At 31.3% G+C, this 72,089-nt stretch overlaps 3 protein-coding genes and 1 long non-coding RNA gene across 5 annotated transcripts; 2 read left to right on the top strand and 2 right to left on the bottom strand.

Moving 5' to 3' along the window:
• Positions 1-38,057: 38,057 nt before the first annotated feature.
• On the bottom strand, positions 38,058-39,428 carry LOC112277601 (xyloglucan endotransglucosylase protein 6). Its single transcript, XM_024510138.3, has one exon. It carries the CDS (start codon positions 39,190-39,192, stop codon positions 38,326-38,328), a length of 867 nt encoding a protein of 288 aa, XP_024365906.1. The 5' UTR covers positions 39,193-39,428; the 3' UTR covers positions 38,058-38,325.
• Positions 39,429-44,619: 5,191 nt separating this feature from the next.
• LOC112277589 (xyloglucan endotransglucosylase protein 6) lies at positions 44,620-46,028 on the top strand. The gene has a single exon (XM_024510112.3). It carries the CDS (start codon positions 44,875-44,877, stop codon positions 45,739-45,741), a length of 867 nt encoding a protein of 288 aa, XP_024365880.1. The 5' UTR covers positions 44,620-44,874; the 3' UTR covers positions 45,742-46,028.
• Positions 46,029-48,715: 2,687 nt separating this feature from the next.
• On the top strand, positions 48,716-50,124 carry LOC149986290 (uncharacterized). Of its 2 annotated transcripts, XR_016500934.1 has the most exons (3): positions 48,716-49,127; positions 49,470-49,570; positions 49,840-50,124. It is a non-coding gene; the product is annotated as an uncharacterized LOC149986290 (long non-coding RNA). The 2 variants fall into 2 exon arrangements; XR_016500935.1 differs by lacking the exon at positions 49,840-50,124 and having other exon boundaries at positions 49,422-49,586.
• A 97-nt stretch (positions 50,125-50,221) lies between these two features.
• LOC112277184 (uncharacterized) lies at positions 50,222-53,983 on the bottom strand. The gene is made up of 11 exons (XM_073531443.2): positions 53,946-53,983; positions 53,691-53,744; positions 52,977-53,175; positions 52,384-52,506; positions 52,002-52,100; positions 51,648-51,767; positions 51,438-51,507; positions 51,154-51,253; positions 50,893-50,945; positions 50,671-50,712; positions 50,222-50,533 (listed from the first exon to the last, which is right to left on the bottom strand). The coding sequence occupies exons 1-11, from the start codon at positions 53,981-53,983 to the stop codon at positions 50,403-50,405; spliced, it is 1,029 nt and encodes a 342-aa protein (XP_073387544.2). The 3' UTR covers positions 50,222-50,402.
• Between the last annotated feature and the right edge of the window lie 18,106 nt (positions 53,984-72,089).

Here is a 72,089-nt window from a genome sequence, read left to right as displayed (position 1 = left end):
TTTCAACATGTACAGAATTTAGTTAAAGTTGACTACATCTTATAATCTTGAAGCCAATAGAAAGAGTGAGAAGGATCATTTTCCAATCATTTATGTATTGATTAAGGCATGCAAGGATAAGTCAATTCAATGGCCTAAATTGCTTTTATTTGCTTTATGAATTGATAGAACTACTCACAATATTATCACTAATTATATATCCATGGAGTTAATATTAAGACAAAAACTTATGAAGCTAGCTAAAGAAACCTATCCTCCATGGATGTTTCTATCTTGAAAAGATGACATTAATAGAAAAAGGTTATTGAAGCTTCATATCTAATAGTTGAAAAGATTACTTGAAGATCTACAAATTGCAATTGAGAGGTTAAAGGAAGCAAGATTAAAAAATAAAGAAAGGTTTGACAAGACTTATAGGTTAAGGCCTAAATTTATAGAGATTGGAGATTGGGTTCTAATTTATGATAGTAGCCTTGAACATCAGCATAGTATTATAAAGAAGTTTGTAAAAAAATAGTTTGGACTATATATGGTGGTTACAGTTTATGATAATGCTACATATACCTTATGTGAGTTAGATGGAACTATCATTAAAATTCTAGTAGCAAAGAAGAAAGTGAAGGCTATTAAAAAAAAAAAATGGGCGATTTCAAATATACAACTTTGAAGAATTCTTACTTCAATATTTGGATCAAGAACATGAAGAAGAAAAACCTATGATTAATTTAAAGAAATTCTAAGAAAATGACGAGAAGTAACATTTGACACATACTGAAGGATCTTAGAAACCTTCATTGATCTTTAAAACCCTATTTTTAAGATCTAAATCCACTTGAACTTAAATAATCTTTAATCTAACCATTTGATTACACTCAAATTTATAACATATAATAAAAATAATTTTATCAAAATTCCACAAATTTTTATTGTTAGATCTATTATCAAATTCATTAAATTATTCCAAATATAAATCTTTTTTTATTTTATAAAATTAAATTTATTGAAATAATCCTAACTTTGTTAAGTTCTTATAAAGTCATTACAAACTCAAATTTCTTAAAATCCATGCTCAAAAAAATCTTATTTAGTCTTTTTTTAAATTCCATTCTCTAAAAAGAACCCCAAAGTTATTGTAGATACATGGTTTTGTGCCTTAAGGTCTGATTTCAACCTTAGTTTGTTACCAGTTCTTTTTCGATATCAATTCTTATTTTCTTGAGATAATTTTTGCTAAAATCAACTTCTAACTCTCTTGTATATATTTATATATCATTTTTTTATAATCTATCTTATTTTATCTTATTTATGGTCCTATAAAAGAAATAAAAGCCTACTTTATTAAAAAGTAATATTTATACTTTTAATTTTATTCCCTTTTGACTATTATCTATATTTTTAAGTTAATTTGCTATAATATTTTAAAATATGATCTTCAATAATATAATATTTTTTTCATTCTTTCACCTATTAGCCATGATACATCACGACAATGTGTATAGCATTATCATATAACATGTATTGAACACAATATGATACCTTTAGATATATTGTCTTTTCACCATTTTATATTTTTTATGCTATACATATCATATAATATTTATATTTTATATATATTATTTAGATTTATATATATATTATTTAAATTTTTATATATATTATTTAAATTTATATATATAATATTATTTAAATTTATATATATATTATTTAAATTTATATATATAATATTTAATTAATATTTTGATTATATTTTATCTATATCATTAAAAAAATACAACAAGTAAGGTATAAGTAAGTAGAAATCAAAATTGTTATATACAAAACAAATATAAAATGAGATGCCTCTCTCTTTCAACATTCTTTATTTATAGGAAGAATTTACATCAATTATAGTTTAAATTTATCTATAATCATCTTCATCCATTAAACTTAATTCTTGATTCTTCTTAATCAAACCCTAGTTGTCACATTGATAAGTCACTTTCATTTTTTTATTATCTTTTGACTATTAGCAACTTTCCTAAGATAATTATATTTTATTTTTTATTTTAATACTCCTACTTTTCTATTGATCAAAGCCTTTTAAATCTAATACCTTTTTTAATTTTTTATGCCTATTTTTTATTAATATTTTTATTAACAAATCCACAAGTATGTCTTTCATTGCACAATACTTCATATTAATCATTCTCATTTCAATCTTCTTTTTTATAAAGTAATGTTGAATATAAATATACTTATTTTTTGAGTGATGCTTTGCATTCTTTATAAAAATAAGATATCTTTAGTTACCATATTTTATTGGATTTGCTTCTAATTATATAAGTTCAATGACTTCTAAAATTTGTCTTAGTTAAATTGCCTCCATTGCACCTTGACTTGCTGCCATGTATTTTGCCTCCATTGTGGACCTTGAAATTGTTGGTTGTTTCTTGTAATTCCATGAGATTGCTCTCACTCCAACAAAAAATATGTATCATATTATTGATCTTCTATTATTTGTATTTTCAGCCTAATCCGCATTATAATAATCATGCAATATAATATTATCTCTTGTAAGACACAATTTGAAATTTAAAGTGTCTTTCAAATATCTCATAAATCTCTTGATAGTTGTTCAATAGATTGGTCTAGTCTTTAATATGTATTAACTCATAATACTCATTGCATATGCAAGATCTATCTTTGTATCAACCATTGTATATATAAGTGAGCATATTGGTGCTTTGTATAGAACATCTTTTATTTCATCTTCAACTTTACAAAATTCCTCATTTGTGAGCTTGATCAATTTTAAATTGGCTTCCAAAGGTGTTCTAATGGGATTCCATTCTTTTATATTGAATTGTTTCAACATCCCTTCAATATAATTGCTTTGGCTCATTGTAATAGTCTTACTATCCTAATTTCTTATAAATTCTATTCTTAAATAATAGTGGAGTTCTTCCTAATCACTCATCTCATACTCTTTTTTTAATTTTACTTTCAACCAATTTATCTTCTTCATGGAATTATTCAATATGATTAAATCATCAACATAAAAAATGACAATCAATATGAACTCATTTGATTATATCATATACAAGGAATGATCAATTTCACTCCTTACAAATTCTTCATTTACAAAAAATGTGTCAATACATTGGTGCTATATACTTGGTGATTGTTTTAATCTATATAAGGATTTTTTTTAATATACAAACAAGGTATTGTTTGCCCTCTTCAATAAATCCTTAAAATTAATTCATATATATATCTTCTTTAAAATTTTCATTATAAAAAAACTGTCTTTACATCCATTTAATGCATCTCAAAGTCTTTTGCTGTCCAAATTACCACAATAGTTCTAATGATAGTAAATTTGGCCATAAAAGCATATATTTCATTCAAATCAATATTAGTAATTTGTAAGTAGCCTTTGGCAATTAATCTTGCTTTATATCTCACAATATTGCCTATTACATCTTTTCTTTTCTTTTTTAAACATCTACTTACAATCAATTAAAGATTGATTAGATAGAACTTGAATCAATTTCCATATTCCAATATTTATGAGTGATTTCTATTCTTCTTCTATGGCCTTTTCACACTTCATAGCACCTATAGATTTTATTGTATCATACAAATTCAATAGATCAATAAGAAGTACAATATTGACATGTTCTTCACTTATTTAAGGAAAAATATGGTTCTTCCACCATTCACCATGTAGTCTTCTTTCTCTCAAAAGATATATTCTTTTATTCAAAGAAGATTCATCTTCTTACACTCCATGATTTTTTCTAAGCTTCTTCTACTTTAAATCTTATTTTTTTTCATTCAAAAATTGGTATTCTTCATCATCATTATCATTATAATTTTCATCATCTTTATTGCTAGTCCTAGGAATTATAGACACCATCTTCTTCATAATTTTTGATTCTTCACCTTCATTTATATCTCCACTATCTTCATTGTCATCACCATCTTATTCTTCTTTCTTTGTTTAATATGAAGATGTGTCTACAAACATATCATTACTTCTACTTGGACATATTTTTAAGTATTCACAAGTATTTTTATGCTCCAAAAATTCTATATCACGACTTTTGATGTTCTTCTTGGTATCCAAATACATTGGCCTATATGCCTTAATATCTTTATAATATTTAACAAATACAGATTTTATATTTTTTGTATAAAGTTTAGATCTCATGTAGTCTGATACCTTTGCATAAGCAATGCATTCAAAAGTCTTTATATATAAAACATAAGGTTTCTTCCTATTCCATGCTTCTTCTAGAGTCATTGATGTGAGTGTACTTATAGGGCATCTATTCTTTATATATATTGTATTTACTACAAATTTTGCCTAAAATTCATGCCTAAGGTATTAAACATGTAGCATACTTCTTGTCATCTCTACAATCATTAAATTTACTCTTTCAGCAACTCCATTTTGTTGGAGAGTGTAAAGAGTAGAAGTTTGTCTTATAATACCTTAAATCTTGAAAAAAATCATTAAAATGCTTTGATTAGTGGTTACTTCTATTGTTTGTACATAATATCTTGATTTTGCTTTCACATTACTTTTTTACAAGTGCCTTAAATTCCTTAAATCTTAAGAAGAATTCATTCTTAGATTTGAAAATTAAAATCCAAATCTTCTTTGAAAAATCATCAATGAATGTAATAATGTATTTTTCTCTTTTAATTGATTGTATCTTCATTGATCTAAAAACATCCAAATATACAATCTCTAATAACTTGCACATATTACAACTCCACTTAAAAATGAGGCCCTTTGTTATTTGCCTTGGATACAACCTTCACAAATAAGTATTATAGCATTGTAGCTAATTTGACCAAAGATCAAAGCTACTTATCATAGATTGAAGTTACTTCATGTTCTTAGCATTCATATGACTAAGGTGTTGATATAAAATACCAAATTTGTCTTAATTATGTAAAAATTAAATAAATATAACCTTTTCAATTCCATTCACTTTCTTATACTTAATGAAGTATGGATAGCTATCTCTAAAGCCCTTGATAACATCATTATTATCCAATGTCTTTACAAAGTATTTATTCTTATCAAATTATATCTTATTATTATGTGAAACTAATTTACTATAATAGATATATGCATGTAAGCCAGTAATTATATGTATAAATAAATAGAAGTAAGTAAAAGTAGATAAAAGTAAGTTAATTCTATAATATTTGCTATGAAAGCTTCTTAGAAGCTTAATAGATGCTACTTTGACTTTATAGGTATCTTTAATTGATTTTTTGGATTAAAAACATGGTCAATAAGTTGACCATGTGCCACACATGTTGTTAGCTTGAAGACCAAGCTAACTATGTAGCCCACACATAGAAAAACTTGCCTTATAAGTCAAGGCATGTGTCCTACAAAGTCAACATATATTAGAGGTCCTATAGAACATTGCCATATAGTCCCTAGTTTGACAAGAGTATATATTACAATATCAAAACTTTTTCTAATTATAAGCATATTAGAAGTTATGGATTACCCTCTTTTAAACTGATATTGTCCTTAGTATTTTCTTTGTTCTCAAGTCCTCTCTTCTATTTGTCTTGAGCGATATTAGACATCTTCTTTTTTAAGTGTTATCATGGCAGAACTTGTTGAAATGCAATGGCACAAATGCAAGAGCAATTGAGAGAGTTAATGCTTGCAATCCATCAATTCAATTTACTATTACAAAGAGCAACAAGATTAACAAGAAGTGAAGATATAGAAATGATTGGACTTGCTTCAATATTTGCACCAAATCATGTCACTTCTATTATGGTGAAATATCCTTTCAGTGTTAGAAAACCTAGAATTGTCTTACCCGAGAAGTTTAATGGTACTAGATCAAAGTTTGGAAGATTTATCAATCAAGTATAACTTGTGATTGAACTTCAATCCCAAAGCTATCCAACTCCAAGATCGCAAGTTAGATTCATTGATATACTTCTTTTAGATTCAATATTATCATGATTTTTATCTTTTCTTGAATAAAAAGAACCAATATTAGATAATCTGGAGGCTTTTTTGGTAGAATTTTGATCCATATATAGAGAACATAATACAATTCGTGTTGCAACCAAAAAGATCCATATTTTACAATAAAGCAATCGATTAGTAATATTGTACGCTTCATAGTTTCAACAACTTACAACTGATATCAAGTGGAATGATACTATACTTGTTAGTCAATTTCTCTACGGATTACAATATGAGGTAAAAAATTTAATGCTCAATTTACTTGATCCTCAAACATTGAGTCAAGCAATTGACTTTGCTGTAAAGTACAACAATTATCTTTTTGAATTTTGATTTGAGAATTGTAAAAGTAGACCTCAACGTTACTATAATTCAATGGCATCACCAACATCTCTTCAACACGTACATTCAGAAGTAGAGGATATGCAAATTGATGCAGTACATTTCAAACCTCTTACTGAGCAAGAAAAGATTCATCGTCGTCAGGAAGGATTGTGCATATATTATGGAGAACCTAAACACACTGCTGAACATTACTCAAAGAAGTGACGCAACCATAAAATAAAGAGTATGGCGATCAAAGAAGATAGCATGTTGAAAAATAAATTTGCTCAGCTACAATAGGGACTGTACAGCTGAAACCTTGTACAACACCTAATGAAGGTCATATTCTCTCCTCAGAACCCTCTTCATGTTTTACGATAAATATTATTCTAGGACCTAAATATCACAAAGCCTCTGCCTTGCTAGATTCAAGAACCTCAGCATGTTTCTTAGATGAAAAAATTACTAAAAGACATTGCATAATTTTAGTGAAGAAAATAAACTTATTCATGTAGAAGTCATAGATAGTCGTCTGTTGTCTTCAAGAGATGTTACTGATAAAACCCTTCCTATAGAAGTAGCAACTAATGATTATAGTAGTTTTGTAATATTTAATATCATTTGATCTTCCTCTAATCCAATCAATTTAGGTTTATCATAACTAAAAAAAATATAATCCTAAAATAAATTGGACTTCTCGTAGTCTTGGCTTTTTTGAAAGTATAACTAAGAGCATAGTTAATCAAGTAGAAAGTCATAACTCTAGTATAATTAAATCTGTATTTGTAGGTGTAAGAGCTTTCTTGTGTACTGTGAAAAAAAGATCATCTTGTGTCATTTATGCCACACTTGTTTCTACTAGGGAAAAGACTTCAAGTGGCATTCCAAGCCAATATCAAGATTTTTAAGATGTATTTGAGAAGAAAAATGTGCATACTCTTTTGAAACATCATTTCTATGGCTACATAATTGACCTTCAAGAAAGACCACAACTGCCATTTGGACCAATCTACAATTTATCACAAAATGAATTAGCTAAACTCAAGGAGTACATTGAAGAGAATCTAGTCAAGAACTTCATACATTGTCGCATAGCGTGATTTGCTGTCTAGAAATATTTTAGGTATCTAGTTGTAGAAGGTGTAGCTTAGACCTTTATATAAATCTTGTCTTAGCTTCTACAACTCCTTTGTTTTGTATAAAACTCAAAATATAACAAAATCCCTTCAAAACATATTTTTCTAGCACATGGGTTTCTTTTTCTAAACTTTAGAAATTCATAACGCTTGATCTAATAGTTCAGTTTATTTCAAATTCATAGGATACGTAGAATTTATCCTAAAATTTTATCACAAAAAAAAACTAATGGAAAATTCACTCCTGATCTTTTGGTATCTAAGAAATCCTAGTAGACGGTTTAAACCCTAATTTACAAGCACCCAAGCACTATTTTCTTAATATCTCAAGAATCCAATACTCAAATATCATAAAACTTATGTACAAAGTTTACTTACATGAAATTAAACATTTCCTGAAATTTTGAGCCAAAACCTTGTCAAATTGCTCAAGATATAGCTCAAGACACAACCACTAATAAATCGGATCACTTACTACCCTTAGATTGCATACACTGACTTCAAAATCTAATAACTCCTTCATTCCAACTTGGAATCCAGCAAGCAATATGCAAAAAGTGTAGCCGCAAAAGTGTTCTTTCTAGTCGCGATCACCGATCCTCAATTGCTACTTGTACGCGTGCGTTATGACAAAAAGAGTGATAGTAGCTCCCAAATCAACACCTTAACTTTGAGCACTTGTATCTCCTTCAAATAAACTTCAAACTATACAAAATTTGCACCAAAACCATAGCCAAAAACCTAAACTTGTTGACCTTAGCCTTCAAAACTCGAATGGCTCCAAGAATCAAATCCTAATCCCTAATATGGTCTTGGGCAACCTCCTCAAAGCCCATTGGTCATGATTTTTGACCAATGGGAATGGAGATTTTCATCATCCATCTCCATTCATCTATATTGGTGCCCTAATTATTCCCTTTGCTACTAAAACCCTTCTTCAATCCTTTTTCTTATAAGATTTATATAATTTATGCTCTAAACACCAAATAAGAGAATCAAAATAAGTTTTCAAATGTCACCAATGTCTAATAGAGGTGACTCTAAATATTTAGAAGTTACTATCAACCAAAACCAATCTCAAAAGCCACTATCAAAAGGAAATTAAAGTTATACAAATTCTATAGTAATCTTTTTAAACAACCTCTTAACAAAGTAATAATCAAATTATATTCTATAACCAACTAAAATCTATTAACATGGTTCTTATCATGTTACTTAATAAATTATATATTAAGTACATAATTACATTATTTTCATATAGTAGCCGAATCACAATACAACAATGCCATTCCAAATCTCCAACAAGAGCTCTAATTTTATTTGTGAAGAAAAAAGATGGATCATTGCGGATGTGTGTCGATTATCAAAGACTCAACAAAATCACCATGAAGAATAAGTACCTACTACCTTTGATATTTGGACTCTTTGATCAATTAAATCAAGCTAAGATCTATACAAAAATAAATCTATGAGGAGCATATATTTTTTGGTATGCATCAAAGAAGGAGATGAATGGAAGATTGTATTTTGAACAAGGTATGGACATTTCGAATACAACGTCATGCCTTTTGGACTTATAAATGCACTAGCAGTATTCCAACATCTAATGAATGATGTCTTTTAGGAGTTTTTAGATGATTTTGTTGTATGTTACTTGGACAATATTTTTATCTATTCTAAGAATATAAAAGAACATGAACTTTATGTTCGTTGTGTGTTACAAAAACTAAGACATGGAGGTTTCTATGCCAAGATAAAAAAAAAAGTGTGTATTTCACACTATTTAAGTCGATTTCTTAGGATACATTATTTCAAATGATGGACTCATGATGGATCCTAAGAAAATTCAAACTATTATGGATTAGAAGATCCCAAAAACGATAAGTGATGTCCAATGCTTTTTAGGATTTGCCAACTACTATCGGATCTTCATCAAAGACTTCTCTCCAATTGTAGCTCCACTTATACGTTTGACTTGTAAAGACAAACTTCAATGAAATCAAGAAGTAGAAATAGCATTTGAAGCTTTGAAGACAACCTTTGTTTTTGCACCAATCTTATATCACATCGATTTTTCTAGGCCATTTTTTTATAGAAACAGACACATCAGACTTTGCTTTGAATGTCATATTGTCACAAATGGGAACAGATGATAAACTTCATTCAATAGCTTTTAATTCCAAAAAATTTTCAGCAGTTGAGGTTAACTATGAGATCCATAATAAAGAACTTCTTGCAATCGTGGATTCATTTCAAGAATGGTGCCATTGTCTAGAAGATGCTTCTAGCCATATCATCCTGTATATGGATCACAAGAACCTTGAATATTTTATGTCAACACATGTTTTGAATTGTCGCTAAGCCCATTGGAATATCTTTTTGTTAAGATTTAAATTTAAGATCACTTATTGACGAGGAAAATAATAAGGTTTGTCAAATGTACTCTCTAGACGATCTTACCTTGCACCAAAAGAAGGAGATGTTATTTTTTTATCAACAACGGATAATTTTCTTGAAGCTAGAGCATCTTCATCTTCGAGCAATGAAATCAACACTAACTGTTGATACAACTTTCATTAAACAAGTTCAGTCAAGTATATTCTTTGATCCTCTTATTTGATATTAAGGGAAATCCTTCAAAATCTCATGATACTTCCAAGTTTGAATTCAAGAACAATCTACTATATTTTTAGGGACGCCTATATATTCCAGAAGGTGAAGCTCGATTATATGTTTTTCAAGCTCATCATGACTTTCCAGCAACAAGACATTTTGGATACAATAAAACTTTGAAACTACTATCCATGGACTTTTGGTGGTCCCAAATATGGAAAGCAATCAAAGATTTTGTACAAACTTGTGATGTTTGCTCAAGATCAAAACCTCCTCATCATCGACGTTACAAACTTGTTCAGCCATTATTCATTCCAGAATAATCATGGTCTTCTGTTTCTATGGATTTCATTACAAATCTTTCAATCTCAGGTTCTTATGACTCTATATTTATGATAGCAGATCATTTTACCAAGATGGCACATTTTGTACCATATACAAAATCCATCACAGATGAAGAAACAACTAAGCTCTTTTTTGACAATATCTATCACTATCATGGATTACTTAAGGATATTATATCAGATAGGAGAGCTCAATTTATATCAAGATTTTGGCAGACTCTTTTCAAGATTCTAAAACTAGATATTAAATTATCTTCAACATTCCATCCTCAAATTGATAGACAAATAGAGCATGTTAATCAAGTTTTGGAGTAGTATTTAAGATGTACTATCAACTACCAAAAAGATGATTAGACAACTCTTTTGCCATTGGTAGAGTTTGCTTATAATAACAAAGTACATTCTTCTATAAAATAAATACCTTTATTTGCTAATTATGATTATCATCCAAGACTTGATACTTTTGACTTTTCAAAAGTTGATAATCGTGTGACAAAAGATTTGACTATTCATTTGTCAGAGCTACATGCAACGATAAAGGCATAGTTAAAAGAAGCTCAAGAACAACAAAAGGTCAATGCCGATGTCTATCGAAAAGAACAACCACCATTCCACATGGGTGACAAGGTATGGTTACTTCATTGCAATATTAAGACCACTCATCCTTATGACAAGTTGGACTATCGAAGGCTTGGACTATTTTCTATTTTTACACAAATCAATCCAATTGCATATCGTTTACATCTACCAGAGTCAATGAAAATCCATCTAGTATTCCACATGTCTCTTCTTGAATCATACAAGACAGTGGACATACTAAGAAGAAGACAAATTCTACCTCCTCTTATAGAAGTGGACAATAATAAAGAGTTCGAAGTGGAAGAAGTCTTAGATTTAAGGCGATGCCGAAATAAATTAAAATATCTTATCCATTGGTGCAGATATGATATTAGTGAATGCACATGAGAGCCATTAAAGAATATTTCAAATGTAACAAAGGCGGTGGAGGCTTTTCATCAACAATATCCATCAAAATCAAGATGAAAATCTTCCTTATAAAAGAAATAAGATCTAGACAAGATAACATTCTACTTTTAATCCTTGTTTGTAGCTTCTTTGTAGTTGTGATGTTGAAGAGATGGAGAACCAATAACCTATAGATTCAACTTAAGAGCCTTCGTTTGTTGACATGCCGGATGAGATATTATGATTTTCACAATCTTTAAGACAATGCAATCAAAATAAAGATCTTCAAGAACGACATATTTTTCTTCAAATAGATGATAAGATACAATGTTGTCGTGTTGTCGTTCAGCTACTATATGAAAATAATGTAATTATGTACTTAATATATAATTTATTAAGTAACATCGTAAGAACCATGTTAGTACATTTTAGTTGATTGTAGAATATAATTTGATTATTACTTTGTTAAGAGGTTGTTTAAAAAGATTACTATAGAATTTGTATAACTTTAATTTCCTTTTGATAGTGGCTTTTGAGATTGGTTTTGGTTGATAGTAACTTCTAAATATTTAGAATCACCTCTGTTAGACATTGGTGACATTTGAAAACTTATTTTGATTCTCTTATTTGGTGTTTAGAGCATAAATTATATAAATCTTATAAGAAAAAGGATTGAAGAAGGGTTTTAGTAGCAAAGGAAATAATTAGGACACCAATATAGATGAATGGAGATGGATGATGAAAATCTCCATTCCTATTGGTCAAAAATCATGACCAATGGGCTTTGAGGAGGCTGCCCGAGACCATATTAGGAATTAGGGTTAGATTCTCGGAGCCATTCGAGTTTTGAAGACTAAGGTCAACAAGTTTAGGTTTTTGGCTATGGTTTTGGTGCAAGTTTTGTATAGTTTGGAGTTTATTTGAAGGAGATACAAGTGCTCAAAGTTAAGGTGTTGATTTGGGAGCTACTATCACTCTTTTTGTCATAACGCACGTATACGAATGGCATTCGAGGATCGGCGACTATGATTGGAGAGAGCACTTTTGCGGCTACACTTTTTTTATATTGTTTTTTGGATTCCAAGTTGGAATGAAGGAGGTATTGGATTTTGAAGTCAGCGTTTGCAATCTAAGTGTAGTAAGTGATCAAATTTACTAGTGGTTGTGTCTTGAACTAAATGTTGAGCAATTTGACAATTTTTGGCTCAAAATTTTAGAGAATGTATAATTTCATGTTAATAAACTTTTTACATAAGTTTAATGACATTTGAGTATTGGATTCTTGAGATATGAAGAAAATAGTGCTTAGGTGCTTGTAAATTAGGGTTTAAAGTATCTACTAGGATTTCTTAGATGCCAGAAGATTGAGAGTGAATTTGTTGTTGGTTTTTTTTGTGATAAAATTTTAAGATAAATTCTACTTATCTTATAAATTTGAAATAAATTGAATGGTTAGATCAAGAGTTATGAAATTCTAAAGTTCAAGAAAAGAAACCCCTATGTTGAAAAAATATGTTTTGAAGGGATTTTGTTATATTTTGAGTTTTATGCAAAATAAAGGAATTTTGGAAGGTAAGACAAGATTCATATAAATATTTAAGCTAAATTCTCTATAGCTAGATACCAAGTGTATTTCTAGATAGCAAATTATGCCATACGATAACATGTTTGGTATCACGACCTTAGAAGGGACTCCTGATGTTTGGTGATTTTACTAATGGTAGGAACAATTCTTGACAGTGTTCCAAATATTTTATTTGAAGGAAGTTATGAAGGCTTCAACAACGATCAAATATCTGGGTGGTCTTTTTGTCCTAGTATAGGATATTATTGATGGTTGAGAGGCCCTATCAATCATCTTCGAAGAGAATAAAGATCAGAGTATGTGTTGAATAGAATTCGTCACATCATTGATTTCCTCAACATATGATGACCGCTCCTTGTAGAACTCGTCCCTAGAAGGGGGGATAATGTCATAGACATATGCATGTAAGCTAGTAATTATATATATAAATAAATAGAAGTAAGTAAAAGTAGATAAAAGTAAGTTAATTCTATAATATTTGCTATGTAGCTTCTTAGAAGCTTTATAGATGCTACTTTGACTTTATAGGTATCTTTAATTGACTTTTTGGATTAGAAATATAGTCAAGAAGTTGGCCATGTGCCACACATGTTGTTAGCTTGAAGACTAAGCTAATTATGTGGTCCACATATAGAAAAACTTACCTTATAAGTCAAGGCATGTGTCCTACAAAGTCAACACATATTAGAGGTCCTATAGAACATTGCCATGTAGTCCCTAATTTGATAGTATATATAGAGATAAGAGTGAAGCCCTCTTCACTCTTGTCAACTTTTTTCTTCCTTCTAGTGTAGTTTCAAGGGTCTCTAGTTTTCTTGTTTTTTGGCAATAGCCATTCCATTTTCTTTCTTAATATACATATTTATTTATTTCTATTTTTTCATCTTTCTTTAAAAAAAAGTGTCACTTCTTTATTTATTTTTATCAAGTTCTTGTCCCTCACATTTATTCACTAAAAGGAGATTTTTCTTGAACTTAGATACATGCAAGATGTCCTTCAATCTGATCTTCTTGATTTGTCTTCTTTCAACAATCTTTACTATAATATAGTCTATTCCAATAGCTTCTATTATGCCATTGTCTCCCATAAAAATATTTGTTGCTAAAATTTCTTCATAAGTATCAAATGATCACTTGTATAGAATCATGTATTTGATAGTATACAAATTAATAATCGATTTAGATATAATAGCCATAGAAGTATCTTTACTTCCCATGAATGCAAAATCATTTCCTTCAAATTATTCATGTACATTATTAGAACTTTTTTTATCTCTTTTTTTTTCTTTTTTTTGTCTTGTAGAAATTTTATATAAAGTGACCTATTTTCCAAAAATGAAGTAAGTTTTTATATTTCCATATTTATCAAAATAAATTTTTTTACCTTCTTTTGAAAAAATAGCCAAAACTTTATTTTGAGGCTCTTTTTCTTTTTTGTTAGTTATTTCATAGATAAATTTTATTACCATATAGTCTATTATAAGTTTATTTAACTTGATAGATTTTAATGCCATTATAAAGTAGTTATAGGACTTAAGAAAATTCATTAGCAAGGTCATGACAATATCACTCTCTTCTAAAGACTTATCAATAATTGTTAATTGATTTGCAAGAGCCTTTATATTATTGACATAAGCCATGAGGTCTTCACCTTCTTATATCTTATAATTATAGAATTTTCTTCTTACAAAGATGATGTTGGATAAGTTCTTACTCTCATATATGTTGTAAAGAGTCTTCTATGCTTCTATTGATTTTTTACAAGAAATAATGTGAAAAAAGTCGGGTTCATCTAAATTGGTGGCAATTATACCAAAAGCCTTCTTTTCACGTCTTTTAAAGTCCTTATCCTTAGCATGTATGCTTTGAGGCTTTTCACTTTCATCTATAATGTTTTGAAAGTCCAAAGATACTAATAAAAGCTCTATTTTGACCTTCCAATAATAAAAATTATTCTTTCTAAACTTTTCAATCACTTTCAAACCTTCATCATCATTAGAAGCCATATCTAAGAAGAGCTCTATCAAAAAATATCAAAAAAAAAAAGTCTCTATGTGCTCAAAATTATCAAATCAATTTGACATTAGCTAAATCTCAAAATGCCTTATTGTGAATAATGGAGTATTTTTCCACTTAGAATACTTTCAAATCAAGCTTGTCAGCAAACTCAACCTATTTTAATTGTATTTGCTAGTCTAATAGAGTAATTTTATTTATATAAGATTAGATGTCTTTTCTTTCTTAAGTATTATTCACTTATAATTTTATTTTAATAAATATTTATTTATTTATTTATTCATTTATTTATATAAATTTTTAATTTATAATTATAATCATAATTTTTTTAATTTTATTTAATTAATTAATTATATTTTATATTAGTGATTTAATTATTTATTTTATATATATTATTTTAAATAATTAATTGTTTATTTTAATTGTCTAACAATCAACTTGTAAAAGTTTTTATATACATCACATTCATTAGTAAAAAAAAACCATATTAAAATATTAATCACAATATTACAATTGCTTATTATCATACCAAAAAATATACACAAGAATTGTTTCAAACTTGTTGTCTAACAACCACTAAAAATCAACTACTATCTCAAAATAATATAGTAAATCATGGCAAATCTATCAATCTTGTCAACTTTTAAGCCAAGTCCTGCCTTTGTTGCTATCAAATTGTCTCTATATACCCACAACATCCTTGCTCTAATTTCTTTTAGTAGGAATATCTTTACTTTGCCGCCTCTTCTAAAAAAACCATTTAGCTTAGATCCGTAAATATTAGTCCAATGTAGTACTGCTATTGTATTATAATTATTTATGGTATATAAAAATTAACTAAAATATATAATATATTCATAAGTTTTTATGAATACTAGAGTAATTAATATGTTAATTTAAAGAGAGTTGATACAAGAAAATTTATTTTAGGATTTACCTATGTTGATTTTAATATTTAAATTATATAAGATTTAGATATTTAGTATAAAATTTAAAGAAAAGATTGGGATTCAAAGCTAAAGATTCAAACCTCTAAAAAACTTATTTGTAAGGATGAAAGCAAGGTATGGATGGATGAAGGCTAAACAAAAAGCTCTTCATTCTTATTATTTGAAGGCCATGCCCAATAGGCATTTAGAAAGCTATTCGTGACTATAACAAGGATTTTGGCAACTTTAGAAGGGACATTTAAGAATCAAAAGCAAGGATTTTAAGTTTTAGAATTGGAATTATAATTTGTATACAAATTTTAGAGGATTTAGAGTAAAGGTGATGAAGTTATAGCCATTTGAAGTTAAGATGTCTTTTTAAGACATATTATTGTTCTTTTAAGAATATAAGGAGTTATGATAGATTTTGGAGATTAAGAGATATTACTACAAGGATGATTTTAAAATCTACATATTTTGTAAAAGAATTTTTGTATATTAGAGTTTATATGAAGAAGTTATACAGCATTGAAGACAACACATGTAATTTGAAGTCATTTTATTGATAGTAATGGTTGAAGCCATATCTTAACTTTTTGAATAAATCTTTGGCTCAAAATTTCCAAAAATATGTATTATTAGGTTAAAAAGTTATATTCTAAAATTTTATAATATTTGAATATATAGTTTCTAATATATGAAGAAAATTACACATGGGTGTATGTAAGCAAGGGTTTGAAGCTACTATTTGGATTTTTGTGATATCTCAAGATCCATAATGAACTTTTAGTTGAAATTTGTTGTAATAGTTTTTAAAAACATATCAATAATTCATGTAAAATTTTGATTTTTTTGGATAGTCTGATCATGAGATATGAGCTATTGAAGTTCAAGAAAAATTTACCTTAAGGATATATAAGGTTTTATAATATTTTTATTACATTTTTGGTCATCTTTGCTACTTAGGACTTATATATTGATGGAATTTCTTCTATAAGGATAGTTTTATATATAAACTTAGAATTTTTTCTTTAATCTTAAAGCTTTATTGAATAATTAGTGATACCTAGAAACTTAGCACTTTCTTAAGGCAAATTCTTTCTACCTCGACATTATTGTAGCCTCTCATTCAGTCAGCTCAAGCTCCTCAAAAAATTGCACCCCCTTCTTTTCTTAATCAGCAATATTTTCTACTGATTTGGATCTACTTCTATACCTCACAACCAAAAACCTTTTCATGATGCAACCTTTGCCTGCTCTTTCTTTGAGTCACCCATTCACTATACAAAACTAAATCACAATCTAATGTTTTACACAATCCTAGTCCAAATTATTAACTAATCCAATAATTCCAACTTTCTAGTGAGTATAAACTCTACCTCAAGCAATACACATGTCTCAGACAAGATCACTTCAATTAACTCAAACTTATATTCAACTTTTCCATCTACTACATACTACCTCCTCTATTGCCTTGTCTTGATGCCCTCACTAATTCTATTGTGTTCAAATTTTGATGCTTCAAACCTTGTCCTTCTAATACTATTGATATTACCTGTTTAGTTTAGAATTATCCAAAGTAGAACCTGCACAGTCCAGATTGATTCTACTTTAGACAAAATACATCATCGATCTATATTTTTTTATTTTTTATTTATTTTTTATTTTTTAAGTTCTCAATATATCTTTATGAGAGATTATTAGGAATCCTTTTAGAAGTCTATCTTACTCTATTCTTGCTTAGAAATAATATGTTAAATTTTTTATTATTTTTAGTATATTTTTTTAGTTCTAAAGATCTAAATAATATATTTTCTATCATTTACTCTTTTCTTCATAACTTTATCAAAATGACACCATTATCTCTACTTAATCTAATTTTAAACAATGATTATTTCATCCACCATTATAATTTTACTTGACTCTTAACAACTAAATGGGCCTTTTTTTTGATAATTTATTCTACTTAATTACATCCAAATTTTTTTCTTTTTAACTCCATGGATTTATTCTAATATTTTTTCTAAATTTATTGTAGGTCAAAAAATACTAGCTCACAAAGTTTTTAAGAAGTATATACATTCTAAAGAACCTTACTATCAAGATCTTCTATTCTTTCAAACCAACTATTTTATAATACATATAAGATAAGTAAAATTACTTCAACAATATAAAAAAGATACTATCAAGGTCTTTCTATAAGGTCTTAAATTCACAATCCTATGAGTTAAGAATCCATCAAATAATGTTAAAAATCTATAAGGTCAAAATTAATACTTCTTCATGGTAAAATATAAGTTTAGACCTTGAAAATTCTAACATCAACAAACACCATAAGTTCTATTCCACACAAGTACAACCACTAGAAAATGACATCAACTTATTTGAATGGTACAAAAAAATTTAATCTATTGAAGAAATACAATAATCAAGATACAAGTAAGTAGAAATCAAAATTGTTATATAGAAGAGAAGTATGGAATGAGATGTCTCTCTCTTCCAACACTCTTTACTTTGAGGAGGAGTTTATATCTATTGTAATTAAACTTCATGTATAATCATTTTCATCAATCCAACTTAATCCTAAATTCTTCTTAACATAGTTGCGACATCAAATCCTAATTGCCACATTAATAAGTTATCTTCATTCTTTTATCATCTTTTGACTATTAGCAACTTATTTAAGGTAATTTTATCTTATTTTCATTTGAACACATATTTCTACTATCTTTATATTTTTTAGTATCTTATATTAAAAAGATCTTGTATTATATATAATATCTATATGGTATCTATTACATATTAATTTATTGTCGTATTACATGAAGTCTTACTTTAAAATACATTGGACACTTAGCTATAGAAGGTAAAAAAAAATTGTAATAAAAAATCTTAATGACTCTAATAGAATCATATATAAATTATAATTAAAGCTTAATAAACATAATCAAACATTGATGAAGCGTAATTAAATTTTTAAATAAATTATAAAAAAAAATACAAAGAAATATTTTAAAACTTTTAAAGAAAATATAAAGAAATAATAAAAAAATAAAAAATCCTAAAGAAACCTAAAAAAATCTAAAAGAAATAAAAAACAACCTTTAAAGAATTTCAAAAGAAATCCTTAAAAAATCTTTAAAAAATCCATAAGAATATTTTTAAAATCTTTAAGAAATTCTAAAGAAAATCAAAAAAATGCTAGAGAAATCCACAAGAATCTTAAAGAAATCCTTAAAAAATTCTAAATCTTATACCAAGCCTAATTAGATCCTAAATCCTAAATCAACCTTAATCAAATCTTAAATCTTATATCAAATTTTAATCAAATTTTAAGCTTTAAATCAAATTTTAATTAATTCTTAAATAAATCCTAATTAAAATTTAATCAATTTAAATCTATCCTAATCAAAATTTAATCAATTCAAACTAATCTTAAGGTATTTTAGACCCTCAATATCTATTGATTAAATTTTTGATCTTGCTTAAAATTTTATAAATTTCTTAATCTCTTAATTAATAATAAGCATAATAAATTTGAAGAGAATTGAACTTACAAAATAGAAGAAAAATGTCATAATCTACTCAAGTGTTGGTTGGCTTCCATCTTTGATCTTCATGTTGATCTTCTAGTAGTGATAACTCCTAATTGAAGAATTAACTTACTTTAAAATTTAACAAAATTTTTGGAAGTTAAGTCAACTATTATCTCCAATAAAAATCTTCTATATCCAATTAGTAATTTTTGCAAATCTTAGATAACCTTATTAGACCTAAAACTCTAATTTTTAAGATCCTAATTTACTTGAACTTTAATAACCTCTAATTCACATATTTAATTAAGCTCAAATTCATAAAGTATATTTAATATAGTCATAATTTGGTAAAAATATAAAAAAGTTTTAGATAGTAAAAGAGTTTCTATAGCCTATAAGGTAACTTTCATAAGTAGCTCTTATTCACTAGCTATTGAGATAAGTAAATAATCTAAAAGACTTCTATAAAGCCTTTTTTAATTTTCTTGAGTTTATATTGAATCAAGATAATTGAATGTTAATCAAAAATTATTTTTTATTTAAATTTTATCATATATTTGAATCACAATATGATATTATATATCATATATTATATAATAATTAGACCTAAATTATATCATAATTTTGACTATTTTAGATTTTTTTTAGATACTTCTAAGATACTAAAAATATAAAAATTAGATATCTTCTAAAATTCCTTCTAAAATTTAGAAGTTCTACTAGTATTCCTATATATAATTGGAATTAAGCTACTAACTCTATTTTTCTTTTGTTTGATAATTTTTCTACTTTTCTATAACTAACAATTCAAAATTGACACTTTTAGAGCTTTCTTTTGTTCTAAAAGAATGTTAAAATAAAAGTAGAATAAGTTACCTTATAGAGGATATTAACTTAGGTAAGTTACTAGTGGTCAAAGGTTTTAGTCTTGGTATATGTTAAGGGCATCCAATGGATATAGGACGAAGTCATGGACCAAGAGTCAAAGTCAAAAGACTAAAGAATCAATAAGGAAATATCCAAAGACTAGGTATGAGTCATTAGTGTGTGTCATAGGATATCCTCCAGCTTCGTGAGATGCCAAAAGGATCCTAGGACCACATGTGTAAAAGTCAAAGAGTAGAAGTTGTCTTTTAGGATAGCAACCACTACCTATAAGTAATGGGTATTGGAAGTGAGAGATATCTTATTCCATACTTTCTTTGTGTGCAACCTTGCTGATGCTAAGTGTTGTGTCTTCAAAGTGCTTGTTCTTCAATAGGTTATGGACCTATTCACCTTTACTTGTGAGTTTTGAAGTACTTTGAAGTCTTTCTTGTTGTGAGGAATAGATCTTATGGTTGTTACTGAAGTTTGAATTTGCTCTATTCTAATCCTTCTTATGCATCTTGTTGTTGATGTAGTTTTTGCTTTTACTTGTTGTTAAGTGCATTGATAGCCTTGGTTGTTGTTAGACTCTCTATAATAATATTTTAGAACTTTAGTATTGTATTTCTTTACTGAGTTTCATCATTGGTGCTCTAACTTTATACTTTCATATACTTAACTTCATAAGAGATTCTCCTATTTGTTATAAGAAGTGTTTTATGTGGTTAGAAGTATTTTATGAAAGAGAGGTGATTGAAGAGTGGTAAAGCTTATACAAGAGGTTTAGATAGAGTATAAGACTTGTAAGAAGTCTTATATATGAAGTTGAGAATGATAGAAGAGTGAAATCACTTGTATAATTACAAAGATGGCATTTTGGGTTTCTAAGGCAACAACACCTTCTTGTTGATTTTGAAAGTTCTATCTTTTCTTTTCTTGATTTTCTTTCATACATCTCTTCCTTAGACATGGCTTCAAGTGAAGGTGAGAGCTTGAGAGTGATTGAAAATTTTTGAGGTGACAACTTTTACTATTGGAAGAAAAAAATAGAGCTTTTATTAGCTTCATTGGACCTTTGGGACATTGTTGATGAAAGTGAAGACCCTCCACGTGACAATGCTGATATCAAGGTAAAGAAGGAGTACAAATGTCTTGAAAGGAAGGCTTTTGGGATGATTGCAACAAACCTTGATGATGCCAACTTTTCACATATTATAGCTTGCTATGGACTAGCAGAAGCATGGAAGATTCTTTGCAATGTCTATGAGAGTAGAAACATTGCCAACATCCTTTGGACAAGGAAGAAGTTCTTGACAGTAAAGATGGAAGAAGGAGATGACCTCATAGCTCATATTAACAAGGTAAAAGTACTTGCTAACCAATTAGCAATTGTTGACAAACTAGTTGATGATAAGGACATTGTATTGACATTGCTCATGAACCTTCCCGAATCCTACAACTATCTTATTGTGGCATTGGAGTCCATCAACATAAAAGAGCTTACCATGAACTATGTCATGTCAAGACTTGCCCATGAAGTAACCACGAGGAAAGAAAAAGAGCTTACAAGCGATGATTCGACTCTATTTTTAAGACAAGGCAAAGGTAGCTATTCTCACTAACATGATAATTCAAAAAATAATATGAAGAATTGCTATATTTATAGAAAACTAGGTCATTTTACTAGAAATTACTACAAGGCCAAAAAAGGAGATAGAGAGAATGCAAACAATGCTAGTGATAGTTTTGGTGGAGATGAATATGCTTTTATGGCAAGAGAAGGAACCTCTATGGCTGCTATTTTGAGGTGGATTACAGATTCAAGTGCTACTAAGTACATGATACCATACAAGTATTCATTTGATACTTATGAAGAAATTCCAACAACAAAAGTGTAGTTGGGAGACAATGGCATGGTGCAAGCCATTGGAATTGGCTCCATTATAGTAGAGATTATTGTGAAGGACCAAATCAAGAAGATCACATTGAAGGAAGTCCTACATGTGCCAAAAATAAAGAAGAACCTCCTTTCGATGAGCAAACTTGTATCACAAGGTTGTAAGGTTCAATTTGATATGAATGGATGTTTTGTCAAGACATTGGATGGCCAACATGTTTCCAAAGGTGTTAGAGATAGAAATCTCTACTTCATCAATTGCAAAAAGATGAATGGAGTTGAAGTGGTGGCATTTGTTAATTTTCCACAAGATCAAGACAAGTTTGGAATTTGGCATCAATGACTTGGTCATTTGAATACCAAATGCATGAAGGAGCTCCAATCTATGGTAAGTGGCTTGGATCTTAGTCAATTCAGCCACAATGCCATGACACTTGCTTGTGAAGAATGTATACAAGGCAAACAACAAAGGGCTTCATTTCCAAGTGGAGTTACAACACGTGCAACTAAATTATTGGAAATTATGCACTCTGATGTTTGTCGACCAATGAAGATACCATCAATTGGAGGAGCAAGGTACTTTGCCACATTCATAGATGATTTTTTAAGAAAGGTGTGGATTTACATCATTAAAGCTAAAAGTGAATGTTTTTCAAGATTTAAAGAGTTTAAGGCTCTTGTAGAGAAACAATGTGAATACTAGATCAAAGTATTGAGAACGAAAAATGGAGGTGAATACATTTCAAAGCATTTTGATGAATTCATAAAGATTCAAGGTATTTCAAGACAAACCTCTACTCCTTATACTCTACAACTAAATAGAGTTGCTGAAAGAGCAAATCAGACCATTGTGGAGATGGCAAGGAGTATATTTCATACAGAAAACCTTGGGCATGAATATTGGATGAAAGCTATGGTAAATGCGGTGTATACAAGGAATAGGTGCCCTACAAGTGCACTTACATCAATGATTCTACAAGAAGCTTGGAGTGGGAAGAAACCTTGTATTTCACACATGAGGATTTTTGAATGCATTGCTTAGGCAAAGGTACCAGATTGTATGAGGTCCAAACTTAATGCAAAAGGTACAAAATGTATATTTGTTGGATATTCTGAAGGTACCAAAGCATATAGATTGATGTGTTTAAAAACCAAGAAGATCATCAAAAGTCGTGATGTAGAGTTTTTGGAGCATAAGAGTGTTTTTGAGCACTTGAAAGAGTGTCCAAGTGGAAGTAAAGGTGTATTTGTGGACACATCTTGAAGTTCAACAAAGAAAGAAAAAGAAGAAGAAGATGATGATGACAATGAAAATGGAGGAAATAGAAGTCAAGATCAAGTACCAAAGAAGGTAAATTATAGTGTGCCTTCAATTGCTAGAACTAACAATGAAGACAATGAAGATATTGAAGGTGATGATGATAATGAAGAATATTAACCTTCGAGTGAAAAAAGACAAGCATTGAGGAAGAAAAAAGTTGGAAGAGAAGATGGAATGCAAGAAGAAGGGTCTTCTTCAAATAAAAGGAGATATCCTTTGAGAGAAATAAAATCATGTGGTGAATGGTGGAAGGACCACATCTTTCCTCAAGTAAGTGAAGAATATGCCATTGTTGCACTTCTTGCTGATCCATTGAGTTTATATAATGCAATGAAGTCCATGAATGTATTGAAGTGGGAGAATACTATGGAAGAAGAGTACAAATCACTCATAGACAATGGAACATGGGAATTGACTCAACTTCTACCAAATCGATCTTTAATTGGTTATAAGTGGGTTTTTTAAACCAAAAGGGATGCAATCGGTAATATTATGAGATACAAGTCTAGATTGGTTGCTAAAGGCTACTCATAAGTTGTTGGTGTGGATTTCAATGAGACATTTGCTCCCGCGGCCAAATTCACCACCATTAGAATCATTGTGGCAATTGGAGCAACAATGGACTTGGAGATGCACCAAATGGATGTAAAGACAGCTTTCTTGAATGGAAAATTGAAAGAAGACATCTATATGGAGCAACCTCAAGGATTTGTTGAAAAAGACAAACAACACCTTGTTTGTAAGTTGAAGAAATCCTTGTATGGGCTAAAGTAATCACCAAGGGCATGGTACCAACGCATTGATACATTCTTTGTCAGTGAAGGATTTATAAAGAGAGAGGCTGATCATTCATTATATGTGATGCAATCAAATAGGTTCATATTGATTGTCATCCTCTATATTGATGATTTGATTATCTTAACCAATATATTGAAGATGATGGATTGGTTGAAGGCAAAGTTAAAAAAAGAGTATGAAATGAGTGATTTGGAAGAGCTCCACTATTGCTTAGGAGTGGACTTTGTGAGAGATCGAGCTAAGAAGATTATTACATTGAGCCAAAAGAAGTACATTGAAGAAGTATTGAAACAGTTCAACATGGAGGAGTGTGAGCCTATTGGAACACCATTGGAGGCAAACTTGAAGTTGACGAAGCTCACGGATGAAGAGTCTGCTAAAGTTGAAGGTGAAATACAAGGTGTTCTATATAAGGCAGCAATGGACTCACTTATGTATGCAATGGTTGGCACAAGGGTGGATCTTACATATGTGGTGAGTGTTGTGAGTCAACACATATCAAAGGCTGGACCAATCCATTGGACAACCATCAAAAAGATCATGAGGTACTTAAAAGGTACTTTGAACTTCAAATTATACGTTGAAGGTGATAACATTAGTTTACATGGTTATTGTGATGCGGATTGGGCTGGAGATACAAATGATAGAAGGTCAACAATGGGGTATGTATTCTTTATTGGAGTGGGAGAAATTTCATGGAATTGTAAGAGACAACCAACAATTGCAAGGTCAACAATGGAGGTAGAGTACATGGCAGCAAGCTATGGTGCAATGGAGGCAATATGGTTGAGATAACTTTTGGAGGACATTGGAGATGTGCAAATGGAAGTAACTCTAGTGGAGTGTGACAATCAAGGATGTCTTGCATTTGTAAAGAATCCAAAGCATCATTCAAGGACCAAGCACATTGACATTCAATATCACTTTATAAGAGAGAAGATTGAAATGGGAGTGATTGATATGAAGTATTGTGCAATGGAGGAAATGCTTGCTGATTTGTTGACAAAGACATTAGTAAAAGATAGACACCACATGTTGATAAAGGTATTAGGATTAAAATCCATTTGACCAATAGCAAAGTGGGAGTGTTAAAATAAAAGTAGAATAAGTTACCTTATAGATGATATTAACTTAAGTAAGTTGCTAGTGGTCGAAGGTTTGATTCTTGGTATATGTTAAGGGCATCCAATAGATATAGGATGAAGTCATGGACCAAGAGTCAAAGTCAAAAGGCTAAAGAATTAACAAGGGAATATCCAAAGACTACGTATGAGTCATTAGTGTGTGTCATAGGATACCCTCAAGCCTCGTGAGATGCCAAAAAGATCTTAGGACCACGTTTGTAAAAGTCAAAGAGTGGAAGTTGTCTTTTAGGGCAGCAACCACTACTTATAAGTAATAGATATTGGAAGTGAGAGATATCTTATTCCATACTTTCTTTATGTGCAACCTTGCTAATGTTAAGTGTTGTGTCTTCAAAGTGCTTGTTCTTCAATAAATAATGCATGAGCTGATTTAATGACTCATATTTTCTAATACTAATTTTTTCTTAAAAAAAGCAAATCATCCTTCTTTGTAAAAAAATCATTTGATATTAGAGGTTTTCAATTATTCTACTGTACTTTTGTAGATTTACTAAGTTGTTTGAAATAAAAAAAAAAAAATAAAAAAAATAAAAAAAAAAAATCATAAATGCTATACTTAATAGAAATAAAAATAGATTTTTAGCTATTATAAATCTTTACGAGTTTGTAAATACTCTTAGGATAGAAATTTCATGCATCACTAATATCAATTAGAGAAGCTTTATTCCTACACTTATGAAAGAAGTCCAAAATTTATGCGAAGAAGTTGTATAGTTGAGAGAAGCAAGTAGATTATCTTTATAACTAAACTCAAAAAATCTAATTTTTATAAGCATAAGAGAGGCCAAGATTAATATGCCTAAGAATTTTGATGGAATAAGATCAAAAATTTCAAGATTTTTGCAATAAATTAATTTCTATTTAAGATTACATCTTTTCCAATATTATAATGGATTTATTCAAGTTGAATTCATGAGCACATTTCTTTCTAAAAGAACTATCTTTTGATTTGCATCATTGATAAAAAATGATTCATAATTCTTTTATAATTTGAATTCATTCCTAGAAGTATTTATGGCCATATTTAGAAAAAATGATAAAAAAGAGTAGCAAATAATAAGTTCTTATCTTTACAATAAGAATCACAATTAGCCACCATAGATTTGGCTAAAATAGAATAAGTCAAATAATAGCAATAGCTCATAAGTTTTCAAAAATCTATTCATTCAAGCCACAATCAACGCAAATTGATATAATATGTTTTAAATCTTTCACTAAATAAGGAAAGACTTAATATCATCAAAAAAGTTTATGTCTATATTGTGGAGAAGCTAAGAACATTACTCAAAATTCACTAAAGAGGCAATGCAATTATAAAATGAAGAGTACAATTGCCAAAGAAGCCAATGTATTAAAAAATGAGTTTCTTGAGCTATAATAGGAACTGTGCACCTAAAATCATATACAATACTTAGTAAAGGTTATATTTTTTTTTTAAATTCCTCACCTTATTTTATAATAGATTTATATTTATAATCTAAAAATCATAAAATCTTTGAATTATTAGATTAAATAATCTCAACTTATTTTATAGATAAAGACTTTGTCAAGAAATAAGAGATACTATTAGTGAAAAAAATAAACCTATATGTATAAAAGTCATAGATGATCATTTTTTATCTTTAAGAAACATTATTTGTGAGACAATTTCTTTAGATATAGAAATTCAAGATCATAATAGCATAATAATATTTAATGTGATAAAATCCTCCTTCAACTTGGTTATTTTAAGATTATTATAATTAAAAAAGTATAATTTTCAGATAGCTTAGATTTCTCATTGCCTCTAAAGTAAAGTACAAGGTCTTTGATGACAAGTAGGTTATAAGAAGGCACAATGTTGTCCCAAATGAAATCAAATATAAAAAGTAACCCAAAGACTAGGAGTAATTTATAAATTAATTTCTTTCTTATATTAGGATGCAACCAATCCATAATTCTAATCTCAAATCTAAACCTCTTTTTACTAAAATATCCATAATTCACTTATTATTAATTAAATCTAGGCAAAAATTAGTTTATTGAGAATAAAAGAAAAAGAAGAAGAAGAAGAAGAAAATCCAATAAATGGCAAAAAAAAACCCCAAATCAGTCTTGAAATTTGCTGCCCAAAAATTCTAGCAACCCCCTTCTACAAATTTGCTTAGATCTCCTTCTTCACAACTCCATTTCTTGCGTGCTATGGCTTATTCCAAAGCTCACAATCAGATCTAGTTTTTTCCAAATATCAACACAAAAAAATAAAAATGCAAGTGGTGTAGAAAAAACCAAACCAATATTGAATCTCTTCTCCTAAAAACTCTAACAACTCTCTTCGTACTATTTTACTTGAATCTCCCTTTTCATAGCTCTATTTTTTGCATGCTATAGCTTGTTAGAAAGCTCACTATCAGATCTAACTTTCTTTTAAATATTATCACAAAAAGATAAAAGCTCAATAAGTGATATAGAAAAATCCAAACTAATATTGAATCTCCCTTCCTGAAAATTATAGCAACCTCCTTCCACAAATTTGCTTGGATCTCTCTCTTTACAACACCATTTCTTGTATGCTATAGCTTGTTGAAACGCTCACAATTAAATTTAGCTTCTTTTAAAATATCAATACAAGAACATAAAAATACAAGAAGTGGTGTAGAATTTTTTTAATCAATGTTGAATCTTTCCTCTCAAAAATTCCAGCAGAAAGAAAAAAAAAAAAAAAAAAAAAAAAAACCAAAAACCAAAAACCAAAAACCAAAATCCTTGTCATAATTTTCTTCCAATACCTACCTTGAACTATCATATAATTGGGTATCTATCCTAAAAACAAATACCTTCAAGTTCAAATAGTCTATTCAAATTTGTAAATATATTAATATTATGTTCCTAATTTCCTACCGGTGAAATTAATTATCTTCCAAATAATTGTAATGCACTTAAATTCTGCATCATAACATTGTAACTTAAAAAAAAAAAAAGTTTAATTTAAAATTTTTTTAGTCAAATAAAAATATATAAGTCTAATACATTCTAATTCTTACTGATAGATATGAGAGCTTTTATGCATGCAGCAAAAGAAGGATCATTTTATGCTATATATGCCACATCTATTTTTGATGGTAGAAAGAAGTTAAGTAGTAATTTTAGTCAATATCAAGATTTGTAAAATATTTTTAAATAAAATATATAAATATCCTTTTAGAGCACTAATCTTATAATTGTTCAATTTATTTGAAAGAATGAACTCAACTACCATTTGAATTGATACCATATAGTAACACAAATATTAAGTATAAAAAATAATAATAATTTATTATAAAAGAGCCTAATTAAAAAGATATAATAAAAAATATAAATGAAAGATAGGTATATAGTGAAATTTAATAGTTCTAGTATTGTTTTTTATAAAAATTGATTCTATTTATTTTTTATGGCCATAAATAAGATAAAATAAGATATATTAAAAAAATATATATATAAGCATATGTAGAAAGAAGTTAGGAGTTGATTTTAACAAAAATTACTCCTAGAAACCAAGAATGGATACCTAGAGAGGACTACTTGCTAACTACAGTCAAAATCAAACCTCAAGTCACAAAACCACATATCTACAATAATTCCAAGGCCTTTTTGTCAAAAAAAGAATAGAATTTGAGAGAAAACTTGAGAAAAAGTTTTTGAATATTAATTTTATATTTTTTAAATTAATATTAAGATTTTTAAAGATTTTTAAAATTAATAATATATGTGGTATATTTAGATTTTAAGAAATAAAAATAAATTCATAAATTTGAGGTTTTTTTTATTTTTGTGGCATATTTATAAGTAAAATTTTGAAAATTTATAATTTTACTTGTTATAAATGTATATGAAAAATTTGATGTCAATTGAATAGTTAGATTGAAGAAAATAAGAGTATTTATAGATTATGGTTTCAAAAATTTGAGATTTAAGGTCAATGAGTGATTTCAATATCTGGAAATATTTGCTAGTTTGATTGAAACAAAAATTTGTGAGATCAATTAAGACTTAAATATCTTTATACAATCTGTGAGTGTAAATTTTCACTCCTCAATCCAAGTTACAAGATGGCCGCAATTAAGAGTTGCTTGTAATTGGTGGTGTGAAGTGAAGTAAGCAAATAATAAGAACAAAAGAAGAACAACCACAAAGCAATTGAAATAAATGACATAAAGCAATTACAACACCCAAAACTAAATCACAATCTATTCACTATGTTTTCATTCAATAAAAATAAAAGTAAAAAATTAAAAAATATATTTTTAGATATTTAATTTTATTTTCTTTTCAATGATATAAAAAACATGTAAATCCGAATTATTATGAATAAATTATGAAGTTTCAAAGATATGAAGTAAATAATTGAAAAATAAAGTAAAAATATTTTACCTCAAATGTAACTTGCTTATAGATCAAGGGTTTGAGCCTCACCAAGGCTCACATGTAGTGTATGAGGGTCTTTTAGAGAGGCCACAAAGCCTTAGTCTTATCCTCCTAACTACCTTTAAAGTGCTACAACCCACATGGAACTTGTGTACTCCCCTTCCTACATGGACTACACTAGTTGCTCGTCCTCTTATTTTCTATTAAAAAGACCAATATCTTTACAATTTTGACCTCACTATGGTGTTCGAAAACATCCAATTAGCCTAAGAAACTTGCATGACCCCCAAATCTTGCTCCATTTCTTCATAAAGGCTCCCAACGTGATAAAACTCATTTTTACCAAGATCTTGAAAATTTCTCTAAAAATTCCTAACAAATTCTAAATAAATTCTAAATAAATTCTGGAAATTTTTATAATATTTATATAATGATAATATCCATCTAAGGCTATATTTTTCTTCCTTGGTGATTTTTTATAATAATAAAAATCACTTTAAATCCATTATAAATCCTATTTTTTATACCAATAATTAAAATGACATAAGGTTCTTTCTCATGCTTCTTCTAACTACTAATATTTATAGTTTTTATAAGTAGTACATATAGATAAAAGACCAATATAAATATTGATCTTAATAAATAATCCTTATTTTTCAAGAATGAATAAAAATACTAAACCAATGAAGATAATTGCCTCCAAGTCTTACTAAGCCTCCATTTCCACCACTAACATTCTAATTTTCTATTTCTCTAAGAATTTTTATACTACTTATTATATCTTGTATTTTAAAGCATTCTAAATGAATATTTTTATCTTAAAAAAATAAGTGAGTCAATTTGATGATTCACACAATCTACATTTTGGAGCAATGAAATGGTTGGTATAGAGAAATCTTTGTTGAAAAATCAATCTTTAAGTTGGAGCAAGAAGGTGGTCAATGACTAAGAAATTTTGAGAGGTTTTCTTGCAATAAATATGTTTGATTCTTCTAAATTTTTGTGTGCTTATTAATTCCTTGCTAGTTGAAGTCTAAATAAATTTTTTTGTCAAGATCAATAGTTCAATAATTATTTATTAAATTTTCAATCTATTGTAAGATTTAGAATTTATTTAAGATTTGATTAAGATTCTTTTAAAATTTAATTAGTATTTGGATAGGATTCGTTTAATATTATATTATAATTTATTGAAGATTATATTAAAATTTGATTAAGATCAATTAAAATATCTATTTTTAATATTTTCTTAAGATTTATTTATGTTTCTTTTGTACATTCTTAAAACTTCTTTTGATTTTGATTAAAGATTGATTAGCATTGATATAATTTAATTGGAATTTATTTAGAATTCTAATAAAGTTGTTGAGATCATTTAGTTGCAAATTCTATTTTTTCTTCTACAGTCAAGTGTCCAATGCATTTTCAAGCAAACTTTATGTAATATGACATAATTTAGTTAACTTGATATTAAAAAGCTTAAGATGGGAGGTATTTGGATTTTTTGGTTTATTTGAATTATGGAAAAAGAAGGTAAGAAAATAGAAGGAAGAACTTTTGGCAGCACTTTAATTGATACTTTAAGTCGAGTTGGAAGTAGAGCTATAAATAGAGGTCAAGGTATGTATTTTGATTTCAACATTACAAGCATATTGTAGCTTTTCTTCTATTCATGTAACAACAATAATCTAAAGATTGCAAAGAAGATATAAAAAATAAGGTTTTATAAGCAATTATCAATAAATTTGATTAATTCTAAAGAAAAGATATTACAAGGTACTTAAAATGTTATGTTAAAAAAAATGGAATTAAAGTATTTTTTTGAAAAGGAGATAATTCAATTATATGAACTAACTTCTACTCCAAAAATTAAAAAATCATATAAATTTTATTATAAAATATTCTAAAGGTTCATGGGAGAAATTTTTTCAAACATTGAAGGATGAACTTTTCTTAGATAACAATGACCTAGTTACAAAAAGATCTTATTTTGAATAGATTAGAAGCTCTAAGAATAATCTTCAAGTAATATAATTATTAAGAAAATTCAAGAAATAATATTCTTATTTATCAAAAAAGAAAAGGCAATTACTAGATCTAAGTGAAGTCGAGTTTTTTCTTCAAGCTGCTAATAGAGACTTGTAAGAGAAGTTAGAAATTTTACTTAAGAATAAAAAATATAAATAAATAAATAAACAAAGATTGACAAAAAATTAGAAGAAAGTAGAAGAAGCAATAAGGTTGCTTGCAAAAAGAGAAATGAGAAAGAATAGGGTAGATATTCAAAGACTATTGCAAACTTCTTATATAAAAATGCCTATTAACAATGCAATGTTTATGATTCAACCTTCAATAAATACATCAAAAAAAAGAAGAAATGAGCATTGATGAAATCATATAAGGGATGAGAGATTTATAAATAAAATTTGCAAAACTTGAGGAGAAGAGTCAATCATATGAAGTATTAATAAGACAAAAATTGGGACCAATAGAAAATGTAGTGTATAGGTGCATGTGGCATGATAGTGTGGATCATTTAATAAATGAATGTAAAGATTTTACAAAGGCATTACACAAAAAAAATATTTTTTTTTAAAGAAAGTATGATACCTTTTAAAGTGAGTGGAAAAAAATTGGAAAAAAAAACTATGGTAAATAAAGGATGAAGGTACTTAAATAAAAAGCATTTGAAATCCTAAGAAATGAAGCATCAATATATTAGGTCAAAGAAAATCCTAACAAATGTTTAAGTATAAATCTTGATTTTTCAAGAAAATCTAATTTTTTGTAATCAAGTGCAATGAGTTATGCTGAAAAGAAAAATTTCATTAGAGAAGATTAAAAATATGTTGGCAATAACATTTAACAAATTATTAGGTTAGATGATCTAATAAATAGATTATTGATTCATGTTCATATTATAAGGAATCAAAATGAAGCACTAATAGAAATAAATAAATAAATAAATAAATATGAAAATAATGAAAGGCCATCAAAAAGACCTACAAAAGAAGAGAAATTACAACAGCAAAAGAATCTTATGCATGAAGAAGAAATAAAAAATATTTCAATAAAGAAAAGAAAAATTGTGAAAGAAAAAAATAAAAATTCTTTTTTATAAATTACAATGAGATATTGAAACTACTATAGATTTAAAAAAGATATTAAAAGAACAAATTTTTTATGAAAATTTTGAATTTACAATTGGTGAAATTCTAAAAAGTAAAAAGTGTGAATTTTATGAAGTTATTATTGATACAATAAAGAAAAAAAATATAACCTATGGGAGATATTATAAAATCAAATGTACAAAGAGCAAATGCAATGAAAAGCAATATAGATGAAGAAGATGAAATATAAAATTTTGGAAATATTTCATGAATTAGATTTACAAAAGAAAAAGATGTGATTTAAGCTTCTAGTCATTATTCTTGAAATCATTGAATAAGGGTTATTAAAAAAAAAAATAGTAAAATTAGAAAATTTAAAGAATCGATTATAGTATTATTTGATCATGATTCTAAAATCAATTTTATATCAAAAGAATTATATATAAATAAAATTAATCTATTTATACTAAACATAGGTAGATGACAAGATTTCCAAATAATTCAAAGAATTTTTTTATAGAGCTTGCCCAAATATTAAAGTAACAATAGCAGATGTTATTCATGAACAAAATTTCTTTGTATTAGATATATTTATATATCCTATTATATTATGAAAAAAATATATTATTGCCACATAAATAGAAACAAAGATTATGGATGATGGTTTAGCTTATGTAAGGATAAAAAGTCAAGATGGAAAGAAGGTAGTGTAATTTTTAATAGGTTATGTAAATTATGAAAAGAATTGGGGTAGTTTGAGAAAACATCTTTTTGCCAAGGGTATACAAAGAATTTAAAGATCTTAACAACTTAAGGGATTTTTAATAGAAGCCATTATAAAGCAAGGTTACAATGGTAGAAGCAATAATGGCTTCCCATCTAGTAGAAAAATTGAGACCATTATAAGATTATCTTAAGATGGATATATTTCATTAAAAAATATAAATAATTTTAGAAGGATAGAGAAGAAAAATGTCAAAAATATGGAATATGAATTGAAGAAATACGAAATGATTGATGAAGATGAATACATATCAGGGATGTTTGAAGAATCTTGTTTTAGTGATATAATAGATAATTTACAAATGTTATTGGATTTAGATTTTGAAGTTAGTGATAAAATAATAAATATACATTCTAAGTAATTTTATGATGGAATTAAATAATATGTAGATAAGTATGAAGTGAAGATGAATACAAAATATAAAGCTGTTGCAAAAAAGGTTAAACCAGTGGCATTACTACTACCATGAGATTTTGAGGAAAGGATTGAGAAGGCTTTTGTGCAATTCAATACAAGAGATCCAAGAAAAATAGGTCATGAATTCAAGGTTAAATTGACATTAGATGATTTAAAAGTTGAGTGTCAAATATTTTTGACAAGAGATGAAGAGAAATATTTTAAAGAAATGCTTTCATAGTAATGGTACATACATGTTTCGGAAACTTAATGGAATGAAATTGAAGATACTTATAATAAAGAAGTTAATTAAATTATTTAGACAAAGAAATATATGCACATATTTTGGTTAAAAATAAAATCTATTAAATAACATTGAAATGAGACTGGAAGAGCAGATTGAAGACAAAGAATTTAATCTAAATGAAGAGTGCTTTACATCAACATATTAAATAATCATTAATACATTGTAAAAGATGCTTAAGTTTAGGAGGGTAGATGTTGTATAGTCATACGACCATTAAGTGAAAGAAGAAAGAAAGTGCTTTATTATAAAAGAGACTAATTAAAAAGATATTATAAAAAACATAGATAAAATCTTATAGTATTAAAAAAATTTATAAAAATAGATTCTAATTATTTTTTATGGCTATAAATAAAATAAAATAAGATAGATTAGAAAAATCAAGAATATAGGCATAGGTAAGAGAGAGTTAGGAGTTGATTTTAGCAAAAATTACCTTAAGAAACTAACAGTGGATACCCCGAGAGGACCAATTGCCAATTAAGGTCAAAATCAGACCAAGAGGCACAAAACCACAAACCTATGGTGACTCCAAGCTTCTTTTGTCAATCAAAAAGTAGGATTTGAAAGTAGACTTGAGGAAAAAAATTTAAGTATTAGTTTCATATCATTTAGATTAATATTGAGGTTTTGAGGGATTTTAAAAGTTAATGATGTACTTGGTGGATTTAGATTTTGAGAAATAAAAATAAGTTTACAAATTTGAGGATTTTGTGTATTTTTTGGCATAATTAGAAGTGAAATTTTTATGGTTTGTTGTTGTGCTTGTTATAAATATATGTAAAAAATTTGAAATCAATCAAGCAGTGTTGTGATGTAATATAGCTAATAAATGAAAGAAAGAAGAAAACATCATATCATATAAGATTTTATTTTAAAATATTAAAAAAATTATCTCAGAAAATAATAGAAAAATAGATAATAGTTAAAAAGCTAATAAAATTAAAGAATATTAATATTGCTTTTTTGCAAAATAGGCTTCTATTTTTTTATAGAACCATATATAAGGCAAAATAAAGTAGATTGGGAATTTAATTAATATTAGCATATGTAGGAAGGAATTATGAGTAGATTTCAACAAAATTTACATCAAGAAACTAAGAATTGATATCCATAGAAGACTAGTTGTCAACCTAAGTTGAAATCAAACCCTGAGGGACAAAACTATACACTTATGGTGACTTTAAGGTTCTTTAGTAGATTCAAGAGTGGAATTTGAGAGAAGACTTGAGAAAAGATTTTTGGGCATTAGTTTTATGTCAATTGAATCAATATTGAGTTTTAGAGAGATTTTCAAAGTTAGCAATATTTTTGGTTGGTTAAAATTTTGAAAAACAAAAATATGTTTATAAAGTTGAGAGTTTCTTAAGTTTTGTGATATTTATTTGAGTGAATTCTAAATAATGTATTGATATACTAGTTGTAAATGTATGTACAAATTTTGAATTTAATTGAATAATTAGAGCAAGTTTAAAGATTTTTGGGGATTGAGATCTCAAAAATTAGAGTTTGAGGATTAATAAGTATTTCTAAGATCTTCAATAATTTTTCAATTGGATTGAAGTGAACTCTTTTTATATGGATACTAGATTCAATTTTCAACATTTTAGGTAAAACTTGGAAGCAATTCAATAATACAAGAAGGAGATATTGGCATTAAAAGTTTAGCATTGAGATTGGAGTAGCAAGCTATTCAATATCCAATTGGATTAGCTTGCATTTCTCCCAATTAATGAGTGAAATTGATTTCACCTTTCTTATATTTTTTTTTAATTAAGATATTAAGAGGTATGCAAATTTTATGTTGATATTAATAGCTTGATCATTAGCTATTGAGATTCTAATTTTCTATAGGATTTGATTTAAGATTTGTCCATAGTTTGGTTAGAGCTTTGTATTTGGTCTAAGATTTGGTTAATATTAGAATTTTCTTGGAGTTTAGTTTAGAACTTGACTAGAAGTTGAATAGGATTTGTTTAGGATTTATCTAGGATTTAGGATTTTATTAGCGTTTCAATTGGATTTGACATAGGATTTAGGATTTTATAATGATTTCATTTGGATTTGACCTATGATTTAATTAAGGTTCAATTAAGGTTTCAATTAGAATTTAATCTAAGGATTGAATAAGGTTCAATTAATATTTTAATTAGGATTATATTAAATTTTTATTTTTGATATTTCTTTGAGATTATTATTATTTCTTTAAAGGTTTATTTTTATATTTCTTTAAAAATTTTGATTATTTTTCTTTGAAATTAGTTGGAGACTTCTTTGTATTTCTTTTATAACTTCTTTTAAATTTATTTTGAATTGATCAAAGTTTAATTAGGATTATCAAGGTCTACGTAAGGTTATTTAAGATTTTATTAGACTATGTAGGATTATTCTTATATTTTTGCTTACCTTCCACAACTAGACACCTAGAGTGTTCTCAAGCGAGAATACATGTAATACAATAATGATTAGATTTTATAGTTTATCTTCAATTTTGTAAGTTCTATATTCCTAAAATTCTTTGTAATAATTTTCAACTTAATAGTTTAGAGGTGTGAAAATTTTGAATTGAAATTTATAATTATATAATTAACTAGTAATATTTTAAGTTATTAGAAGATTAACTAAGAATTTATTTTAAGATTTAGGATTTTATAAGGAGTCAATTTAAGATTTGAATTTAATTAGAGATTTGATTTAAGATTTAGGATTTTAGATTTGATTAGGATTTTATTTTTTAAAAAAAATAATATTTCTTAAGTATTTTTTTTATTATTTCTTTACAATTTTTATAAAATATTTTATGATATTTTTAAAAAAAATTAAGTCTTCATTATGTTTCTTTTATAATCTTTTTAGGACTTTAAAAGGATTTGATGAAGGTTTGATTATGACTATTAAAATTTAATTGGAGTTTATTTAGAATTATATTAATGTTATTAAGATCTTGTTTTTGCAATTTCCATTTTGCCTTCTATAATCAAGTGCTCAATGCATTCTCAAGTAAGAATTCAAGAAAAACAACACAATAAAAAAACTCTTAGTACATTAATAACAACTTTTGGAGCAATAGTTTTTGAGTTTTTTATAAAAATTATAAAATATAATAAATTTAAAAAGTACATGAATAAGAAGAATACTTATTAGTAATATGGTGTTTTTTTTCATCTTAAGAATCCAATAAGTATTTTCTTACATTTGAATTGACATAAAACAAAAGAAAATAATTAATTAATTAATTAAAAGAGTTTTAGCATTACAAGTGCAATTTTCCACATTTATCAGAAGTAGAAGGGAGGAGATAATAGAGAAGGGTAATTGAAGGTGGTGTCCATGTAGTAAAAAATATGTATTTAGGCAATAAAAAAAAGAGGTGTCTACTTGGCATTTGCCTAAAACATTTCTATTTCATTCATTTAATTTACTAATATAATATAAGTGTTCATAACAACATCTCTCTTTTTACAAAATAAAAGTAAAAATATCAGTAAAATTTTATGTTCACTTATTAATCAATAAAATTTAAAAGATATTAAATAGTATTTGCTACAAATTATAATATACAATTCTCACAAAAGTAGTTGATAGGTACTTCGAGTCACTCATAATATCCTGAACTTTAAACATACGACATTCAGCTAATAAATTATTAGTACATCTTACAGTTATATCTTTCAATAGTACATTTAAAATATTACCTATTATAGTGCTTATTTTTAATAATATGAGCTACAACCAAATCTTCCTTTCAAGAATCGACATCCGCGTACAATTAATATACAAAAGAATCAGATGACCTCTACGCAACTATATCTTCACTAGGCAACCACGCCCCAAATAGCTAGCACGTAACATGTACACGACTCATTCCGTATTCTACACGTTGTTGTAAGGACATTCAGGTGGCACATCTGGGTATCGAACCCTGTCGTCGCAGTAGTCGTATTTCATCATGTAAGCTTTGTTCTGCCCCAACTCATAAACTTCCTGATTGCTCAAGGCTGCTCCGGTTGCATACGGAGAGTTCTGGCATGCTGCAACTCCATTGGGATCGTTGGGGTCTACCACGCACCCATTCAGTGCGAAGTCCTGGTACGTCGCAGTGAATGGAGCGGAAGCCCAGTTGATGGGCACACGCCCTCCTTGCGTGGCCCAACTGCTACCGTCCCAGATGCTTATGTACACCCCCATTGCTTGCTGGTTCAGGTATTTAGTCCCCGGTACCGTGCCTTCCAGATTCTTGAAAACTCGGACGGGTTTGTTATCGACGTAGAAAACAACCATATCCTTACTCCACCGGAATCTGTAGTAGTGGAAGTCAGCAGAGGGGTCGAATCCCAGGTACATTTGCTGCTCGCGACCCCCAACCCCATCAACGAACACATTCGTGTGAAGCAGGAAGGGCTGTCCGCTAGTGTTTCCCAAAAACTCCATGTCCAGCTCGTAATGCTGGTCACCCTGAGACGACATGTAGAACGTTGTCACAGTACCAGCGGAATCGAATGGCGGCATCTTTATGTACGCGCTGATGTCGACGTACGTCCAAACGTTCACGGATCCTGCCCCAGCTGCATAGCGTTGATCCAAGGTGAGCTGCATTTGAGTGTCAGTAGTGAACCTCGCATTTTCAGTCCACGGAGTGAACTGCTGAGCAAGCGTTTGGGCGCGACCGCCAACAGCCAAGCTCAAACACAGTAGCAGCAAAATCAGCAGGGTGCTACGCGAACCCCCGAGCGACCCCATTGCTAGATTGCACGTTCCCCCAATCCCGTTAGACAATCCTTCCTATCAGGCAGCAGCTGAAAATCACTCCACCGCTCTAGGTGAAATCGTTGCGATCAAATGCTCAGATAACCACTAGGTCGGCACTATAGGGGTGAAGACTACTCCGCAGAAGCTCTTCTTCTGGGTGAGCACTAACGACAAAGTTCCAGATCGATGTGGGGTTGAATCCGCTGCACCATCGGTACGGTCCGGAAGCTGGTTGATAATGTGAGACCCCCCCCCCCAAGGAGGGTATTTGAAGGCTGGAGGACGCCGATGGTGGCCAACGGTGGATACATGGGTGATAGGCGACGCGCCGTTGGTGTGGAACTTTTCCCACACCGCAATCGATCACTGACGACGGATAGCTTCCTTTCCAGGAAATTGTGCACGTTAGCTGCTTTTCTATTTCCGTCGTCACTCCTGACGTGAGGTGTGAACTTGAGAAATTCCAATTCAGCTCATATGGACTCAAGGTCAGGATGGTTGACAAATCACTCTTCAAGTGTTGCTTCCCTCAATGTCTTACAATCTTGTCTTCATTTTGTGTCTTAAAACATTGTTTTCTCCTTCAATTTTCTTTTTTAAATTCCAAGGTAAGGTCCAGTAAGATTATGAATTGCCTTTATAGCTCGAAAGGAGAAGAAATATGCTTACTCCATTCCTCAATGACAAGTCACAAAAGGCATCTGGATCTTGCATTGGTATTACAACAACAATATTATTCCAAGCGACAAATTCTAAAGTTCATTGGAAATTAGTCTGATATATGAACACAAGTTATAGTACGTTAGTTTGTCAAGGACTTGAATTTATATAAATTTCTAAAAATATGTATTTTCTAAAAATATATATGTATAAAAATATAAATAAATACAAAATAAATTAAATATATATGTAGTATTATGATATTAGTATAGCTATTTTAAAGCTCAAAGTACTTACGAATATTTATGTACCAATCTAAGTAACTAAGAGTGGTTTAAAAGAACCAACATAATAGGGAGATTGGAATGAATAGGATCCAAATAGATTAGATTAAGAGAACATGTAGCTTTAAATAGAAAAAAACAATTAATCACCAATAAATAATTGTAGTGTAAGAAACTACTAAAGCCAATGATTAAATGAGAAAAAAGTATCAAGTAGCAAATACTAGGTACTTTTATTAATATTTTTAATGTTAAATACAAAGTTCTGTTTGAATTGATTATAAAAATTAAATTGTTTTGATCAATCTAAGTTTAAAATGTATTGTCTCTATTCAAGCTAGGTTAAGTGTAATTTAGATTAAACTATTAGTTGGTGTGGAATTTCTCTTAACATGAATTTTGACAACAATTAGTCAAATTTAATTCAATAAGAACTATTTTTAGATTAGTACTTGTAGATTGACATCTAATAAGAGATAAAAACCATCTAATTATGATTTAAGGTGATTAACAAGATTTTTTCAAAGTTGATTCTAGAAAGAATTTTCTAAGCTACCAAATTTTTGACTTGCTTATATTTGAAGTATGAAAATTTAGATCTTAGTTCCATTAAATAGCATGCATTTTATCTCTTTATGCAATGATTTATATATTAATTAAAATAATTATATCAAAAAAAATTCTATTGACTTAAATAATAGTTAAGATTATCATTCTTGAATTAAGATCAAATAAAATAAAAATATTAACAAGACTTGAGATGACCTTAAAATTCCTTCTATATTTTTCAATTAATAAGATGATTGTTAAAAAGCTTTTAAAAAGTTATAAGGTTTGTGGGCCAAATGTTTGAATTGCATGATGCTTCAATACTAGCTTTTTGAATGTCAAGAGCTATTTAAAGAAGGTCTTGTAGAAACATAATACATGTATAAATCAAACTTTTTTTTTTTTAATGATTTAATAAAAAAATTCCATGAATCTAATCTATTTAGTATATTCATAATTATTTAGACAGTTTAAGAATTATTGACATTTACAATTTAAAATTGAATTATAAAAAATATAAATTTCAAAGAATTCAAATGAAAGATCATAAAACTTAAAAACTATCATAGAATTACTTTTTAGATGTTTTGAAATTGAAAAACATATATCAAATTTATAGAGTATTTTATTTTATTTTATTTTATTTTATTTTTGTCAGAATGTTTTTATTTTCAACATGTCCCAACATGTACTTGAGGGGTACATGATGAATGGCTTGAGTGCACCATTTTGCATGGTGATCCAAGCAAATAACCCACATGGACCATTACAAGCAGAATCACCACAGCCTCAAGGTCTGTGACGTACAGCAGCACATGTGATGCCAATCCCTTTAGAAGGGCAATTAAAGCCCCACACAAGCACCTTCCCAAAAGCTTCTATCCTCATCCATTCAGCAAAAGCAATCTAACTCTATTTTCTCACGTTACAACTCTTCCCTTGACAAGTTTGAACTTCAAAAGAACCTTTTATCATCAGTATCATTAAAATTGTGTGCTGTATAATATTAGTAAGAAGAATGATGATGACAATAATATGCACAATTGGTAAGAAGTTAAAAACAACTAGTGAATATCTTTGGTTACTCTACGTGACAAGAAGTATAAAAACTTACAATATTAAAACTATAAAGAAAGAAAACGTGAATAGTCTAAATATGTTAGCAACCAATTCTGGTTCTCTGCCATCATTTTAAACAGACGTGGAAACAACCTGTTCCGATGCTCTAATGCAAACTCCCAAATTCTATAATTACATATTACTTATTTTAACTTGTTTTGATTTTGAAAGAGCATACATTTTATTACTTTGTCATCCTCTTTAAGTTTAAGATAATTGAATATTAATATATATATATATATATATATATATATATACTGAGTCAAACACATACACACCTGCTCCTTGATGACATGCACCACTTTACAGTATACTCCACCATCCACCCATTTAGTGTGTCTAGATTTCCTAAGTTGGTGACATGCACCACTTTACAGTATACTCCACCATCCACCCATTTAGTGTGTCTAGATTTCCTAAGTTGGTGAATTTCTACTGCTTGAGCAGCTGTAACACAGTACGAGCAACAGCACAAGTGCATGCTTTTGCTCATGGTTGCCGCTAGTTTTAGAGGCGCTTCGGCGGAGATGGAATGCCGCTACGTTAGCAGTGATTCAGGAGGGACATCCCTGTGGGTCTGAACCACTTGGACGTGGCTTAGCACTGCGTGAGGCTTGCCAGGAGCCCGCATTTCGTGCCTTCAAAACGTCGTAGTGACGCAACTGGTAGCGTAGGAAGCAGTGACGCAGTGGGCGTCTCTGGCACAAGCTAAGCTTCGCTTCCAAGCAGTGAGCCGTGCCCGAAACGGTCGTCGCGGGAACTACCTCATTGATGGGAAGGGGGGGTGCATCACAAAGCTGTTGCCAGCTTTTGGTTCGAACATCCAATTCGAAGCTTGCCAATATTGTGGCAACTCGACGAAGTCTTTGCTACCGCGCACAATCCAATGATTTACCACGTGCCCGGTGATCAGATGGGCTCAATCTTAATGCATGGAGAAACAAAGAAATGGAGAACTGGGTTCATCCGGCGCCACTTTGGCATCCTCGAAGGACACATCTTGTTATATATGAAACAAGCGGAGAAGTATGCGGTGGATAATAACGCATTATTTTCTACTCTATTGACAGCGTAACAGGCTATGGTGCAATTTTTCCAGCCGCACCGTTCGAGTGCAGCTGGAGCCTAAACATCATGCAAAGGTAAGTAGTGCTGGCTTTGTATCTTTTAACCCTTATTGTTCTAGGAACAACTGTACGGGTGCATGCACTCATTGGACGTTGGTGGAGGCTTTCTTTTCCTGGGGACTGATGTCAGACTGGTTTTGGCTTTTTCTGACAGTGTTCAGACAAGTTGTTGGTCAACAATCGACTAGGACCATGAGAGACTCGGCTTGCAAAGATGCAACACATTCAAGCCCATTCCAACCAATGTGCTGCAGGCTCCATCCACACTTGCGATGCAGCCGTTCATTTGAGCAAAATGAGAACCGAAAAAGTTGACCGTCTTGTGCAGTTTCTTTAGCTACAAGCACCCCGAGATCTGCTTGTTATGCAGGTGACGCGAAACTAGTTTGTGGTGTTTCATCAAAGGGCGTTGGTCCTCTCGTCTCGTGAATCGTGGAGGGGCTTTCTGATGGATTCACCTGGTCGAAACGACCTGTTCTTCTGGCCTTGAGCATCTGGCCACGTTGTTACCGTCCACTTTCTTTTTTTAAAACATACTAATTATGCTATAATAATTGTGATTCTCCTTTGAGGAACTGAGCACAGTGGCTTGTTCCCACTGGTCTTGGCGATCGCCCTTGACAATTATCAATTAACCGTCCTAAACACCGTTTGGAAAGATTTGCAAGCTGGAGCACCCAGAACTTCAGAATTGGGCCACGAAGAAGGCTTCCCTGTACGCAGTCAACCAAGTAAACTCGATCTTTGAAGAATTCACTAATCTTCTGTATTAAGACAAACATCGCTAATTTTAATCAGAGTATCTGCTATCTTAGCAATGAGCCGTTTCCAATCTGCTCTGCTCCTACTGGAATGATGAAATGTTTCTCCATTCTTTCCCAGAATCCGATTTTATTTCATAGAAAAAATAGTAAAAAGAATTATGTTACTAGTTTCCATGATTACTTAATCTTCTATTAGATTGATGAGCAACTGAACTTCAAAGTCCGTGCTCACCTAGAGTTCCACAAAGTATATATATTTTGAATGAACCAAATGATGCCCAGTAAGGTGAGTAATATTAAATAAAAGTTGTGACCCCTAGGTTCGTCTGTTCAGGGTATTCGGACTTTGAGCGATCTGATTCCAGGAATACTTCTCCCAGTCTAAGCAATGAGAATGCCTCGCATGTGTCAAAAAAGAAGACAGGCATAAAAATAAAAAAAAACTACAAAGTTGAATGTCTCAAGCATCAAATCACGAAGTCATAATTCACATGAGAACAGACGATCATTACATTGGCAACTGTTCAGTATTTTTTATTTTTTATTTTTTCCTGCTTTTTTTGTTTGTTTGTTTTTCTTAGTTAATACAGTTGGCAGATTTCAGAATATGCCCAGCTCTCTTCATCTTCTCGGCCTCTACAATGCGCGCCATTTCATTTTATTATATTTTAGTTTCATTTATGTAGGAAAGTGGGGCCTTCTGCTTGTAAACGAATTTGCACGTCAGGAGTGACGACGGAAATAGAAAAGCAGCTAACGTGCACAATTTCCTGGAAAGGAAGCTATCCGTCGTCAGTGATCGATTGCGGTGTGGGAAAAGTTCCACACCAACGGCGCGTCGCCTATCACCCATGTATCCACCGTTGGCCACCATCGGCGTCCTCCAGCCTTCAAATACCCTCCTTGGGGGGGGGGTCTCACATTATCAACCAGCTTCCGGACCGTACCGATGGTGCAGCGGATTCAACCCCACATCGATCTGGAACTTTGTCGTTAGTGCTCACCCAGAAGAAGAGCTTCTGCGGAGTAGTCTTCACCCCTATAGTGCCGACCTAGTGGTTATCTGAGCATTTGATCGCAACGATTTCACCTAGAGCGGTGGAGTGATTTTCAGCTGCTGCCTGATAGGAAGGATTGTCTAACGGGATTGGGGGAACGTGCAATCTAGCAATGGGGTCGCTCGGGGGTTCGCGTAGCACCCTGCTGATTTTGCTGCTACTGTGTTTGAGCTTGGCTGTTGGCGGTCGCGCCCAAACGCTTGCTCAGCAGTTCACTCCGTGGACTGAAAATGCGAGGTTCACTACTGACACTCAAATGCAGCTCACCTTGGATCAACGCTATGCAGCTGGGGCAGGATCCGTGAACGTTTGGACGTACGTCGACATCAGCGCGTACATAAAGATGCCGCCATTCGATTCCGCTGGTACTGTGACAACGTTCTACATGTCGTCTCAGGGTGACCAGCATTACGAGCTGGACATGGAGTTTTTGGGAAACACTAGCGGACAGCCCTTCCTGCTTCACACGAATGTGTTCGTTGATGGGGTTGGGGGTCGCGAGCAGCAAATGTACCTGGGATTCGACCCCTCTGCTGACTTCCACTACTACAGATTCCGGTGGAGTAAGGATATGGTTGTTTTCTACGTCGATAACAAACCCGTCCGAGTTTTCAAGAATCTGGAAGGCACGGTACCGGGGACTAAATACCTGAACCAGCAAGCAATGGGGGTGTACATAAGCATCTGGGACGGTAGCAGTTGGGCCACGCAAGGAGGGCGTGTGCCCATCAACTGGGCTTCCGCTCCATTCACTGCGACGTACCAGGACTTCGCACTGAATGGGTGCGTGGTAGACCCCAACGATCCCAATGGAGTTGCAGCATGCCAGAACTCTCCGTATGCAACCGGAGCAGCCTTGAGCAATCAGGAAGTTTATGAGTTGGGGCAGAACAAAGCTTACATGATGAAATACGACTACTGCGACGACAGGGTTCGATACCCAGATGTGCCACCTGAATGTCCTTACAACAACGTGTAGAATACGGAATGAGTCGTGTACATGTTACGTGCTAGCTATTTGGGGCGTGGTTGCCTCGTGAAGATATAGTTGCGTAGAGGTCATCTGATTCTTTTGTATATTAATTGTACGCGGAGGTCGATTCTTTGACGACTATGGACAATGTGGCCCGTCAGCTCAGAGTGGTAGTAGACTAGGAATTTTCTTTAGTGGAAAGAATAACGATCTCTTTCCACCTGAGTTGGTACATTCTATTTGTAATAATGCTGATGCTCATTTGGCAGAAGCTATGAATTCTTTGACTTCAAGTCATGTCTCACAAACAATTTGTCGTGGTTATTGAGTTCATCACTATCGTTCAACTTCTGAAATAGACCCCCTTCTTTCTTTTTTCCCACGATAACATTTCCTCGGCATTGTGCGCATCTGCATATCTCTGCCTCCTTGTCCTGGGGTGCACGAAGTTCATAGGCTGTACTTTATTACAGATACGGCAAATCTTGGTTTTTTCACGACTGCAGTGTCGAAAAGCTGCGACTTGTTCAGTGAGAAGACAGTCAAATAACCTGAATCAATTTACCTCACCGAAATGATTTTGATCTCAACTTAGCGCTGAGTACTAGTCACTGATGGAACTAGCTACCGCATTATATACATAACACATCTCAAATGTGGCACAATCTTTAGAGTGCCGTCGGTAGTTTGTCTGCGGTTGTCTCTGTGTGCAACGTCAAACTCCGAAACCATGTGACTCACGTAAGTGTTCTTGGGGTTGTCAGAAAGTGCAAGAAAAGACAATGTACACCTTCATCGTATCAGAAGCTTCAAGCTCGTTAGAGTGATGTGTGGTTTTAACTGCACTTGTGGCCAGTTTGATATGCATAAAATTCCTGGTGGGTGAACTTGATGTAACGAAGCAGTGGTATTAGCATCTTCGAGGAACATACTATGATTGGATAGTTCTTATTACAGCTTACCTCACGTTTCAATGGACATGAAAGTCAAAGCTCGATCCTTTTGCCTGTTTTATTACTCATTCCTAAATTTCGACTATAATTGTGTAAATATACTGATGGGTGTTTTGTTTTGAAGTCAAGTTTGACATTTTCCTGGATTGCTGAAGGTTTTGAATTTGATTAAGGGTAGACTTTCAAGCATACTAAGAGAGAAGGATTTTTCAGCAATAGCGAAACAATGTGGATTTAAATAAAGAAGGCAAACAAGCCTTTGATAAAAAAAACTTACTTTCATTATATCCATAGAAAATTATTATTTTGTTCACACGAGATGTCTCATCCGTGAAAGTATTAATAAGAATTCTACTGAAATTGTCTTCAAAGTCCAAAGTCGTATCCAAAATGGAATATTAATGTAAAAAAAACCAACCTTGAATGTTCTAAGCTTAACCGAAGTTTTTATGGAGTACTCTGGTGCTACTAGACACAAGTTTTCTCTATTCATCCTTACGTATGCTAAAAGTTGAAACACGCGGCTTAGATGGTACGTACCACGTTTCAAGTTTCGTCTGATGACGTCGTTCCTCTGAATGAAGCCACCGGAACTTTCGACGAAGGAGAAGTGAATGACTGCAATATCGGTTTCGCTGACTTCTACGTCCTCAACCTCAAGACGAAGATTCAGGATACGGAGGGCATCTGATTTTGAAGATTTGCTCTCCTGAGATTATGAATGTTTTTGTGTCTACACACATGATGTAAATCACATTGCTTGCTAATATTTGTATCTAAACAGTTTGAATACTTGTACTATTATCTTTGTAGAGGGTTTGTCTCATATGGGTCCTGTTTCATGAAATGTTCAGAAAGGGTAGACCCTCACTACCAGATTTCCTCCTACTTTTCGAAATATTGTTGTTTTGACATATTGTATGTCGCGTTGTAGACATACAAGTATATGGTTCGGTCAAATTGTTACTGTTGTGATATTTGGAATTTCAAACATGTTTGGTTTAGATTTTTGGAGCACATTGCAATTCGATGTTGCAAGTATACAGGTTGTTTGCTTTTTTAGATGTAGATTCGTGCGAGATCTGGGGATTGGGAGGGTGGTTCTCACAGCTAAATCAAGCACTTCAGCTTTAACACGATGAGTATTAGATTTACCTCATGGAAAGCATTATTAATCAACCGGAGAATGAATTGAACACTGATGTCAACGAGAGCTTGGTGCCCATACCCAACTTCTTCTGCACATTAAGTTCTTCAGATTGTACTACATCAAATTGAAATTGTAGAAAGACTCCTGGATTCATTGAATTTTGTCATTGGTCTACAATGCTGGCATAGCTCGATGAACTCAGAACAGGTTTCATTGTTTCTCCCACATGTTAACCTTGAGTAGAGTCGATGCTAGTCTCATCTATTTTGTTTCGATTTTAAGAGACCTCTTTCAGGATATAGATGAACGAATTTCCTCTTGCTTATCCCAATTTGAAACATAACCCTGAGGCTAATGAACCCCGTCATTTGAATTCTAGCATTCACGTGGTTTTGTCTACATGCCTATTACTGCATGCTGCTGCCATTTGACTTCGGCTCTGTGCTAGAAACAGGCAGTAGCCAATCTTGTCGACACTCTTTCTCACCTTCCAAGCATTAGAGTTTGTTGAATGGTTAAGTGTAACGCTGTTCAATGCATGACTGTTGAACAAGGATTGGTAGAAAACTGCGGTGTTGCTGCATTGCTCTGTCTTAAGTTAGTGTCTTGTTCGCAAAACAGATTTTTTCATAGCTGGGTTGTATGTTATGTGGTCGTAATGAGAATTAAGTGATTTGGGTTTTGCTGTTGGCGTGGTGGGTAGCGTATGGTAGAAATGTTTCTGATGTTTCTGTTTCTGGTGCTTGCTTAAGCGGTGAAAAACTTTGATTTACTCTAGTTCATTTAGGTGCAGGAGGGAGTTAGGTCACTGTTAATTATTTGGGAGGTCAAGTCCCTTCATTTGTATGATCCTTAGATCAAATATTTGATGTTTTCTTGTCAAGAAGGTGCATTCCAGTGTGAAAGAGAGCAGTGTTGACAACACAAAAAGTGGAATAGTTTTGTAAACATCTCAACATGTGACAGTCTCAACGTTCTATTGCTGCAGCTATTCTTATTTAAGGTTTTAGTTAGGCACATCCATGGCAGGCTTTGCAACAAGATCGTTAAGGAGCTCGTGGAGAAACTTCCCTGTATTGCTGAAGCAAGTTGCAGCTTGTGTGGGCACTGCAAGGTACAGCAAGGGCGCAGACCGGGAAGTGCGCCCGTTGAAACATACTGAGAAGGACTCTGCGAATCGAGGTAAAGCCTCCCACAACTGGCGCGTGGATGATGTGAACTTTGCTGAGAACGTGGAAATTGCAGAGGAGAAAATGGCTGACTTATGCAAGGAGTCCGCTGATTTCCAGGTGGGCAATATTAGAGCAATCTCTGGCATGCAACATCTTTACGACCATTTGCGGCTCTCATTGCACGTCATTTTAAAGTTTGCCAATCCTTCACCACCTCGGCCTTTTCGAAATCAGAAGTTCGTGCCCTACACACACTGTGCAAACACTATTAGTGGTACATGCTGATTGAAGCATTGTGCTGCAGCCCAAATGCAAAAACCTTAAGAAAAATGTATGTGTGTGTGTTAAGAAAATTGGTTAAATGGATTGGAGTTGTCGACGTAGATGAATGCTAAATTTTTTTGTTTATAGATTTCTTCTTGGCGCTGAAGAAAATGCTTGTGGTTGCGCACTGGACAGCAAGTTGGAGCCAGGGTTTGACTCTTCTGCTAATCAATATGCCCAACCACAGCGTACGACAGTTGAGGATAACCCTTGGAGCAGCTGATTGAAATTTTCAGGTGGGAATTTGATTGTTGCTACATTCTTCTGCGTTTGTTTCTTATCATGTTCCTTGGTTATGTGTTTAAACTATTGGCAACTGGCCTGTTCAACCAACTGTCATAGAGATTAAGGTTCAACTTAACAGCGATTGTTTTGTCCACCAAAACGTTCATTCAAAAATGTTTGGATACAAATCAGGGCCGTCACTACTCTGCTTTGATCTGGTGATCTTGCCTCCCCTGATTCACCTATTGATCGTTACAGTCGTGATTTGTAATGGCCACAGGAAGAACGTGTCAAAAATGAAGGATCAGCAAACTTGAATCATTTGATTTTTCTTAAGAAATCTTCTTGCCAACTTATAGCGTACACGTTTTTACTGAAATTTGCTTTAAGGTAATAATAACTAGGAAGTAGGAGAAAAATTTGCTTCAGGGCTGTGAGCGCATGACTTGGGCCGAATGCACAAACCACAAGTCAAGCAGGTAAGTTTTTGTCGATTTAAGCACCTAAGCGGCAGATTAATGTTTATTGTGAAAAGAGTAAGAATAAAGATTTACGATCCTCGGAATTTGCGTTGGAGATGAATGCAATGTGCTAGAAAACAACCAAAAATATCTCAAAAACTACAATGATCGACATGTTTCGAAAGAGATATTTACATGGGATTAGTATTAATAAACAAAAACCTTAGGTTAGTGTTTCAATGGCAGACATTGAACAGTTTAATATTATGGTTCACATTCAATTTTCTGTACAGTCAGTATATTCATGAAATGAGTACTCTTAATTTTATCTTCTAGAGAATCAGCCAGGCATCAAACCGCCAACTTCTAAATCTGCTAAATCTCAACAGAACAAACTCTCACGAGTTGCAACACCCGTGGTAGGATTAACGCCCTTGGCTCTTCTACACATCTGCAAACGTTGATAATTGTCCACAAGAGCATCTGTAAAATCGGCTCCCGTAATGTCAGCCCCTGCAAATTTCACAGCGTTTTAGAACCACAATTTTTGTGTACTGAAGTCGTTCAGTTAAGCAAGGACGTTACTCCACACCTTGTGTAAGCAGTTGACAATCCTATGTGGAGACAATAGGTGGAAAAAGTGAGCTTACCATCGAACTGAGATCCAGATAAAACAGCATCCGTGAAATTCGCTGCATCAATCACACATCAATGGTGCATAAGGTGCGCTAAATGCTAACTGCACATTGGCTGAAGCAAATCGGTTCAACTAAAAACAAGAGTGTAGAAGAACGGTTTCTCTACCAAACATGTCTTTCAACAAGAATCTCCAGAACTGCGAAGGCTATCAAAGGGGTCGTTTGGATATATACCATTTTCTAGATTTGCACCACGGAAGACTACACGATCTGCAAAAGCCCGTATCCTGCAAAGAAAGTTTTTCATTAGTATCACAACAATAATGTATAAATCTGCAGTATAGTCACTTTCATCAAATCTTGTTCAAGCCTCTTAGAGGTGCAGGATAAGTTATGATTATTACAACAGTGAGGAACAGTGTCCTAACAAACTACCAAACGTGTAAAAAAACACGTTTATAATGAAAGGGAAAATATATTGAGCTAGCTACTTGCCAGGAACTATTCTTCAAGTTGCCACCTTCAAAACCCGCGAAAGTGTCCGTGCTGCCGTCCATAGTCGACCCCTCCAGGTTTATCTTCCTACAGTCACATGCTGAACAAAATTTTGAGATCTCCTGATAATTCAATGATTCAGCAGCGAAATCTGCTGTTACCTTTGAATCTGCCACTATTACCAAATGCAAAATCCGCGCTCACAGGACAATTCGCAGTCAAGTATAAACATCAGGATACGAGTTTCATCATTTCAAAAGGAATTGTTCTAATCGTTCACGTACCTGCGAATACAACGCCTCTTAAATTTTGATTAGACATATCTCTGCCACGTAAATCAGCGTGATCGAAGCTCTGATGCGAACAGACCATTCAAGCAATTAAACTCAGCGTTGAGTTTTCGGCACAAATAACTCTGAGCAAGGGTCTCACAAACCTCCCTTCAACTTTCATCTTAAGGGACATGTTTTGAGAACTAATCAAATAAAACTTACCAAAAAATCTGCAAATGCTGGCAAAGCAAGAGAAGATGCACCAATGCCAACTCCCAAAATTACTCCAACTGCAGCAGTGTTGACTTTCTCCCACCACGCCAAGTTTTCGATATTTTTTCCCTGCGAATACGCAGTAGGCATCAGTACCCTCTACTGCGTATTGAAGAAGATGAGCACAAACGCACCTAAACTAGTATGTGCCTTTGAGTTCAACTCAAGAGATGTCATGAGACATAAGTACTTCATCAATAAACAAAACGTGATTACTCTTTCTGTGCACAAAACTGTAATGGACATAATTTCAACGACTAGAATATTTAATAACAAATATTCAAAAGTTCCACAAACACTCACCAAAGATTTGTTCGCATCATCTGAAGGAAAGTTGTTACTGGAACAGAAGGTCACACAATTCCGTTGCAAAGTTCTCGTAGATATCCTGGAGCCAACTCCCTGTTATGTGATATTTGCCCTAGAATCAGTACTTTGTTAAGCAGCACTGAATTTCAAACGAGGACGAGAAATGGGCTGAATCTTGAAAGACAACATTCAACCTGCTAAAACCTTTGTAGAAACAATGAGTTTGTAAGCCTATCCTAGAAGTAAACACTAATTGCAGTTGCAAAACTCTCACGAATGTTGGGCATCACCACACAAAGGAATTTAAGAAACGACCCATTATGCACAGAGGCGGATGAGACGCCAACCACCTCGGAATTGGTAGCTTAAGTTGTACCTGAGTCATAAGCTGCGAAGCTCCTTTTAGTCGCCAACCATTGTCGGTAACAGAAGGCAAAAACAATCCACTTGCGGAAACTGCCTGGCAAATGGTCGTCATGATTGAATTGAATTGATTCTCCTGCGAACGCAACTCAACAAATAAACAAACATACAATCACACAAGATCGGCGGCACAATTTGTTACAGGCAATGTCTATCCAAGGAAATGAAATTCCCATTCAGTGATATACAGGAACATTCGATTGACCACCGCCCAGAAACTTGCAGCACGAGCGAACCTGCAACAAACTCAACTTCTTTCGGGATTGAAAGCGGAAGAAGATAAGTCACATTGCCAAAAAGGCGACAAGAAATTGTTGCTGACAGCAGCTTCTGAGAGCAATACAGTAGATTCTAGTGCGCAACACATAGTGCTTCTATACCACGAGCTTCTCAAATTCCCATCACGAGATTGTGTCCACTTACAGTCTGCCCAAGACATCGACAGCATCTGCTCCCTACTACTTCCGCGAGGAGTGACAGAATTTCAACGTAGCAACGTAGTAACAAAGTTGACGATGAAACTAAGCACATGGGCACAAGACTTACCTTGAATTCAGCCCCGAATGCAAAATCTTTGCGCTGGTGTAAGCGAGATGGTGAATCCAAGCACAAGACAGTGTTAACAAAATCTATTTGCTTGGACAAGTCACGCCATGGCCATTGACCAACGGAAAGCGATGGAGCAGAAAGATGGAGTTCCCTTACCCGGTTCCCAATGTTCTCTATGGTTCTCAATCCTCTCTTCCTGGTCCGAAGCCCTTCAAGGTCTCGGATTTTTATTTACATTTGATAAAAATCTTGCGATCTGAAGGAGCTCCGGGCACTATTCGTGTCCCTAAAAAATTTTCTTGGCCGATACACTAGCGTCGGAGATACAGCAGGAATATCACATGACTTGGATGCTGTCTCATGGCAAACATGAAAGAACTCTACGATATGAATTTCAGATTGGATCAGAAGCTGTTTCACTTTTCAACCGATCAATGTGCAAAAATAGTGAACTAGGTTCACTTCAAATTAGTTCGTCAAGGAAGATTGCACACTTGACATCACATATTTCACATAATTTTCTCAAAACTGTTTATTAAATGAGTCACTTGCTGCAAGTTTCACGTACTACGTTGCCACTAGCATGCATTGTGTATTCTGATTAGTTTCTTTGTGTCAATTTCTCGTGTCGCGTGTGTAGGATGAGTCCATTCAACGTTTCGGCCTCAGCGGATTCCTTCAGGCAATAGTTTTGTAGCGATGTTCACAGACCTGCCAGCATGTGACAAGTTGCGAAAACTGCCGTTGTTTGGAATCTGACGTTGCCTGTGTAGATGTCATATTTGCGAACATAGGGCGAGTGTCACAGAATTTTTGAGGTTGATGCTCCATATGTCGAAGTACTCGAGGCGAAGCGCTTTCTTTCAGTAGATTGTAAAATTGGAGCAAAGGATATCGAAACTTTACATGTTGGAGCAGTGCTTGCAGATTCAGTCATAGTTGGTGCCGAGAATTGGAGAAACAAACCCGGCGTTCGGGATCTCTTGTACTTTCCTCCAGTGCATATCCCTGACTCTGGCCCAAGTACAAATTTCACAATGTGTACCGCTTGTTTGGTCAACTAAAGCCGCATTCGAGCGCTGTTTGTTGTCGGAAAGTAGTTCACCACAATAACAGGCTTGGGCTTAGAGGGGTCGGGGCTCGCCTGGGACCCCTTCGAACTGGAACTTCTGCTGGGCCTTGCCTTCGAATTACTGAACCACTTCAGAGGGTTTCTGGAAGGCTTCCCCTGCTTGCGCAACTCCTCGGGAGTCACGGCCTCCAAAGCGGCAGTTTTGTTGATTCGCTGATCAGTGGCCATTGCTGCTATGTGTCGAAAGTTCCCCCCAGAAAGAAATGACACGAAAGCGGAGATGGGCTAATCCACCACAAAAAACTAAAATCTCACAAGTTCTTAATCACACCCGCACTCTCTGATTGCAGACCGACCTTTGCAGACTGAAAACCCAATGTTGCAAAACTCGCAGCGCTGGAATCAGGTTCAATAGATACAGCAGGAGGGAAATGAACTCCCCAAACTCACAAACCAAAATCCGGGTCACAGAGAGCCGGAGGCGACGGAGAAATGCAGATTCATACGCAATGCAAGGAGACAGAAGTGCAGCGTTACAAGCTGGGGTTCGCAAGGGAAGGAGCAAATTTAGCGAGCACACGAGGTGGACAGGATGTGCAGCCCTGTTTGTTGTAGGACGAGGGGTGTATCCCAAGATTTTATAAATTACCCGAAACTGGCGGAGAATTTTGCGCGGACAGCAAGTAATCCACTTCCACTCGTCATTCAAACAGATAGTGTTGACGATCCCCGCAGCCATTGATATATCGCAAGTTCCAGGCAGCCCTTGTGCCAGTTCCACGCTGTTGTACCGACAATCCTCTGCAACGCTGTCCTGGAACGCGTGGCATATACGGCCGGCTCACCACTCCAAACCCATACGATATAAGGTCACGGTGACATTATGTATTGACAAGAATTCACGACTTTTATACATCTAATAATGTGTGATCTCACTTCATCACTTATCCTTTCTTCTTTTCTTTTTTTTTTTTTTTTTTTTTTTCTTTAGGTACAAATAAGCACTAGTTTCATTGCATAAACAAATAGTACAACCACTCAAGTATATGCAATATAAGGGAAACAACAAAGTTAGGAATTAGTGGTGATTAGTAGTAACTAGCTATTGATTAGTAAGGTGTGTCAGTCTAAAAAAATCAATGATTAGTCTATTGACCAAGCCTAAGCTTGTTCACGTCTATGGTAATTGAAAAACAAAGTCCTAATAGGGCCCTATAAGAATTTAGTGAAGATGGTTGGCCACCTATGTTGCCAATACCTTGGTACTACACTACATGTTGTAGAAATTATACTCAAGTTTACTTTCCATAGCTAACAAATGATAGCCTTGAATTTTTACTTTCTTCTATTTGACATGTTTATAATTAATAAGATTTATCCATATCTAATGGGAGGATTTATTTAAGTGCCAATGAATTTGATTAAATGATGCATTATTTTGTTTTAGTAAAAGGCTCAAGAAGATGACAATTTTAAGTATCATCTATATTTGACAAATTATCAAGCACATGAATCTCGAAGAAAGAGAATCCTCAATACACTCTTCTATCACTGAAGAGAAGTAGAAAGTCATTCAAAAGATGTTGTAATATTAACTAGAATGGCTATTGCAAAAATACAAGAAGACTAGAAAGTCTTGAAACAAGACTAAGACTAAAAAGGCATTGACAAGAGTGAAGAAGGCTTCACTCTTACCTCTATATATACTATCTAACTAAGCTACGTGGCGATGTCCTATAGGACCTCCAACATAAGTTGACTTTACTAGCGACATGTCTTATCTTGCAAGACAAGTTATCTATGTATGTGCCACATAGTTGGCTAGTTCCATAAGCTCCTATACGGAGGTAACTTGTTCCACAAGCTACCAATACATGGTTAGCTTTTTGGCCAAGTTTCTAACCTTCAAACACATCTAAAGTCAAAACCACGTCTATGAAGCTTCTAGGAAGTTTCTCTAGAAGACTTTATGAAATTATTTTATTTTACCTACTTCTACTTAATCATATAAGTAACTATTGAGGTAAATATATATGTTCGTGACATTACCCCCTCTTCTAGAGACGAGTTCCACGAGGAGTGATTTTCATATGTTGAATAAGTCCAAGATGCAGCGAATTATATTTGCTACATACTCCAATCTTTGCTCTCTTCGAAGATGGTTGATAGGTCCTCTCAACCATCTATAGTATCCCATACCAAGGCGAGAAGAATACCCTATTATTTGATCATTGTGAAGGCCTTCATAACTTCCTTCAAATAAAACATTTGGAATACCATTAGGAGTAGTTCCTACCTTTAATAAAATCACTAAACATTGAGATTCTCTTCCAAGGTCATGATTCCAAACACGTTGTATCTTGCCATCTATTCGAGGAAGGACATGTCATTCTTAAGGATCTTCATCTCGATTTCGTCTTTATAAAGTTTGTTACAATCACAATGTCTCGTCTAGTAAGTTTATAAATGAAAGCTCTTGAATTGAATCTGATAGTTGTTGGTGCCCCATCTCATCACAAATACACAGAAGCTATAATAAAATATAGAAGATAGAATGTTATTTTCTTTTGATCTTGTTTCTTTTATAGCAAAGGTTTGCTATTCTTTATCTTGGTTTTGATGGATGTCTTTGATGAAAGACTTCAACTTTCTTTGCATCATTTACAAGATTCTTTGATGGCTCCCATGTGTGTTCACTAATATCATATCCATGCCAATGAACAAGATATTCCAACCTATTTCGGTACCACCTTGAGTCTAAGACTTCTTCCACCTCAAACTCTTGGTTATTATCCACTTCTATAGGAAGAGGTGTCATTTGTCTTCTTCTAAGATATTCACTATCTTATAAGGCTCCAAAAGACACATGTGAAATACAGGGTGGATTTTCATAGACTCCGGTAGATGTAATCGATAGGCAACAAGATTGATTTGTTCACAAATAGGAAAAGGTCCGAGCCTACGATAATCTAATTTATCATAAGAACGAGTAGTCTTGATATTACGACAAAGTAACCATACATTGTCGCCCATATTATATTGTGGTTGCTTCTTGCGATAGGCATATGTGTTGGTCCTTTGTCATTCTTGAGCTTCGTTTAATTGTATCTTCATTGTTGTATGTAGCTCTGACAAGCAATTTGCTAAATCTTTCACCACAAGATTATCAATTTTTGAAAAGTCAAAAGTATCAAGACGTAGATGATGACCATAATTGGCAAAAAAAATTATTTATTGAGTGGAAGAATGTACCAAATTATTATATGCAAACTCTACCAATGATAAAAGAGTTGTCCAATCATCTTGATGATAGTTAATAGTACATCTCAAATATTGCTCCAAAACTTGATTTACCTGTTCTATTTGTCCATCTGTTTGAGGATGAAAAGCTGAAGAAAGCTTTATATTCACTTTTAGAATCTTAAATAGGATTTTCCAAAATCTTGATACAAATTGAGTCCCCCTATCTCATATAATATCCTTTGGCAATCCATGATAGCGATAGATATTGTCAATGAAAAGCTTAGTTATTTCTTCACCTGTGATAGATTTTGTACATAGTATAAAATGTGCCATCTTAGTAAAACAATCTACTATCACGAATATAGAGTCATAAGAACGTGAGATTGAAAGTTCTATGATGAAATCCATAGAAATAGAAGACCATGATTGTTCTCGAATAGATAATGGCTGAAAAAGTCCATAAGGTCAATGACAAGGAATTTTTGATCTTAAGCAAATATCACAAGATTCTACAAAATCTTTGACTGTCTTCCATATTTGCAACCACTAAAAATCCTTAGATATTAGTTCTAAAGTTTTATTGTACTCAAAGTGTCCTACTGTTGGAAAGTCATGACGAGCTTGAAAAACATGTAATCAGGCTTCACCTTTTGGAATATATAGGCGTCCTTCCAAATATAATAGATTATTCTTGAATTCAAACTTAGAAGTATCATGGGACTTAGAAGAAGTATCCTTGATATCCCAAACAAGAGGACATGCTTGATTGAATTTGCTTCACAAATATTGAATTAATAATTAATGTTGATTTTATAGCCTGAAGTTGAAAATGCTCGGGCTTCAAGAAAATTGATCTTTGTTGATCAAAAGATGCATCTCTTTCTTTTGGTACAAGGTAAAAACATCTAGAAAGAGCATCCGATAGACTTTGTTGTTTTTCAGGTTGATAAGTGATCTTGAAATTGAATCTAGATAAAGACATGCTCCAACAGGCTTAACGACGATTCAAGACACATACTGACATGAAGTACTCAAGGTTCTTATGATCTGTATACATGGTAACTAGATTTGAGGTGCCTTCTAGATAATGATGCCATTCTTGAAATGAATCTACCATTGCAAAGAGCTCTTTGTCATGGATCTCATAATTATTCTCGATTGCTAAAAATTTCCTTAAATGAAAAGCTATTGGATGGAGTTTTTCATCTATTCCCATTTGTGACAACACGACATATATAGCAAAATCTAACGCGTCTATTTTCATAAAAAATACCTTGGAGAAGTCAACAAAATATAAGATTGGTGCAAAAATATATTCCTTCTTTAAAACATCAAATGCTGCTTCTGCTTCTTTATTCCACTCAAGTTTGTCTTTACAAGTCAAACGTATAAGTGGAGCTCCAACTTGAGAAAATTTCTTGATGAAGATTCGATAGTAATTAGCACAACCCAAAAAGCACTGCACATCTCATACTATTCTTGAAATCTTCCAAACTATGATAGTTTGAACCTTCTTAGGATCCATCATAAGGCCTTCGTTGGAAATGATGTATCTTAAGAAGTCAACTTGAATAGTGTGGAATACACACTTTTCTAATTTGGCATATAATCATACATCTCTAAGTTTCTGTAATATGCAACGAATATGAAGCTCATATTCTTCTGTGTTCTTAGAGTTGATTAGAATGTCATCTAAATAGCAAACAATAAAATCATCTAAAAACTCATGAAAAACATCATTTATAAGATGTTGAAAAGTGGTCGGTACATTCATGAGTCCAAAAGACATGACATTATATTTAAAATATCCATACCTAATTCGAAAAGCAGTCTTCTATTCAACTCCTTCTTTGATACAAACTAAGTTATAAGCTCCTTGTAGATCTATTTTAGTATAGATCTTTGCTTGATTGAGTTAGTCAAGAAGTCTTGAAATCAAAGGTAAAAGATACCTATTTTTGATGGTGATCTTGTTGAGTCCTTGATAATCCACAAACATTTGTAGAGATCTATCTTTCTTCTTCACAAATTAGAAAGAAGTCCCTACTAGAGATTTAGAATGGCATATGAAGTTTTTGCCAAATTCTCATCAATGTATTCCTTTAATGCAGCCAACTCATTTTGCGAGAAGCTATAGATTGGTCCAAATGGTGATTGAGCTCCTTCTTGCCGATCAATTGAACAATCGTAAGATCCATGCTCAGGGAGAATATCTACATTCTTCTTTTCAAAAACATCTTGGAATTCTTAATATTGCTTAGGAATACCACTCGACGTTGTTTCACCATTAGAAATGGGTGTAGCATATGTAGCAAAAGATGATCATTCTTTTGTAGCATGCATGAAAGCTTTTGCACCTATTAGTAAAGTTTTGGACGTACTGAACCTACATACTTTTAGTTTGCTAATGCGATCTTGGATTATACTATCAGAAAAGTTAAGGTTATGAGAAATCCAATCTATTTGAGGGTTATATTTTTCTATCTATGATAATCCTAAAATAATCAGATTAGAGGGAGATTTTATTATATTAAATACTACTATACTATTATGATCTTTAATTGCTATATCTAAAGGAATAGTTTCATGGGTAACATTTCCAGAAGACAACGAACGACCATCTATGACTTCTACATGTACGGATTTTACTTTCTTTACTAAAGATATTTTTTGATTTTTGGCAAAATCTTCATCAATAAAACATGCTGAGGCTTCTGAATCTAACAAGGCAAAGACTTTGTGATTATTAGGTCCTAAATATACTTCTACTATAAAACAAAGTAAGGGATTTGAGGAGAGGATAGGACCTTTACTAGGTGTTGCACATGATTCCAGCCGCATTGTCCCTATTGTAGTTGGAGAAACTCGTTTTTAAATACACTATCTTCTTTGATAATTGTGCTTCTCATTTTGTAATTGTGTTGCTTCTTTGGACGATATTGAGCAGTGTGTTTAGCTTCTCCACAATATAAACATAATCCCTCTCGGCGACGTCGAGTCTTTTCTTACTTTATGAGAAGTTTAAAATGTATCATATCAATTTGCATTGGTTCTAGCTTTGATGAATATGTTTCAAAAAACTTAGGAACTGCCGCCATTACTTGAATTGTTCCTCTCGAACTAAATCTCTTTTCTTGATACTTTTCAAATAAATGATTGTTGCATGCAATGGCTTGAGTAATAAATTGTTTCAAAGATTTTACTTTTGACATTTTTAATAATAAATCTTTGACGCTATCCTTTAATCCATATCAAAATTGGTTGATAAGTGCTTTGTCATTCTAGTCCACGTCTCAAGCAAGATTTTGGAATTTGGTAGCTTATGTAGTGGCTGATCGTGATCCTTGTCATAAAGATAGAAGCTTGGTTTTTGCTACTTATTCTTGATCACTTTCTCCAAATGTGGCCATAAACACTTCTAGAAATGAATTCAAATCGTAAGGGAGTCGTGAATCTTTTTCCATTAAAGGTGTAAACCAAGAGAGAGTACTTTCTAATAGTAATGAGCCTATAAATCTGATTAGATAAATCCATCAGGATATTAGAAAGGATGCAACCTTAGATAGATCTTGACTTGTTATAAAAATCTTTGAATTTTTGATCTTGTTCCATCAAACTTCTCAAGCATACTAATCCTTGTTCCTATCATACTTGTAGAAGCAAAACTCCCTGGATTTGGTTGTGACGTTGATCTACTTACTTCTTTATACTACACAACTTCTTGTTGCAGACTCTGAACTTCTTCTATAGATAATTCAAGCAAATTCAAAAGTTAAATTAGAGGAGGGTAATCCACACCTCTAAAAATAAATCTCACAAAGAGAGGTAATCCACTCTCTTTAAGTAAAAGATCAGTATTAAAAAAGAATATTTTTTGTTTAAAGGTGGGTAGTCTGTAACCTTTAAAATATAATAATAGAAGTGGAATAATCCACTCACTTCTAGAACAAGACAGAAATAATATGTTAGCACTATTATCAAACTTTCAAGGACATGAATCTCGAAGAAAGAGAATCCTCAATAAACTCTTCTATTACTGAAGTGAATTAGAAAGTCACTCAAAAGATGTTGTAATATTAACTACAATGGCTATTGCTAAAAAACAAGAAGACTATAAATTCTTGAAACAAGACTAAGACTAGAAAGGCATTGACAAGAGTGAAGAAGGCTTCACTCTTGCCTCCATATATACTATCTAACTTAGAGCTATGTGGTGATGTCTTATAGGACCTCCAACATGTGTTGACTTTGCTAGCCACATGTCTTATCTTGCAAGGGAAGTTATCTATGTATGCGCCATGTAGTTGGCTTGTTTCACAAGCTATTACACGGAGGTAACTTGTTCCACAAGCTACCAATACATGGTTAGCTTTTTGGCCAAGTTTCTAACCTACGAACACATCTAAAGTCAAAACTACGTCTATAAAGCTTCTAGGAAGCTTCTCTAGAAGAATTTATGAAATTATTCTATTTTACCTACTTCTACTTAATTATATAAGTAACTATTGAAATAAATATATATGTCTATGACACAAATCCATTGAAACTTCTTTAGAATATAGTTTGAAAAAATTTTATGTTTTCATGTTAATATTGACTTTAGTTACTGTACTTGTTTGAGAGGAGAAAAAGACATTCATAATATAGATGCTCTATTGCCATGGACTTTGTGTTAGAAGATACTTCCAAAATATATGTAGGATGGGCTCTTTTGATTGCTTAAGGTACAGAAGGTATATTGTATCATCTGTCATACTCATTCCATTCTTTAAAAGATTGATTGCATTAATCTTGTTCTACAACAACAAGAGGAGACCCACTTTTTTAAGTGCATGGTCTTTAGTTCACATTGTATTAAGGACATAAATATCAAAAAAAGAAATCCTCAATATATTCTAGTGATACTAAAAAGAACTAGAAAGTCACTCAAAAATGATATATTACTAAACTAGAATAGCTATTGCCAAAAATAAGAAAATTAAAAAGTCTTGAAACATAACTAAGGACTAAAAATACATTGACAAGAGTGAAGAAGGCTTCATTCTTGCCTCCATATATACTCTTAACTAGGAGCTATCTAGTAATGTCCTATAGGACCTTCAAAACAGGTTGACTTTATAAGACATGTATCTATTAAGCACATGAATTTAAAAAAAAAAAAAAAAAAAAAAAAAAATCCTCAATATACTCTTGTATTACTGAAAAGTACTAAAAAATCACTCAAAGATGATATAATATTGAACTATAATGGATATTGCCAAAAACAAGAAGATTAGAAAGTCTTGAAACAAGACTAAAGACTAAAAAGGCATTGACAAGAGTAAAGAAGACTTCACTCTAGCCTCTATATATATTCTCTAATTAGGAGCTACATAGCAATATTCTATAGGACCTCAAATATGTGTTGACTTTGTTAGCCACATGTCTTAACTTGTAAGGCAAGTTATCTATGTATGCACTACAAAATAAGCTTATTCTATAAGCTATTACATGGAATTAACTTGTTCCATAAGTTACCAACACGTGGTGAATTTGTTGGCCAAGTTTCTAACCTACAAACATATCTAAAGTCAAAATTGCATCTAAGAAGCATCTAAGAAGCTACTCTAAAAACTTTATGAAATTAATCTATATTTATCTATTTCTACCTAATCATATAAGTAATTATTGGAATAAATATATAAATCCATTGTCGTATGGCATGATTTGCTTTCTTGGAATACACTGGATATCTAGCTATAGAGAGTGTAACTTAAAATTTTACATTAATCTTTTCTTCGCTTCCAAAACTCCTTTATTTTGCATAAAATTTAAAATATAACAAAATCCCTTCAAAACATATTTTTTCCACAAAGGGTTTTCTTGTCTCAAATTTTAGAAATTCATATCTCTTGATCTAACTATTTAATTTGCCTCAAATATATAAAATAGGTAGAATTTTTTCTTAACTTTTATTACAAAAAAAATCAACTACAAATTCACTTCCGATCTTTTGGCATCTAAGAAACCCTAGCAGATGCTCTAAACTCTAATTTACAAGTACCTGAGCATTATTTTCTTAATATCTCAAGAATCCAACACTCAAATTTCATAAAACTTATGTACAAAGTTTATTAACATGAAATTACACATTTCCTAAAATTTTGAACCAAAACCTTTTCAAATTGCTCAAGATATAGCTCAAGTTACAACCACTAATAAATCGGGTTACTTACTATCCTTAGATTACATGTACTAAGTTCAAAATCCAATAACTCCTTTATTTCAACTTGAAATCTAATAAGCAATTACAAAAAGTGTAGCCGCAAAAGTGATCTCTCTAGTTGCCATTGCCGATCCTCAATTGCTATCCATATGCGTGTGTTATGACAAAAAGAGTGACAGTAGCTCCCAAATCAACACCTTAACTTTGAGCGCCTATATCTCCTTTATATCAATTCCAAACCATACAAAACTTGCACCAAAACCATAGCCAAAAATCTAAACTTATTGATCTTAGCCTTTAGAGCTTGAATGGCCTTGAGAAACTAATTCTAATCCCTAATATGGCCTTAGGTAGCCTCCTCAAAGCCCATTGGTCATAATTTTAGACCAATAGGAAAGGAGATTTTCATCATCCATCTCCGTTCATCTATATTGGTGCCCTAAATACTCCTTTTGCTACCAAAAATCCTTCTTCAATCCTTTTTCTTATAAGATTTAAATAATTCATGCTCTAAATATCAAATAAAAGAACCAAAATAAGTTTTCAAAGATCACCAATGTCTAACAAAGGTGACTTTAAATCATTAGAAGTTACTATCAACTAAAACCAATCTTAAAAGCCACTATCAAAAGGAAATTAAAGTTATAAAAATTCTATAGTAATCTTTTTAAACAACTTCTTTTCAAGGTAATAATCAAATTATATTCTACAACCAACTAAAATCTACTAACATGGCTCTCACCATGTTACTTTATAAATTATATATTAAGTACATAATTACATTATTTTCATATAATAGCCGAACCACAACATGACACCATGACATTACCTCTCCTTCTAGGAACTAGTTCTATGACGAGCGATCATCATCTTTTATGGATCTTTGCAATTCTTCATCTTGATTTTGATGGATATTATTGATGAAAGGCACCAACCTTCTTTATTGCATTTGTAAGTTTCTTTGTTGGCTACCATGTTTATTTGCTAATATCATATCTATGCCAATGAACAAGATATTTCAACCTATTTTGGCGTCGCCTTGAATCTAAGACTTCTTCCACCTTAAACTCTTGATTATTATCCACTTCTATAAGAAGAGGTGGCATTTATCTTGTTCCCGAGATATTCAATATCTTATACAACTCAAGAAAGGACACATAAAATACAGAGTAGAACTTCATAGAATTTGGTAGATATAATCGATAAGCAATAGGATTGATTTCTTTACAAATAGGAAAAGATCTCAGCCTACGATAGTCCAACTTATCATAAAGACAAGTAGTCTTGATATTGTGACGAAACAACCATACCTTGTCACCCATATTGAATTGTGGTTATTCCTTATGATAAGCATCCATACAGGTCTTTTGTAGTTCTTAAGCTTCTTTTAATTGTGTCTTGATTCTTGTATGTAACTCTAACAAATAATTTTCTAAATCTTGCGCCACAAGATTATCAAATTTTGAAAAGTTAAAAGTATCAAGTCATGGATGATAACCATAATTTATAAAAAAAGGTATTTGTTGAGTAGAAGAATATACCAAATTATTGTATGCAAACTCTGCTAATGGCAAAAGAGTTGTTCAATAATTTTGATGATAATTGATGGTATACCTCAAATAATGCTCCAGAACTTGATTCACCCATTTTGTTTGTCAATCAGTTTGAGGATGAAAAGTCAAAGAGATCTTTAAATCTATATTAAGAATCTTCAATAGAATTTTCTAAATTTATGATACAAATTGAGTCTCCCTATTTGATACAATATCCTTTTGCAATCCATAATAGCGATATATATTTCTAATAAAAAACTTAGCTACTTTTTTATCTGAAATAAGTTTTATATATGATACAAAAGTATCATTTTGGTGAAGCAATCTATGATTACAAATATAGAATCATATGAACTTGAACTTCGAAGAATTATAATAAAATCCATAGAAATAGAAGATCATGGTTGTTCAATTATAGGCAATGGTTGGAAAAGTCCATAGGCTCGATGACAAAGAGTTTTTGATCTTAAAGAAACATTACATGAATGGACAAAGTCTTTAACACCTTTCACATTTGCAACCACCAAAAATCTTTGGATATAAGCTCTAAAGTCTTGTTATATCTAAAATATCTTGCTACTCAAAAGTTGTGACGAGCTTGAAGAATATGTAAATGTACTTCTCTTTTTGGAATATATAAGCATCTTTCAAAGTAGAGTAGGTTGTTCTTGAACTTGAACTTTGAAACATCTTGAGACTTAGAAGAAAGATTCTTGATATCATGAACAAGAAGATCAAAAGACATACTTGATTAAATTTATTTGACAAAGGTTTAATCAACAATCAATGTTGATTTTATTGTTCAAAGTTGAAAATGTTCTAGCTTCAAGAGGATTGTTCTTTGTTGATCAAAAGATACATCTCCTTCTTTTGATACAAGATAAGAGCATCTAAAAAGAGCAACTAATAAACCTTGTTGTATTTTAGGTTGATATCTTGAAATCAAATCTTGATAATGACATGCTTCAATAAGCTTGGCGACGATTCAAAATACATGCCAACATGAAATACTTGAGGTTTTTGTGATCTCTATATATTGTGACTATACTTGAAGCGCCTTTTAGATAATAATGCCATTCTTGAAATGAATCCATAATTACAAGAAGTTCTTCGTTGTGGATTTCATAGTTAATTTTGGCTGCTAAAAATTTCTTGGAATGAAAAAGCTACTAAATGGAGTATAATCTAAATAAAAAATGATAAAATCATCAAGAAACTCATGAAAGACATCATTCATTAGATGTTAAAAATTAATTGGTGCATTTATGAGTCCAAAAGATATGACATTATATTCAAAATGTCCATACCTAGTTTGAAAAATAGTCTTCCATTCATCTCCTTTTTTGATGCAAACCAAGTTATATTCCCCTCATAGATCTATTTTTGTATAGATTTTTGCTTGATTTAGTTGATCAAAAAATCCTTAAATCAAAGATAGAAGATATCTATTCTTGATGGTGATCTTCTTAAGTCTTCAATAATCCACACACATTCGCAAAGATCTGTCTTTTTTCTTCCAAAATAAGATAGAAGAACATACTGGAAATTCAGAATGGCATATAAAGTTCTTAGCCAAGTTCTCATCAATATACTTTTTGAATGCAACTAACTCATTTTTTGTTTGGCTATAGATTGGTCCAAATAGTAGTTGAGTTTTTTGAAGATTGATGGTACAATCATAAGAACGATGCTTTGGAAGAATATCTGTATTCTACTTTTTAAAAACGTCTTAAAACTCTTGATACTAATTAGGAATATAACTTGATATCTTCTTACCATCACTAATAGGTGTCGCATATATAACAAAAGATGGACCTTCATTTGTAGCATTCTTGAAAGCTCTCGCATCTACCAATAAGGATTTGGATGTATTAGACTTATAGATTTTTATTTGCATAGCAGGACCTTGGACTAAACTATGGAAGAAATCAAGATTGTAAGAAATCTAGTCTATTTGAAGGTTATATCTTTTTAACTACAATAATCCTAAAATGATTAGTTTAGAAAGAGATTTAATTACATTAAATATTATTAAATTATTGTGACCACTAGTTACTACCTCTATAGAAATAGTTTCATATGTAACATCCTTAGAAGACAATGAATGTCCATCTATTACTTCTACATATACAAGTTTGATTTTCTTAACTAACAATATATCTTGTTTTTTTACAAAGTCTTCATCTATAAAACAAGCCGAGGTTCCTAAATCCAAAAAAGGTAAGAGTTTGTGATTTTTTGGTCCTAAATAGATTTCAATTATAAAACAAGGTGATGAATCAAAGGAGAGAATAGGACCTTTACTAGATGTTGTACATGATTCCAGCTGCATGATCTCTATTGTAGCTAGAGCAACTTGTTTTCTGACACATTGTCTTATTTGACATTGGTGCTTCTCATTTTGTAATTACATTGTTTCTTTAAAAAAATGTTGAGCAGTTTATTTAGTTTTTTTACAATATAAGCATAAGCTCTTTTGATGTCGTTGATTCTTTTCTTGCTCTATGAGAAATTTAAAATGTATCGTATCAATTTGTATTGATTTCAACTTTGATAAATAAGTTTCTAAAAACTTAGGAGTTGCCATCATTATTTGATTTGTTCTTTTTCAGCCATAACTTTCTTCTTGATGTCTTTTAAATAATTATTTGTCACATGCAATAGCTTGAGCAATAAATTATTCTAAAGATTTTATCTTTGGCATTATTAATAATAATTCTTTGATATTATCCTTCAACTCATATCAAAATTGATTGACAAGGGCTTTGTCATTCCAATCTATGTTACAAGCAAAGTTTTGGAATTCAGTAGCATATATGGTGGCTGACTGTGATCCTTGCCATTAAGATAAAAACTTAGTCTTTGCTACTCTTTTTCAATCACTTTCTTTGAATGTAGCCGTAAACACTTCTAGGAACAAATTCAAATCATAAAAGAGTCACAAATCTTTTTCCATTAAAGATGTAAAGTAAGAGAATGCACTTCTTATTAGAAGTGTACCTATGAATCTGACTTGAGTATATCCATAGGGATATTGAAAAGAATGCAACCTTAAATAGAACTTGACTTGTTACAAAAATCTTCAAAATTTTGATCTTGTTCCATTAAACTTTTCAAGCATACTAATCCTTGTCCCTATCATATTTGTAGAAGCAAAACTCCTTGGATTTGGTTGTAAGGTCAATCTACTTGCTTTTTTTAATTATACAAATTTTTATTGCAGACTTTGAACTTTTTCTATAGGCATAGGCATAATACCTATATGATTCACATTGGAAATATATGAGATTTTCACTTTTAGACTATTGATAAACTCATGAAGATTTGCAATAATTGCAAATGTATTCTCATTCTTATTAAGAATAGCATCCATAATTTTTCCTTCCATAGACAACTCAAATAAATTCAAAAAGTTAAATTAGAGGAGGATAATCTATAACTTCTAATAAATTTTTTCACAAAGAAGAGTAATCCACTTTTTTTGAAGAAAAGATCAATGTTAAAAAATAAGATTTTTTCTTTAAAGGTGGATAGTTCAAAACCTTTAAAATATAATAATAGAAATGAGATAATATACTCACTTCTAAAATAAGATAAAAATAATATGTTAGCACTCTTATCAAACTATAAAAGACATGAATCTCAAAAAAAGAAAATTTTTAATTTACTCTTCTATTATTGAAAGGAACTAAAAAGTCACTCATGGATGATATAATATTGAACTAGAATGACTATTGTCAAAAACAAAAAGACTATAAAGTCTAGAAATAAGACTAAAGATTAAAAAGGCATTGACAAAAGTAAAGAAGGCTTCACTCTTACCTCCATATATATTCTCTAACTAAGAGCTACTTGGCAATATTCTATAAGACTTCAAATATGTGTTGACTTTTTTAGCCACATGTCTTAACTTGTAAGATAAGTTATCTATGTATGCACAATATAGTTAGCTTATTCCATAAGCTATTGTATAAAGTTAACTTGTTCCACAAGCTACCAACACATAGTGAACTTTTTGGCCAATTTCTAACCTACAAAGACATCTAAAGTCAAAATTGCATCTATAAAGCTTCCAAGAAGCTTCTCTAAAAGACTTAGAAATTAATCTATATTTATCTACTTTTATCTAATCATATAAATAACTATTGGGATAAATGTATATATCTGTGATAGTATCTTCATTTGTAAGGTAAGTTTTCTATATGTACACTACATAGTTAGCTTGTTCTATAAGCTATTAATACGTAGTTAACTTATTGATCAAGTTTCTAACCTATTAATCAACTATAAATATATTTAAAATCATAGAAACATCTATAGAGCTTCTAGGAAGCTTTTCTAAAAGATATTATGAAATTAATCTATTTTTTTCTATTTTTATCTATTTCTACCTAATTATATAGGTATTTATTAGTTTATCTATGTATATCCATAATAAATTGTAGACCATTGTAAGTGATAGTAGATTAGAAAGATATCTTGTTATTTTCAAATAATCATGTTGAAAAATGAATATCTTTTTTGTAATAGGTTTCTATCCATTTTAATTGAGTAACTCATGAATAGATTAGGAAATCTTATCTTGACCAATGTCAATAATAAGGATCTCACATTAATTTATCCATGCTCCTATAATATAGTAGGACTTCAATTTTCTAAGGATTTACGTAGGCATATACTGCATGCACCTAGTGCAAGTTGTCTTCCAATTTAGAGTCAGGTCTTCTATTACTTTCTAGTAGGAAGGAAAGAAGGAGTTGCTTTAGGCACCTTGAGACTAGCAAAATTACATATTGGGGAGAATCGAGTTCAAGAGACCTAATTTACAATAAGTTGCTACCTAGAGAACGATTGACCCCCAATGTATTGAAAGACATTGTATAGTAATATGGCCATTAGGTGAAATAAATATATGTATGTATATATATATATATATATATATATATATATGTGTGTGTGTGTGTATTATTATAAAATAACTTAATCAAAAATATATATTAAAAAAACATAAATAAAAATAGAAAAATAATAAATCTTGTAGTATTAGATTTTTTTTATGAAAATAGATTCCATTTATTTTATATAGCCATAAATTAAAAAAACAAGACAAATTAAAAAAAAAAACAAAAGATGTAATCATTTATAAGAAAGAAGTAAGAGCTGATTTTAGCAAAAGTTACTTCAAATAAATCTAAAGAGGAGTAGCTGCCAATAAGGATCAAAATCAGACTCTATGGCACAAAATCAAGCACCTATGTTGTTTTCAAGGTTCTTTGGCAAATCTAAGAATAAAATTTATAAATAGACCAGATGAAATTCTTTTAGGGATTAATTTTGAAGGATTTGAGATTTTAATAACTTTGTAAGAGTTTTTCAAAATTAAGGTTGTTTTGGATGAATCTAATTTTTGTGAAATAAAATAGAATTGACATTTTGGACAATTTCTTGAGTTTTATATTAGATCTATATGTGAATTTTTTTTAATTTTGTGAATATATTTGTGCTGAATATATGCTATGAATTTGAGCCTAATTGAATTATTAGGTTAAAGGTTACTAAAATTTAAAAAGGTTGAGATTTCAAAAATTAGAATTTAAAAGTCAATAAGAGTTTTTAAGTTCTTTAATAATTTATTAGCTAGATTGAAGTGAAATTTATTTATATAGATAATAGACTTGATTTTTAGTATATTTGATAATTTTTAAAGTAATTAAATGATTTAAAAAGAAAATATTGGTACTAAGAGCTCAATATTAAGGTTTGAGAAGGAAGTTGCTCAGCTTTTAAATTGATTATCTTATATTTCTTTCAATAGGTATTTGTGATTGATCTCATTTTTTTAGTGCTTTTTTTCAACTCATTTTTTGAAAAGTATAAAAAACTTGAGTCAATATCAATAGTTTGAATATTAATTGTTGAGGTTTCAATCTACTATAGATATTATTAAGAGTTTTTTTAAGATTTAGGATTTTATTAGGATTTGATTTAGAATTTAAGATTTGATTAAATATAGTCTAAGATTTAGGATTTACATAGGATTTGATTATGATTTATTTAAAATTTTATTAGGATTTGATTAGAATAAGTATAGAAATATATTAGAATTAAGTTTAAGATTAGAATTCAAGATTTAATTAAGATTTTGATTAGTATTTTAATAGAATTTAATTAGGATTCAAGATTTGATTAGAATTTAATTAGAATTGATTTAAAATTTGATTAAGATTTAGTTAAGATTTAAGATTTTATTAAATTTTAATTAGTATTAATTTAGGATTTAATTAGGATTTGGTCTAAGATTTCATTTGGATTGGTTTAGAATTTGATTAGGATTGGTTTAAGATTTTATTATGATTTGTTGAGGGTTACATTAAAATTTTATTAGGATTTAATTATAATTATAATTTTGATATTTTTTAAAATATTTATTTGTTATTTTTTTAAGATTTTTATTTTATTATTTCTTTAAGATTATTATATTTTATATATGTATTTTTTTAAGGTTATTTTATGATTTCTTAAAAATTTTATGATAAATTCTTTAAGATTCTTTTAAAATTTAATTAAATATTGATTAGCATTGTTATAATTTACTTGGAGATTGTTTAAAATTCTATTCGAATTATTAGAATCTTCTTATTGTAAGTTCTATCTTATCTTCCAAAGCTAGGATCTTAGTACATTTTCAAGCAAACTCTACAAAATACAGTACATATTTGATGAATTCAATATAAAAAGCTTGAGGTAGAAGGTATTTGGAATTTTTTTGATTTATTTGAATTATAGAGAAAGAAAATAAGAGAATAGAAGGAGGGGCTTTGATTGATACTTTAGTTGGTACTTAAAATAGAGTTGGAAGTAGAGCTATAAGTAAAAAATATAGTATATATTTTGATTCCAACTCTACAAGCATGTTTAAAGCTTTTTTTCTTTTCATATAATATCAACATGGTAAATATTGCAAAGAAGAAGTAACAAATAAGGCGTAATAAGAAATTATTGATAAAATTAATTAATTTGAAAGAAAAGATATTACA

Source organism: Physcomitrium patens, chromosome 25 (genome assembly GCF_059467195.1).
Source record: "Physcomitrium patens ecotype Gransden chromosome 25, ASM5946719v1, whole genome shotgun sequence".
NCBI classification, from domain to species: Eukaryota; Viridiplantae; Streptophyta; class Bryopsida; order Funariales; family Funariaceae; genus Physcomitrium; species Physcomitrium patens.
This window is presented reverse-complemented; position numbering and strand designations above follow the sequence as displayed.

Excerpts from the sequence above, each read along its gene's own strand:
- LOC112277601 (XM_024510138.3), bottom strand. The coding sequence starts at position 39,192 with ATGGGGTCGCTCGGGGGTTCGCGTAGCACCCTGCTGATTTTGCTGCTA.
- LOC112277589 (XM_024510112.3), top strand. The coding sequence starts at position 44,875 with ATGGGGTCGCTCGGGGGTTCGCGTAGCACCCTGCTGATTTTGCTGCTA.
- LOC112277184 (XM_073531443.2), bottom strand. The coding sequence starts at position 53,983 with ATGCACTGGAGGAAAGTACAAGAGATCCCGAACGCCGG. Across the intron at positions 51,768-52,001 it reads ATGATGCGAACAAATCTTTG|GGAAAAAATATCGAAAACTT; the intron begins GTGAGTGTTTGT and ends GCGTATTCGCAG. Across the intron at positions 51,508-51,647 it reads CAGCATTTGCAGATTTTTTG|AGCTTCGATCACGCTGATTT; the intron begins GTAAGTTTTATT and ends TGTTCGCATCAG.